Consider the following 69,362-nt stretch of genomic DNA (forward strand, 5'->3'; position numbering starts at 1 on the left):
AATTGCATTTTAGAATGTGTTGCACGTTATGTAAATAAAGCTTTTTTTCCTCCAGTTAATTATTGTTCCATTATTGTAATTAGAATTAATAGAGACATTCAGGCTTTTCCTAGCTAAGCTGCAAGCGAGGCACAGGCATGTGTCCTTTTTAATGAAAATTAAATCAAATTTGCTGTCTCGTTATCTCTGCGTGTTTTCCTTTGATTATTTCCCTCGCAGTGTGCTGTGTACAGCAGGGCCTGACATCCACCACTGCAGTGGATGAATCTAATGTTGACACCTAAAGAATCGGAGCCATACTTGCTGCTATACTTGTTTGCTATCTAGAATATCTTCTCCATTGGACATTTTTCTTTCAGGAAAAGAGCACATCATGGACCTGAAGAACTATCTAGTGGTGTCATTATACACATTTACTCCTCTTTTCTCTGTTTTATACTATTTCTAGCTTTTTTCAAACTTGGGTTTTTTGAAAAGGATTTTTATTTGGCTCTGCATAGGCAGCCTGATATTCCTTCATAGGGGCCTTCTGCCGTGTCCACCACCTTCGTGTATCGTGATCATTGCGCTACACATTGGTGGGAAATTAGCTGTGCCTTATATTTCTCCTGTAAAACAGGTACAAATATAACAATATAATGATCATGACAGGAACCAGCTTCATGGTGAGTGTTTGAAGGAACCTACTGCTAATATCTTTTTTGAATTGTTATTTGGATTATTTAGATGCAACAAAAATCTATACTTTAATTCTTTTCTGTACAGAAGGTGGCTGAACTTTTTTATAGCTGATTCAGCCAGTTGTAAAGCAAAATTGTGTTCTGTGAAGAAGCAGAGTGTATTTATTCACGCAGTATAAGCACCATAGATTAACTATACAGAGGAACATTTAAAAAACAAACAAGCCAACTGTCCTGGTTCAGCTAGGATAGGGTTAAGTTTCCCCAGCAGTGGGGGGAAGCTCTAGCTGGGTTATTCAATACCATGCTGATGTCACGTCCGGGCACCATAGCGCGGGAGATTCGGTGAACACGCGTGTTGTGTGGCCGCTCTCCTCACTTCTGTATCGGTACATTTTTGTTCTGTTTATTGTTATTACTGTTACTGCTATTGTTACTGTTCTTGTTGTTGTTCGGTTTGTGGCTGTTGCACTGCTGTATTAAACCTCTCCTTATCTCAGCCCTGGGGTTTGTATTTCACTCTCTCCCCGTCCGGTCGGAGGGTGGGGGAGGGGCAGCGGCACGTGGTCTCGGATCCCGGTAGGGCCTAAACCACCACACCAACCAAAGAAAACCACTCAAACGTGGCAAAGACTCCTGCATGATACACCCTTTAAGTGCTGTGATGTCAATTCTCCTGAGAGCCTTTGAGGGGATAGCCCCATAATTACAAACACAAGTGAGCCAAACTGACATCACTGAGAGAAAAATTCTGTTACCCCAGTCAGCTTTGCTCACAACCCTGTGGCAAGCTGGGGAAAAAGGGCGGGTTTGGATCAGGGCAGGCCCATGGTGATGGCAGGTAAGTTTGTGTATACTAAGTGTGTGATCGCCAAAACAGCCACGAGGGCTGGACCTGGCCCGTATATTATTTTTCCCACCATCACGTTCTGTCCTGTTTCTGGAGGTTTTTGCACAGGTTTATTTGAGAACTATTTCTGAAGGATGCAAAGCTTCCAGAGTTGCAATGCCTGCCCAGCTGCTGCTGAGCTATAGAATTTAACCTTGTTACTGTAGTAGAGTTGTTACAGCTCGTGATGAGCCAAGTTACTGCTCCTGGCAAGACAAGGGGCATGAGGAAAGGCAATATATTTTATTAGGCCAGAAGATATAGTTGGGAAAATGTATTTTTAGAAATGCAAGCCTTTTACTCTTTTTATAGTGAGATTTGCAGGGAGCTGAAGGGGGGTTTACACACTCAGAAGCAGGTCTGTTGTTTCATAGCTATGACAGCGTAACAAAGGATATTCCTTGTTCTGACAGACTGTCTTTTTAGTCATAGCAGCGTTATTTAGTAGCCTGTATCTTTATATTTTATAAGGCTTTTAGTTGCTGGGGATGCCGACAGAAAACTGTCGTGGGGGTGTTTGTGTGTGCGTGCCCCCTGAGCTGACACATCTCCCTGCGCCATCTAGTGTAAAACGAGGCAGCTCCCTATGCAAACGCATATCCTGCCTCCTAGCAAAGAAGCGCTCGCTGCATTTTGCCAGCCTGGCAACTCCAGCCCCACCTAGACTGCCCTCCACAGCTGAAGCGTGCACTAACAGTGCAGTTCAAGTTTACTGGCCGAAAGGAACCTTTGCAGACCTGCATAAATGAGTAAGTCGCCCCAGCCTGCCTGCAAAGCGCTGCGTGTGCTTCCTTAGTTACAGAGTGCTCTTGGTTCTGCTCTGTGTTAGGCTGTTCAAAATGAGGTGACACAGACATGACCTGTCTCTTAGGCTAGGTGAGTGGCTCAGGCTGTCAACACAGAAGAAGGTCAGGGTCCCGCCACCAGCTCTGCATCCTAGCCAGCGAGAAGGCAGATCTGCAGCGTACCTGGGCCCTGGAGGATGGCACGGCATGGTGTGGCGTGGCGTGGTGGGGCATGGGATTGCTGTGCCACAGGCAGCAAGAGATGCACTGTGGAAAAAACCCGCATGCTCTCCCAAAGCAGCAGCTCTGCACCATAAGCCACGCTGCCTGTGCACAGGCAAGGTATCTGCTGTATGGTCCCGGGGGTGTGACTGGATGCCCAGCCCCGGCATGTGGCCTGTCACGAAGGTCTCACCCCTCAGCATTCCAGCTGCTGGAGAGCCCTGCAAATGGTTTCCATCCATTCACCCCATTGACTCCATTCCACCACTCTTATTGTGCTAAGGAGCAATAAATCACAACGGGCCCTAATAATACCAAATTCAGTCCAAGGATCCAACCCAGACCTCCAGTGACCTCCCAACCAGCGGCTGCCCTCTTCGTGCCCTCTGACAAATTCAGTCTTGACTCACCGTTGTTCAAGCAGCTGCTCAGTGCCATCATCAGGTAGGTGACATCGGGGGGACATCTCTGCGCATCCCAGCTGGCCTGGCAACATCACCTGTACAAATATAATAGTCCAGAGAAAACACTCTTGCTTGTACCTTTGAAACCTGTGGTCCTATAGGTGCAAGAGCCATGTTGTTTCCCTGGGTAACGTCAGAGAAACAGCTGCCATCAGTACCCATGGAGAAGCACCTCTTCCAGAGTACATATTCAGACCTGAGGAAGGACCAGGATCAGGCTGTACATGTATTTGTCATCACCTATCACCCCAGGGTTAAGCCATCACCTGATCCTCCCCTCCAGGCATACAGTCACAGGCCTCCAGCACCTCTGGGGCCTGGGACTACGTGCTACTGGCCAGTGGGTGAATGCTGGCAACTCCTAGCCATTGCTATTTCCAGTTTTGCTGGTATAATCCTGCTTTTTCTCAGTCTTGCCCGAAGGCCATCAGGCACTGCAGGGCTTACAGAAATTCTGCAAAAGCAGAAGAGTGCATCCCTGGCTTCCAAAATGACACTAGAAGTTTACTCCCGTTTTTCACTCCTGCTTTTAACAATGAGATAGCAAAGAGGATGCTGTGGAAAACGCTGACCGGGATCACGTTTTAGGCCAAACCCGGGCTTCCTCCTAGAGTGCCCGCAATGCCTGGCACACAGATTGCAATGCCTGTGAGCCGAGTGCCGGCAGCTGCCCGGGGCGAGCTGCTGGTGCCGCCGCCTGCCCGGCTCCGCGGTGCCGCCGCTCACCGAGAGCGTTTCTGCTCTTTGGCGCTTCACTAAAAATTCAGAACTTCCCCGACCGCTGAGCACAGCCCCGTCCGGCCCCTCTCCCCAACGGCGCCTGCACAGGGTCTCATCACGGCCCCCAGCCCTTGCAGCGCCCCGCCGGAGATTCTCCTGAAGCTGACCTGAGCTGCAGGCAGCCTGAGGGGTCCAATTAAATCCCAGCCACCTCCTCCCCTTCCTCTACTCCCCCCCCCCCCCCCCCCAATGCAGGGGCTGTCTCCTAGCAGCTTCCTCTTCCTACGCCGGCATCTAGATCTGTTATCTCCGTTGGGAAGCAGAGGTGGTCTCCTAGACGTGTCGGTGTTCTCAGGACTGCTGGGATAATAGGGCTGACGGTGGTTCCTAACGACGGGTAGTGCCACCCCTCTGATAGGTGTCACCAGCTGAGCTGGTATAAAAGAGAGAGGCGATGTGCTCTCTGTGGGAAGCTGTTCGTGTGCCCTCCCCTGGCTGCTGAGGCAGGCAAGCTGTTTGGCATTGACTGACTATCTCTCTGTTAGCTTACAACTCCAGCCTGGGCTGGCAATCTTCACAAGTCCAGTTGAAGAGTTTTTCTGCTGGCAGTGACCGGCCATGAGCGCGTCTCACCTAAACAGCAGAGCTGAGAGCCACTTTAGAGCCTCAGAGGAGCATGAACTGGAGGCAGTGGGGAAGAAAGCTTGGGACAATCCTGTTTACAATGGCTCTCCCTCTACCTCATTGAAGATTCGGGCCATCTACAACCCGAAGTCCATCCTGGAGAATCCCTATGAGAACTTTGAAGAGCTGAGGGATCCACTGCCCTACCAGGAAGAGCAGAGCAAAGCTGTGGATGGGAAGACAAGTTCTTTCCTCAAGCGCTGCTTCTACATCTTCAGAGGCATCCGAGGTAAAGCTTTGACATCTCACTAGAAAGGATTTGCTAGCCCTTAGGAAGAGCAATGGGGGGGCGTGGGGGTGGAGGGGGATGCAGAAAGTAGAAACCCCATAGTGTTTGTGTAGCTCAGGAACCTGCTCAACATAAACTAGCATTACTCTGGATATCGTCTTTGGCTGACCTGGAAGGAGCATCCTCAGTCCGTGTGCCTTGCTGTGGCTCCAGGGTCTGTCATGTTACCTCTACTACAAAGCAGGAGGTACAGACAGACTTAGTGGTGTGCTCAGGGTCGTGCAGTGAATCTGTTGGCAGAGCTTTGGATGGAACTTAGGTGTCCTGAACCCACAGGAGCCGACACTCTGGTGATGAAAATATTCTGTCTTTGTGTGTGTTTTCTAGATGGAGTGGTACGGGTCCCTGTGTTATGGTAACTTAAGAACTGATATAAATATCCACCAGAGAAAATCTAGCACTGGTAGGACTGCAATACAGAGGGTAACAGGAATTTATCAAACAAGGCTTTGCTTGAAGACAGGTGGAAGAAAGAGGTGCTAGTCTCCAGTTTAAAAGACAAAGAGGAATGAAATATTATGTAGGCTTATTCAGACGCAATCAAAAACCTGGGAGCAAGGTAGGTCTCCTGTGAGGATACAGTCCTGGGCAAAAGCATTTGTTGAACAGTTTCTTACAGAAGACATAAAATCCTAATACTGTAAAAACAGAGAAGGCAAAGCAAGAAACTGTGTTTCTTGTGGAAACTATTATTTTCTTGCCAATGTGTCTTTTCTTCCTGACTTGTAAGGCAAGAACCTTTCTCAGAGCTGTACTCTCTACTGGTACATGTGAGTGGATAACAGTATAGCCTGGTCCTGAGTTGCACAGCCCCTTTATGATCAATTCTTTCTTGTAATTGCAGTTACAATCTAACACTATTAATTCATATGGAAACCAGAGCTAAAGCTTTAGAGGTTTCTCCCAGCCAAGAAGTGCTGGGTGGGCTTGGTGAGTAATTATAGATTGTTCAGAAGCAGCATACCATTTATCTGTTTTATTCTGATATCCTTTCTTCTAGGCATTGTTTGAGACTTAAAAAGGCAAAACAAATCCATACTTTTAACACCAGAGTTCCATTTGTGAGGTGCCAGGGCTGAAACTGGAGCATGCAAATGAAAATACCTGTCAGGACACTACAGCATTTGCTGCTTCTATGATTTGCAGCAGCGTGCCCTGCCAGCAAGAGTGGTAAATAGGGTTGCAGGACAGACCAGAGCTGGGAAGATGAGTTCCAAAGGCCAGTGCAGTCGGAAGAAAGGCCTCTATCAGCCTCACAGAGGTGGGGACTTTTTCCTTGAAGAATTTGCATCCTTCCTTTGCATCTTTACTAGGTGCTCACTATTTTTCATTGCCTCTTCAAATATTGCTGGTTCTCCCCTTTCCCTTTCATTTAATCACCTTAGTGTCTCAGCTGGAAAATGGAGGTAGTAAAGAGAAGTTGCTTAGCCAAGGACAGTTTGTGGGGTTTTTTGCTTAAAAAACATTCCTTGGGATTACGTGTCCGTGGCTCTTTGTGGGTACTTATCACAGTTGGCTTCCTGAGTCCCTTTCTTGTTCTCACCATCTACTGGACTGGTTTACCAGTGAATAGCTGCTGCTCCAGTTGCCACTGCTCTTTCCCACGCTCTGGTTCTTGCATGCCTCTTGCCACTCCAGCTGTTTCATGTCCAGCCTACAGACAGACTTTGCTGGGCATCTGGGTGGCATGGGGGTTGATGAGGGACAGCCAGCTTCCCACTGCCTTTGGAAGAGGATCTCCAGCTGTACCCGAGACTGCGAGCTAGTCACTCACCTGGCTCACAAGTCTGGTTTAAAAGGAGCCTCAGAACATCATGCAAATATTGCCATTAATTCCTACCAGTAACTTGTTACTAGCAGGAAGGCAAGAATTACAAATTCCACTCATTGCCTGTTGTCTAGATTCTGGGTTTTTTTCTTTGCTCTGCCTTGCGAGTGCTAGATGGTCATGCAGGATGCCATAAGGAAGCCTGGGTGTCTTCTAGTCTTGAGTATCCTTCTACTCCAAATGTCATGTCCAAAATAGCTGCATCCCCAAGGGGGTGGGTGGTGCCAAAGGAGACACAGATGGGGACATGCTTCATCTATGAGGTGGTATATTTCCATGGCATGTTTCCTAAAGAAACAGCTGAAACCAAACCTCAACTGATACAGTTTTACAATTACTGGATGCAATCTGCAAGGGTACTGGACCAGCCTCATAGTCCTGCAGGTATAATTTTGGGCAAGTCTCTGAACCAAGTTTTCAAGGATATTTGAATGTCCCTGACTTAGGTGTTCCCGAGTACACTTCTATTCCCAAAGCGAAGAAAGTCTGTGCCTCTGTTCCCAACAAGTAGGATAGCAGGGGTTCCTTGCCTCATGGAAAAACAAATAAACCTGTTAAAAGATTGTGATATAGCCATATCTAGAGATGAGGGGGTTATTTAAAAGTGACATGAACAGATGGGTGGGTTGTTTCCCCTTGTTTTTCTCCGTTGTGGAGATTCTTGTAGACCACACGATACTCTCTCCTGCACATGATCTTCTCCAGGCTCTCATTTCTGTTGCTGGTCTGGCATGTCCAGAACAGGCAACTGCTTTGTCTGTCCAGGAGCGAGGGTGGATGCTGCAACAGTCACTATGGGAGCTGATGGTGCAAAAAGCTGTCTGTTGAGATGCCAAAGAGCTGTTTGAAAGGACAGGAGTAAATGCACACAGACCACTATATTACTTTTGCTTGCTCCAAAGGAAAAAACGCTTCATTCTCTGCCAGAGATGACTTCAAATGTGTAGCCTTTGATCAGCTTTGATCCTGGCTTGCAGGAAGGTGTTTGTTGCATGCTACTGGGGATGGGCATCAGCACTGAGCTCTCTTGGAGCTGCAGAAAGCAGCAAGACTATGGGTATTATTGACATGGCTTCCATCACTAGGCTTTCAAGTGGAAGTTCTTACGCCTTTCAACTTCAGGAGCATTTCAGAAATCACAACAGAAAGCCATTACAAAAAGAACAAACAAACACACTAATGGTATCAGGCGGTTCATCAAACCAAAATATCAAGGCTCCTTTTAAAGGAAGTGTTCCTCTCTTTTTGATCAACGCTGGTGATGTTTAATGAGTTGCTTTCACACATGTGTGAAGAAATCAGGTCACTAGCTGGTGCAATTGGCATAACTGTATTGCAATAAAGTCAGCAGAGCTCCATTGATAGACATCCTGAACATAATTTGGCTCTAAATTTTATGCTGAAAATATTGAGTTGGGTTATCTGATTGAGTCTTATGACCGACAAGAAATCTGCAAGAGTTTTTAGGTAAGCAAGGGACAAATATTTGGGGCCTGATGGTTCAATATACACTAAAAGGACTAACAGTTGTAAAGCTAACATCAAATGCAGTTCTGCTATGGAAGTCCCATCAGAAGGTCAGCTGCTGGCCCATGGATGACTGAGATGAAATTTTGTGGTTTCAGGAGTAGTTGTGACAAAGACTGGATTTCTGCAAAGACTAAGCTGAAAAACAGGCAGGAAAAGATCAGTCCATAATGAACTCAAACAGAAAACCGGAGAGTGATTTAGCAAAATAAGAAACCCAATATATTTCAATTTTGGTCAGCCCCAAATCTTTTGTTCATGCTGGAATAGTTCTTTTTAGGGGTTATTTAACACATTTTTACAGCTCTTAGTCAAGTTTTGAAATGAAAAGTGGTTTTGCCTTGAAAAGTGACAAAAATCCAACTCTAAACAGTGTTCTTTGGGAACAGGACTTCAACTCCTCACATGGCCTTTGGCCATCAAAACTCTCCAGTTTCTTCTTTACACCCAACAGGTCTGTGGGGCACTACACTGACAGAGAACACAGCTGAAAACAGAGAACTTTATGTGAAGACCACACTGCGAGAGCTGCTAGTCTATATTGTATTCTTGGTGGACATCTGTCTACGTAAGTAGCTGTTATATCTCACAGGTGTCTTCTGTGTGCAGCATCAGAGGAATAATGTGAGGTTTTATTATTAGACTTCCTCACTCTGTTGTGTTAAATTTATTGTACATGCACTCATTGCAGCAAGCAGGTGTGTCATTAACCTACAGAACAGCAGCTGTACACAGAAGTAAAGTAACTGACTATTGCTCCAGACCTAATTGATACTGGTTAGGTTTAAGCAGTGTTTTCCACCCACGTTATCAGTCCTAGCCATTGACTCCACAGACCTGGGAGAATCTGCCCAGGGTCTTTTCTTAGTTTCACAGCAAATGTTCAAGCCCAGAGAGCAGCTCTAGAAACTTCCTGAGATCAAAGACACAGAGTTCAGAGAGATTTTCCCCTCTAAGACTGAAGGAGTGGCTGAGGTGATAAAGCAGATGGCAGCTCACACTGTTGTTCTTGGGTGGATTTAACTGGTCCCTGTACTGAATGCTAATGGACTTTTTCTGGGTAGAACAATGGCTGTTTGTTTTCTGGGAAGGTTCATTCATTATCACAAATGAGCACCTGTGGCACGGGACAGTGAAGAGGATTATATTTCATGGACCCTGTGGCAGGATAGACAGACAGACAATACCAGCCTGAGTTACAATCACACTGACCCAGGGAGACAGTGCTTCAGTCATTCATCCTAAAGAACCAAGACATGCACACAGACCTCTGTGTGGTTGCACACTGACTCATCCAGAGGAGGGGGGGGTGGGGCGTTGAATGACAGCTGCTTTATTTTCATGATGTCCTTTCAAAAGGAGGACATGCTCTTAGTGATCACCATGATAGATGTCTTTCTGCAGGAAGGAGCATTGGAGAGTTGAGACAACGTATTTGTGGAAGTTAGAGCCTGCTCCTTTTTGAGGTTTCTTGGTAGATAAGAACTTACCTGGAGCTTTCCACTTGGGACAATGGGGTGTCTCTATACCTTCATGGCTTCACATCAGAACTTCAAAATACGGATCATGGACTTTGTTCTGAGAAAGAAAATTTCCCTCAGAAATTTTGTCTGAGGACAAAAATTGTTTCCCAGGATGTTCAGTTGCATAATTCAATGGTCTTCTCTGGCTTCTATACTCTTATAGTCTCTCAGTCTGACACTTTAAATTCTGGAATATGCAACAGATAAGTTTGCAAATCCTTAAGAAAGCAGAAAGTAATATGATTATAGTTCCCAAGATTTCTTCTCTTGTGCTTTGCTTGGCTTACCTGTGATAGTATAAGCTACACAGAAAGTGAATATATAAATATATAAGGCTCCAATATTCATTCTTGTCTCTTCTCTTAGTGACATATGGAATGACAAGTTCCAATGCCTATTACTACACCAAAGTGATGTCTGAGCTTTTCCTGCAGACCTCTTCGGACGGCCGTGTCTCATTCCAGTCCATCAGCAGCATGGCTGACTTCTGGGTGGTGAGTGCAAATCTGGCCTGGCATGGGGAACCCTGGAAATCTCAGCTATACTCGGATATTCAGTTCCTCTGAATGTGCTACCTAGTGATTTCAGCAAGGCATTTTGCTGCCACGAGCTTTTGCCAGCTACTAGCAATAGTTAGAATATAATCTGCATGCAAAATATCCACTGATTTAAAATATAATTTATCCCTGTGTGCACTGTGGCCAGAATACTGGCTAGGCTAAGTGTTGTGTGTGCCCAGAAGAGCCTACTCCCCAGTAACGTACCAGTTAAACAGGCAGGACATAACAAAAATAAATTGCTGTGATATGATGCTCATTGCACAGACAGGGAGGACTGGCCCGGAGAGGCCAAGTGATTTACTCCAGGTTTCCTTGTGGTAGAAATGGCTTTGAATCCTCCAGTCCAGTGTCTTCATGTTGGTGTCTTACTAATAGACCTATGTCCATTTTCATGGGCAATTGTAGGAACAGCATACTTAACCTGCCTGTAATTTATGCCTGGACTGGTCTGATCTATAAATTCTTTATGAAGAACCTGGATTTAAATTTGCACTGACTTTTACTGAAGAGAATAACGAGGGAAAAAGATGTCTGGGGTCTAACACATTTCTATCAGAGAACTGGTGAAGGAATAATATGAACCACAGTGAATGCTGTTGAGATATTGCAACTGCTTATCTCTGACAGTCAGCCAGAAATTCTGTTATATTAAAAAAGTACAGCGAACTATGGCACTATTGGTTTTCTCCCACTGTTTCCAGGGCACTGGCACACACCCTTTTCACAGTTCACACCCCATGCCAAGGCAATTCCTTGAGACTTGTGCTCACTGAAGTGGAAGGGACAAAGAGAATTGTAGAGCTCTTGTCCCTTCATTAGCCCAACAAGGTGCAGCAACCACATTACAGGCCTGTGAGGAGACAACAACCCTGCTGCCCAGCATCTCCTACCACCAGCCCTGGTCTTTCCCCTCCTTAGCATACATCCAACACAAGCTTCTACTACTTTCCATCTTGGGGATTCGAAAGGGGTGGGTCAGGTCTTACTATCTCAAGCCCAGGCTAAGAAAATCCCTCTGATGTGTGGGCTATGAGGAGGTTGTTTTCCTCTCCCTCTCTTGCAGTATGCACAAGGGCCGCTTCTGGATAATCTTTACTGGACAAGGTGGTACAACAATGAGTCCCTGGCAGTGCACAGTGCCCAGTCATACATCTATTATGAGAACCTGCTGCTGGGTGTCCCACGCATGCGGCAACTGAAGGTGAAGAACAATTCCTGTCTGGTCCATGATGACTTCAAGGAGGAAATCTCAGGCTGCTATGATGTATACTCAGAAGACAAGGAGGAAAGGATCTCCTTTGGGCTCATCAATGGAACAGCGTAAGCACATTTTCTGCTGTTCAGGATTAGAAAATCCAAATTAGACTTTCCTAGTTAAAATAAGATCTGCTGAGCTGCAGGATGCCCGGGGTTGAGTTTCTCACATAAGGTTGGAATTCCCCTTGCAGTCAGAGGCAGCAAGTCCTTTTTGTCTATCAATAAGGCCAAGCATAACCAACAAACCTGCAGAATTTTCCCTCCATAGTATCACAAGTCATGTTGTGTCACTGCTGGGAAGCACTAGATCAGAAATCTAACAATAGTGAAGAGCTGATGTAGGCTCAGATCTGGAATAGGAATTAAGTGTCAACTCTTTAATTAAAAACTGCTCTGTCCCTTGAAGATATAGTCTAGTTTCTCCTGGCTACAAGGTCATATTCAAGCCTGGGGTGGCGATGCCTTTGCTTATGGCTTGTCTGTTGCAGGTGGAGGTACCATTCTGAGGAGGAGCTGGGTGGCTCATCTCACTGGGGAAGACTAACTAGTTACAGTGGGGGAGGATACTACATAGACCTCAAGTTGACCAGAGAAGAGAGTGCTGAAGCCCTGCAAGTCTTGAAGGAGAAATTGTGGCTGGATCGGGGGACACGAGTTGTCTTCATTGATTTCTCTGTGTATAATGCAAATATCAATCTGTTCTGCGTTCTGAGGTAAGCTGAGTCCCACTGAAAATTCTTCTGCCTCTTGCTTCTTCCTCAATGCCACAGTTTATTAAAATGCAAATATTTTAATACAGTCCACCAGGGGGGTATATGGATTAGTATGAAGGCTTGGTCTTCCTGACATAACCAGTCACAATTCTCTTCACCTTTCACCCTTTCCTATCATGGGCAGTGAAGCAGCAGAGATAAGGCTGTGTGAACACATGCACAACTCTTCCACTCATGGTTTGGTGGATGCCTCACCATCGGGTTTGATGCCTCTCAAAATTATCTAAGAGCTTCCATCCCCCTGTTTGTAATTATCAGAGTTTTCTTGTCCCCTTCAAGGTTAGTGGTTGAGTTTCCAGCCACTGGTGGTGCAATTCCCTCCTGGCAAATCCGGACAGTCAAGCTTATACGATATGTCAGCACATGGGACTTCTTCATTGTTGCCTGTGAAATTGTCTTCTGTGTCTTCATCTTCTACTATGTTGTGGAGGAGATTTTGGAGCTGCGTATCCACAAGCTTCAGTACTTCACCAGCATCTGGAACATCCTGGATGTAGTTGTCATTCTGGTGAGGATCTTGCACGTTCTTTTGGGAGTAGCAATGGCAGAGAGGTATAAGAGCCAAAAGAAATGAAGGAACGGGGAAACTGGTCTAGATAAGGCAAGAGCTGGCACATATTTTGCTCTAATAGTAAAATAAACTAGCTGAGTAAATGGACACATGGTCTTCTATCAGCTGTTAGAAGAAAAATCTTCCCTTAAAGATGCCTGAGAGGCTGTGAAGTCAAGGCATCATTCAGCACATTATGACCTTATTTCCATCCCCCACCAGTAGACCGCAGTTCTGAAGTGTGATACCAAGGAATTCTGTGACACTTTAATTTCTGTGGAAAGCACAGGTACAGCGGTCACTGCAGACTCTTTCTCTTTGCAGCTCTCCATTGTCGCTATTGGGTTTCACATCTTTCGCACCATTGAGGTGAACAGACTGTTGGGAGAGTTGCTGAAACACCCCAACACCTACGCGGACTTCGAGTTCTTGGCATTCTGGCAGACACAATACAACAATATGAATGCAGTCAACTTATTCTTTGCCTGGATCAAGGTATTGTAGGGGGTGTGGGAGGTGCCAGGCCTCCAGTCTCAGACCTCTTCCTCGAGGTAGCTTGGGGGTTGACTCTTCCATCCCTCTGAGTGAATGAGAGTAACAGCTATATAACAGAGGATTTCCCTCTCAAAGTCACATGCTCTGTTTTGCGGTAAATCCAGACAACTTTTCAAGCTGCGTTATGAGGCCAGTTATTTGGAGATAGTGGACAGGGAGAGGAGCTCAGACGCTGTGGTGTAAAAGTGGTTTAGAAAATGCTGAGTACAAGATAACTTTGTCCATCCTCTATTATTTTAGTATTTTGGAGGATAATCTGCCAAGCCATGTTTTCCTTTCATGATGGCCACCCAACAACTAGAAATGAGCCATCTGTTGGCATGGACTTTGCATTTCAACCAAAGCATCTTGGCATGGTGGAAAGCCACACTGTACTTGGGGGTCCTCATTAGCCTCAAGACATTTGCCCTTATAGCCATCCCTCTTTACATTTTTCCCTTGACACAAGGAACAGTCATGTGTTTATGATCCCACAGGAAGATGGTGGCACACCTGGGACAAATATCCTGAAAACTAAGCCACCATTCTCCTAGCCTGGCTGTCTTCTCTGTCCTTTGGTACTGTAGTGAACCTCTTGTCTTAGTAAGCATACACGTATGAGAGAGAATGACCTAGCTGATGGTTTGGCCTAACTTTGTCCCTGTTCTTTCTTCTTGCAGATATTCAAGTATATTAGCTTTAACAAAACGATGACCCAGCTCTCCTCCACATTGGCACGTTGTGCCAAGGACATCCTGGGCTTTGCCATTATGTTCTTCATTGTCTTCTTTGCATATGCCCAGCTGGGTTACCTCCTTTTTGGGTCACAAGTGGAAAACTTCAGTACCTTTGTTAAATGCATGTAAGTGTGTAAGTCAGAACCATGTTTCTATCATTTCATCAAAAGAATTTTAACTGTTTTTTAACCTCTCCCCAATTGCAGATCTGAATGTCAATCAGATACCTGTTATATCTAGTTGCAATAAAGCCACAGTGGTTGACAAGTCACAGTCCGCCAGCTGTGACATGGACAAAAGAAAGCAGTGAGAAGATTGATGGTTACAGACAGATTTCTGGTTGTATGATGTTTATTGGTAGGGATACAAGTAGCTGATCCTACCAGACTTTGAGACTCCTTGCAGCCCTACAACTCAACAGAAAACCCAGCCTTTCCATGGGAACGTTTAGTGAGAAGTTTCAGTTTGCTAAGCCTAGACAGCTTTCCCTTCATGTGGAGCTGTTAGGTTCACCAAGGGTACTCAACACGTAGAGTAGCTTAATGTCTTTCTGCAGAAAAGCATCATAGCTCAGCTGATAATTTAGTTTTTGTTCTGCAGAACCTTTTGTTACCTTCTTGCCCGCTATGGGTCTGTAAAGGCAGTAGAAAGGCACTGTCTGACTGGCACTGAGATCTTGGCAAAGTTGTGTTTCTATACACTGTCAGATGGCTTTAGGCCTAGTTAGGATAAACTTCTGAAAAGGGATAAACTTCTGAAAGGATAAATTTCTGAAAATTGGTAGTGTTATAATATGTTAATTTTAATAAAAATTCAACATGAAGTTTTCTAAAATATGTTGTATAATAGTCTAAATAAGATTAAGTAGGCATTTTCAAAACAAAAGAGATAAAAGTAATTTCTTATTGTAAGGAGACACTTCAACTTCACTGAATTGGGGCATTTTAAACCAAAGAAGAGGAAGCAATGCCATATTCATCTTCCTTAGACCTGGAAAACATTCCCAGCTCCCCAAATAGTCCAAATGCAAGGAATCTGAAATGGAATTTTGCATTTTTCAGACAGGATAGTTGGACTCCAGACTCTCAAGGTCCTTTTCCCTGCACATGACTTCACAGTCTGTATCTTTCTGTCTGTCTTTTTTCTTTTTTTTTTTTTTCTTTCTTTTTCTTTTCGTTTCATTTTTTTAATTGGACAATACTTCTTAATGAGGGTCATTTCACTGATCAGTCTCCAGGGAAGTCCCACATATAATGTAGCAAGATACCTGAGAGGTATCTGCTACAGCAGCGTTTTCCAGCCTGTGTTCCACAGGCCTCTGGCATCCAGGTGCTGCCTTTAAGGGGTCTACAAGTGAACAGAGATAAGCAAACTTCTGATCAATAGAAACTTGCTTCATTATAGGGGCTATGAATTGCAAAAGTTGAAGAGCATTGTCCGTTACTAACATCCTCTTCACAGTCTCATGAACTCTCTTGAAAGAGAAGGCTTCAGTGAGTCAAGTGCCTTTATAAGGGAAAATTCAGGTTGGTTTTGTGGCTTTTGCCTGTTTAACTGCTATTTAGACCAAAACACACTTTGGGCAACCAGAAACTTGTGGGGAAACCATGTTTTCCTTTCCAGCCAGCTCTTGCTCTAACCAGATCAGCTTGCTTCACCCCTGAAATACTGTGGGTAAATTTAACTCACCAGTCAGACTGAGTGACTTAGACCCTGCTCTGGCTTGTGCCTGTGACCATCTGGGCTGCAGGCAGATTCAGGGTTCACCTCAGAACTGTCTGAAGATGTAGGATAAATTTATGTGCCTTTGCATGACCTTGTGCTCTTTCTCTCCTCCAGCTTCACTCAGTTTCGGATAATTCTTGGTGATTTTGACTACAATTCCATTGACAATGCCAACAGGGTCCTTGGGCCTATTTACTTTGTCACCTATGTGTTCTTTGTTTTCTTTGTGCTCCTGGTAAGCAAGAAAGCCCTCCTTGCTCCCATATTGACAGCAGTGTTTGCGAGACCCCTCCTGATAGTCCCCGAGTTAGGTGCAGTGCAAAAGCTTAGAGAGAAAAGAAGTTTCTGTTGTGATAGCTCTGCAGTGCAAATAGACTGAAGTAGACAAAGAGCACATCATTGCAATTGGGGATTTGATGATGAGGGGGATTAAGAGCCATATTCATATCCTTTAGGGTGAAGACTAAAACTGACTGGGAATACCACTGATGTGGTAGCTGAATTCAAGGGGATCAGTTCAGCTGCTCTATAGCAGGCAGTGAACAAAGCATGGGGACAGTCTCTGGCTTTCTAGGCAATGGATGCAGAGGGATGCTCGTAATGACCAAGTTAAACACCCAGTGCCAGGAATCCAAGTGTAACCTAAGATCTTGCAGGAGAGGCTACCAAAGGTGGTATTTGAACTGGGTACCTTCAACCACTCCTTTAACTGCAAGGACCTCCCTCACAGTGAGAAAGCACTGTGTGGCTGGAGTGGGCCTTCCCTTCAACCACTTTAGTTTGCCCGAGGGATACCCCATGTGGAAACAGCCCCTTGTTTAACTAAGCCCTGCACGTCCGTGCCTGCCTCTGTCTCTTGCTGCTTCATGAGCTGCTGGAGCAGGCAAGATGCCTCATGCTTATTCATATCTCTTCTTCCCATTTTTCTAGAATATGTTTCTGGCAATCATCAATGACACGTACTCAGAAGTTAAGGAGGAGCTTTCAAGCCAGAAGGATGAGCTGCAGCTCTCGGACATCTTGAAGCAGGTGATGAATGGTGAAAGCTGTGCTACTTTCTAGCTAAATACTGAAGCATTTTCTGAAAGTTCCTGACCTACATGGAATTTACTAGAGAGAAATAGTGGTTGCCAACTGCAGGTCCACATTCTTGGTGCACACAGGAGTTAGAGTTCCCTTCTGGGATAAATCAAGCTCCCAGATCCTTTGGCAATGAGAAGATGAGAAAGCAGGGCTTGGGGGAATCCTGTTACTTGCTGGCAGTGTTTCTGAAAGACTTTTCTTCCCAGGAAAGTCTCTAGACAAAGCTTGATAGAGTCCTTGATAGTCCTTGATAGAGTGTACTTTGATCAATAAATTGGCAGGTCCTATTTTGCTAAGCTGAGCATGTTACAGTGGTGCAAATCTAGTGGGTTATATCTGGATTTCCCATGGGAAATTCCAGAAAAGGTCCTGGAAGGTTACAGCTCTGTGCTGTGGGACCAATATTCTGCAGAGTATTTGCGACATTATCTTAAACAGCTGATGACTGGGAGATGTCATAAAGAGAGAGTCGGGAGGAGAAAAGGAGAGGGCAAACTTTGCATGGAGACCCCGGCTACCATGTTGGTGTTGCGTTGAAGGTGTGATCCTAGTTTAGAGATGGGGTTCATTCAGCAGTGTTGTATATTTGCCTCTGGAAAGCTTAAACTCTCCCTGTATTACTTGGCATCTGCTCACCCATACTGCATTGTGCTCTGCCCTGTTTTTCACTGTTCTGCCTGTATGATTCCGTGGCTGTTTGCACCCTTGGTAACAGAGCTACAACCGGACGCTCATGAAGCTGAAGCTGAAGAAAGAGCAGATTTCTGATGTGCAGAAAGCACTGCAGAATGGAACGAAAGAACTGGACTTTGAAGACTTCAAGAACAGCTTGAAGGAGTAAGTGAGTCAGCTTGAGGGTTGCCTACCTAGCCCTTTCTCTTGGTAATACAGGTAATTTAAATTCTCTGGTTTTCAAGACTGGGAGAGCTGTTAGCTCAGATCTGGGCAATGTAAGACTCAAAAAAAAAAAAAAAAAAAAAAAAAGTAGTTGTCATCTTTCCTCAGATGTTTAATCTGTTCTAAATAGGTTTGTGTTACTATGTCTTTCCCATGTGGGATGTTTAGGTTTGTCACTGGCGGGAGAAAACAATACACTCATTTCAAAAGAGGTGTTCCTGCACTGTTAGAGCTTAACAGTGTAATTCAGTGCTTTGAGCTTTCTCTTTCTATTCTTTTGCAGACTGGGACATGCAGACCATGAGATCACAGCAGCCTTCTCCAGGTTTGACAAAGATGGCAATCACATCCTTGATGAAGAGGAGCAACAGCAGATGAAGCATGACCTAGAGGCAAAAAGGGTAAAAAAAGGGCAAGGAAAGAAACCCCCTCGTTGGTAGAGATCACTCCAAAGTGATCTCTGGAATCTTTGGGTTTGTGGTATAAACTAAGCAGGCAACTCAAATACAGCTCCAACTCTGCCTGGATAGCAGCTGAATATATCACTGCCTGTGAAACTCTGTGTTATTCACAGTGAAGCTGACACAGAGTTAGTATCCAACTTTGCAGGAGTTTCTTTATCTATCTTCTAGGTTGCTCTGAATACAGAGATTGAAAATTTGGGGAAATCCTGTAGCGACAACAACCTGGATGAGAATCTGACCTACCTGGAAGCAAGACAGGCCACCTGGGTCTCCAAAGAAGAGTTCCAAGTGTATGTTTGTGCTGACAGTAGTTTAATCCCTCTGCAAATGAGGGGTCTGATTTCCTGCTGCTTCCTTCCCTGGTGTAACTGTTTACACTGATGCTGAGCCGTTTCAGTAAGATCTTGTCCCTTTTTATCTTGCACATGTGTCAATGAGCAGGTTGGGAGAGAACTGGGACAGTTCTTGTAATGTAGTTTGCTTGTTCCTATAAAAGATTGAGTTAAGAAATTTTGCTTTCTGCCTCTTGAATAACCTCTGCAGCTGTCAGCTGGCCACAGACAATATACTGTCATGTTTCAGGCCAGAAGGTAACCTGGATAACTGGGCCAGGGGAAGTTGATACCTCTACAGAAGGTCCTGTGGGAATAAATATCCTCGATTTTATAGCCTAGTTGGCCTTCATCCTCCAGATCTGAGAATTACACTTGACTGTTCCTTACACAGGAGGAGCATGGGATAAATACAGCACAGAGAATCAGGACATCCTGATTCTGCTACTGAGAAACACTGAGCAATCCACATAGGGCCATATCAGAGGAGAGACAGGTGCAATATTTAATAATGGGATTGTATTGTGGCTGGACTGTGATCCAAACTGGCTGGGATCCATCCTAAGCAGAAACACTGATTACAGTTGAAAACACAGTGTAGCAGGGAGTTATGTCTTCAGTAGGTATGAATCAATTATCTGATGTGGAGCATTCACTCATATTTGAGGTCTGGCCCATTGTCCATAAGATGTCTGCTGAAAATCCTACTGTTCATTACAAGAAAAACCTTGCAAATACTCTCCATGTCTCCCCCAGCCTCCTGCAACGTGTGCTGCAGCTGGAACAGTCCATAAACAGCATTGGTTCCAAGATTGATGCAGTGGTGAGCAAGCTAGACACGCTGGAAAGAAACAAGCTGAAGAGGAAGGACCTGTTGGGCAAACCACTGGATAATGTTAGCAAGGTTGGTAGCTCTCCATTATGCATTTGAACCAGCTTCAGGGCACGTGACCAGCCCTGCTGTGTGAGAGGGCCTAGTATCATCTTTGCTTTTCCAGTCCCCACTGACATAAGACAAAAAGGACTGGGCAGGGTCAACATTTTGTACGATCAAGCCTTTTCTGTTCAAGCAAAGTGACACAAAGCCTCTTGCTTTCATGTCCCCCCAGTTAACCATGGTACCTTTTAACATACCTTCCAACTCCTTTGAGGCCAAACTCATTCCTGTGGCAGTGGGTGCAATTCACTTGTCTTCAGTTGCTTTGTACCTACTTATCCTCAGACATAAAAAAACCCTCGTACTGTCCTTCCCAGCAAGAGCAGCTCATGACAGTGTTGTGCACTGTGATCTTAACAACATCTTGCCTGTGGATTATCTATCACACAGGTGAAGGTGGAAGATTGTTAGTGGTATGCCCATTATTGCAGAATTGTGACTTTTGCCAAAGACTGCCTATATCCAGTCAACCAGCATATTTTGGGTCTTCAGCTTTAAAGTCAAAGGCAGCAAGCCATGTGGGAGCCATGTCATCACCTCATATTTTTACGGCTTTGATAATGAGAATAGCCAAAGAACACAAAGTGACCTAGCGGAGAAGGTCAGAAAGAAGCCTCTCTTTTGCAGAGTAGTCTTGTGATCCCTTCCCATCTGAGAGTGTTTTGGGGGGTCCTACTTCTCATATGAACATGCCTGAAAGCATATTTGAGTGTTTGCAATTTGCTTTGCCACGGCATTTCTGTGACTGTTCTCGTAGAGGGTAAAAAAGGATGAATCTCTCCTCATTTGTCTAATGCTTGAATGTGCATTCATCAGTGTATTGCAGAAAACAGTATATTGGATCTTTAATAGGCAGGCAGGCTTGTACTAATTTCTGGAAGAATGTGGGAAGATATTTAAGTATCATACACACCTTGTCTCTCTCCTGGAGTGTTGCTAGACTTCTTGGTAGCTTGCTAACATTGCAGGTCACTCTTCCTTCTGCTTCACAGGAGGAAGAACCCAATCAGGAAGACCTGCTCCCCCAGAGACTAGACCAGCTGGGGAAAGAAGAAGCAGAAGGTTGGGGGATGGAACATGTTCAGGGAAACAACCTGAGTGGCAACTCTTCCCAAAATGGGATCTATCCCATCTTGTCCAGGTCAAGTGTGCCGGGGTCTCAGGTGCCCAAGAACATCCAGCCACAGTCTGATGCGTGCTTCTAGTGAACAGCCCAGTGCTCCCAGTGTGGCTCCTATGGTACTAAGTAACTGTCAGTTGTTTCCCCACTGTTAGAATAATCCAGACAGTTGGACACAGACACCGCTGTTGCCAGGAACTGGTGATGTGAAAAATCAGGGATGCTCTTTTCCAGTGTAATGATGTATAATGTCACAAAGCTAGAACTTCCGCCCCCCCATATTTCTGGAGCAGGTGGAAATTTGGAACTGGGTGATGTATTAGGTTTCTGCCTCTGAACAGGCCAATGCAAAGACTTTTATCTACCCTTTCCCAAAAAGTAGAGACCCCAGAACTCTGTGAACACTTGTGTCCAGAGAGGCACATTGCAATTTGTTCCCAACACACACAATTGTCTGCAGGACAAAGATGTGGTTATCGTGTAAACAAAGCAGAATATAATCATTAGTGTGATATGGAAAGGAGAAATTTAGTTGTTTGTGCCTCTCTGGTTGCCAACAGTTTTGTTCTGTTGTAGTTTGTTTCCAGAACGCTTTAGTAACTCTCTCTGTACCTTAGATTCAGATGTTGAGAAAAGAGGATACTAACACCTAACTCTGGATAACTAAAATGGCAGCTGACTCCCTGTGTAATTGGGAGGAGATCTGAAATATCATAAATGGAGAGGCAGTTGTTACTTGGTAGAGTCCTAGGTCTGAGTGTTAGGGAACAGACTTCTGGTTATATGGTTTCTAACACAGTGGTTGACACTAAGAAGTCTCCTAATGTCTATTTTCACACTCCTTAAATTGCATTTCAAGTTACTTCACAAAACTAGCACCATATTTATGAAGTTGTGATGCTTCTCTTTTTTTGTCAGGGAAACAATTTGGTTTGCAGTTGTGGGTGCTGACACCATTTCAGTTGAAGAATATTGTGAAAATGAGATGAATGTCAGTTTTTCAACCACATGCAAAATACTTCTTTTCCAGGCATTTTTCACTTTGCTGAGACTTCTTTTTCCTTGTAGTTGGTGCAGACTATGGCTGCTATTACAGGACCACTGTAAATGTTTTTCAGATATCTTAATCACTGGTATTCCACAATAGTTAACCTCAAATAGGCTCTGTGGGCTTAATGTCGATACAAATGAGTTGTACCAGACCACTGCTAAGAACTCCCAGTGCTACACTGTTTAGTGTGCTATGTGATGTAGTGACAGGTTTAGTGGGGACCATGTGCACTGGCATTCTGTATTGCCACCTTTTTAAGATGGATGTGTTGCTGTGTTCTGGGGAAAACCTCCCTGGGAGTGTCTGAAGGACCTCAGGATCAGACCTGTCTCCAGACAGCCCAGGCTCCAGGGCTGTCACAGCTACAAGACACCATGATAAACTGAAGCAGGGGGTCATTCAGCTGTGAGAGCCTGGCAGGAGCTGTGAGACCTTGTCACCCAGCCCACACAGAGCTTAGATTTCAGCCAGGAGCTGTGGATGCAGGAACTGCAGGGTCTCACAGCTCACTTCCCATCAACTGGCCCTGCCGCTGGGGACAAGACTCATCTGTGAGATATTGCCACAGTTCTCGACTCCCAGTTCCACTGAACTCAGAACTGAGCAAGAGCTTCTTACCTTCAGCTTTTGCAGCTGAACTCAGAACAATGATGTTGCTTGCTTCTTCCTACTCTCAGCACTGAAGCTATTTTATTTTTCAGAAGAAAACAGCCTATGTCAGGAGAACTTCCTGAAATAGGCCTTTGTTTGTTTGTTTGTTTTTCCAAATTTTAATTAAACAGAAAATCCATATGCTAGATTGTAATTGAACAGAGGAGCTCTGTGCTCTGTAATGGGCCTGAAGAGTGCACACAGCCCCCTGCAGTTAATGAATCAGGTGCTCTGTGTTGAAAGGCACAGAGTAAGGTTCTTCCTTAAATTCATTTGTAAGACCTTGTTTTAGATCCTAGCTCAATAGCAAACTATGGTTACTGAGGCCTAATTACAAAATCAAAAATATAGGCCACTCTTTTGGAGTCTCTGAAGGAGTGCCTGCCTTTTCCACAGACTCAGAATATTGTGTGAGGTCCTGAGTCTGTGTTACTGCATAGATACCAAATATTTGGGATACTGATCTGTGAAGAACTAAGTCTGGCACTATGGGAGAGACTCAAGCAGCAACTGTCTGCTTCAGGGTGTTGATCCTGTGCTGATAAGAGTCAGTGGAAGATACGTTGCTGGCTGAGGCTCAGCGCCTTAACATAGCAGCAACTACTATGAGGGCAACAGGATCCTAATTCGGGTCCTGCCAAGAAAATGAAGGTGAAAGTGATTGTCTGTAAGGCCTGGCTTTATAAAGCCTCAGATTTCTGACAGGGAGAGTGTTGCTTGGCTGTTCTGCTCAACAGAAAAGGTGGCACAAGACCTCCCTCTTTGCATTGCCTGGTGTTTCTGTTCTCCTCCCAAGCTGTGCCAAACACCCACAAGACCAGCCCCATGGATAACTTGCCCACTGAGGCAGGGATGCTGCAGCCACTGCAGTGCAGTGCAAGAGCCCTGCTGTCACTATGCGCTGGGAGGCAACCTCCACCATTCTGCTCCTTTGTGCACAGGGACCCCCATAAGCATCAGGGAAGGCAGGTAATGCAAGAGGACAAGGGTGTGGCAGCTGGGCTCAGATCCACGGGACAGTGACCATCAGCCTCAGGCAACCAGCTCACAGGCATTGTGGTCTGCTCTTCAGGGCAACTGGAGGACCAAAACGGTTGTGTTTGTGCTGCAGGGTTTGTTCATGCCCAAAACTTGGGAAGCCAGCTTTCCCCTGCAAAGGGAGAGCATGGGAATCTTCACGGGGCTATTGCAGCTGGGAGAGATGTCTGACCCTCACTCTGCCTGTCTGTGGCAACTGGAGGAGCTGCAAGCCCAGCTTACCAGGGCTCCCCCCTTGCCCCCCCTTCCTTTGGGCTGGGGGGGGCAGCAGTCATCCTGCCCTGTTGAGGAGTCCTGAACCAGCTCTGGCTAGGATCAGACAAGAACTGCAGGCTACAGTGGTCTCCTGGGTCCATCAACAGACTGGTCAGTGAGCTCCTTCCCCCCTTTCTGGCAGAAAGACCGCTCCCTTCACCCTGTGCTGTGACTTTGGTGGTGCCAGTGCTGCTCAGTGTAAAACAAGTTCTGACCCGGATTATGCCTGTGCCTGCATTAATGTCTTCTCTCTTACTTGTATGTCTCCGTGCAACTGTCTCGTCTGTTCCTTGTCAACACACTGTCATGTATATGATGTTTCCTAGAGTAGGGCAAGGAAATTACTTGTCCCCAGCAATCACCTGTGTCTAATTGTTAATTGTGTCTTCAAGCTGATTGAGAAATAATGTAAATACACTGAATGATAAGTTCATACAGCTTCTCTTTTCAGATGTGTGTTGTCAGGCCTCCCATCAGGAGCTGGTATTATTTAGTCTGATGGGGAAAGTAAAGTACTTTTTCCTCTATAGCAGGTGCATGGCTGTGTTTTGTTCCAATTTGCAGAGGGTAGCCTTCCAAACTGCAGTGTCACAGCTGTCGCTTGAGGTGGTTAAAATCTTCTGGAGGAGGTCTGGAAAAGTATAAGGTGCTCTGAAGAGATAACACCACCACAGTTATTTGTGTTGGCAGTTGCAGGGGCTAGGGTCTGAGCCCCATTCTGGTGGGTGCTGTGTGTGCTCCGAAGGAGAGGCTGCCTTAAAGCACTCTCAAATCCAGCCGAGAGGGAAGAAAGCAGTGTCCTAACCACGGTATCAAAGCACAAGTCAGACAAGGAGAGGTTCACTGATGTGCTCAGGGAGGGGCATGGCAGAGTCTGAAAGCAGGCTCAGGCATCTGGGGAGGGGTGGCCCCGACCAGCAATGGCGTGAGTATGGAAAACTCCTGGCAGTGTCTCTTCTCTGTGTCTCTCCAAGAATATGATGCATTTGTCTCAACAATGAGCAAGCCTAACTTTTCATGTTTAAAAGGAACACGTAAATCCCCAGACCCCCTCAAATACAGCCAAGCTTCTGGATTTACCTCATCAACTGTGTTTAGTTTACCAGTAGATGTCAGTCAGCACCACTCACAACTCTTCGCACCTACAGTGCCATCTCTGTTCCGTTTTCAAAGGATGTCGGTAGCAAATCTCCCATTTATTTTACTGAATGAAACTGAGACACAGAAAAATTACTTTCTCAGTGTCAGAAGCAGAATCCAGGGTTTCCAAAACACAGTTTATGATACCAGATCCTTCCACTCGGGTATTTGCTATAAATTTTGTCTGTCTCTTGCAGATTACAGTTCTCTCTCCAACCTGTAAACAGGGTTAGTACAGGTTTTGCTCGTTTTTTGCAATCTTGTGAAAAGTCCTTAATAAGTGCTAGTATTAGCCTACAGCTGCTTCTAACTGGTCAGTCTTTAGCACTAGAGGTTGTTGGCTGAAGACTGCCCTGCCCCTGCCTCTTTTACAAACACATCCTAGCAGGAGTCCCTTATAAAGAAAAGAGCAACATCAGGGAACAATTATCAGTATTCATAGAGTTTATCAGTAACTAGGGAAAAGGGAGGGGAGAAGCCAGCATCATCTGATGAGCTAGCTGATTACAAACCGAGGTGAAGTGCCATGCCATCCTTGTGCTGGTAACAAAAGCCCTAATTCAGGGCATCCAAACCTGAAAGCAAGGAGTACTGGTACTGGCAATGCAGTGGGAGTAGGAGGAATTTCTGTGGATGCCAGGTTCAGCCCTCCTCCTGAGTTCAGAGGCCAAGGGATACGTTAAAATGAAATCGCCAGGTTTTGGAGAGAGGTGGCAGAATTCAGCACTTGAGGAACTGATTGAGAAGTCCTGCTCATGGCCTGGTTTCAGAGGTGGCAAATGCCAGGCATAGCTCATTGCCAGCTAGCCATGCTGCACACATGCCAGGTGCCCAAGTGGGTGGCAGAAGGGTGCCAGCCCCCGGGGTGCGGTGAGCTAAGGCCCAGCCCTGCCTTCACTTCAGGAGTGCTGAAGGAGGAATGCAAATGCTCAGCTGACAAAACGATGTGGGTGTTCTGTGATGGGTCTCCAGTCTGAGGTCACGCCAGGCTTCGCTGAGGCATGCGACAGCAAGTTACCCAACCAGCTCTGGATGGTGCTGTATCCTGACCACTGCTGTCCATGGAAGATACCAGATATTTCTCTGCTGGCATGCTCACCTCTAGGTGCCAGAAGGCACAGCAGCCTAAGATACAGCCCATGAAAGCAACGTGCAAGACAGGATCTTGAAGTTGGCTGTGCTTATGCTGCCTGAGAAAGGGCAAGGAAGCCATCCCAAGTGATCATTTCTGTTGGCTGTGACTACCTGTGGGGTTCCCTTCTGAAAAAAGCATCAGAAATAACAGCAAATGACTAGCTCAGACAGAGTAAAACTCCATATACGTGCATGCACACACTCACACATTGCCACATTGCTGTAATATGTCAAACCACCCAGACTGTTCAGACACGTCTGAAGTTCACAAAGCAAGCAAGCTTTGAAAGCACGTACAATGATTTCTGGGACAAACAAAAGGGCAGAGCTTTTCCTGAGTTTCCTATAGAACAGACAACTGTGGCAACTTATGGCAATGAGAGACGGCGGTCTTTCTCAATCTTTTCAGGAATACAGCCTCTTCTGCCCTCAAAGGTTTATCCTGTACAGGCCCAGAAGAGGCCATGCCACCAGCATGAATCCTCCACCATGTAGATATGGAGACAAAAGCAGTGGAAGTCCCACAGCACTGGTCCTTGAGCTGCTTACTGGATCACATTGAGATGTGTGACTGGGAGTTTGCCTTCAAAAGAGGCAAATAGTGCTGGAAGGAGACTTGTGACATCCAGCCCATATCTAGGCTTTACAAGAGCATCAAAGGTGGAGGGGAAGTGCACATTACAGCATCAAAAGAGCCACCTTGATCACCTCCTCTGTATGCTGGACACACTTTGTTAAAGGCCTTTCCAGCTCTGATATCACCAGCCTTGTTACATTTGGCAGGATTTGTGAGAGAGGGCTGGGAGACCTCTCAGGAAGGAAAACCTCAAGGACTATGATGCATGCTTGCTGTTTCTTGCACTAGGGAGAAGGAAGGACTTTGATGTGAATGGCCCAACCTGGTGAACTGATGGAGTGGTCTGTGGGCCGTGCTCCTGCCACAGGACTAGGCTGCAGGGGTCTTTAGCTCTGGTGTGAGACATGAGTGGCCTTGGTGAGAGCTGTGTTGCTGAGGAGCTGCTGAGAGTAGAGCAGGGAGGGAAAGCTGAGTTGGACAGAAATTAGTGCAGAGGTGGGCAAAGCAGGCACCAGGAGCAGGGAAACAAAATGCAGCGAAGCTCAGTAGTGACTTTATTTTAAAACAGAACTTATTGCACTTCTGTTCTCTTACCAGCATACTCATGAGCAGCAAGAGATGTGTCCAAATGGACTGTTCAGCATTTGGGCACCAAGGCCTGTGTTCAGGTGCTGTGGTCAGGGGTCCTTGCGATGACACAGAACAAGGAACACCAGTTAAGGAGTTCTGATGTCTCCCACGTTCTTAACTTGGTGACCATAGGTTGTTTTTGCATGTGCCTTTTCATACCCTTTAGAAGACAGCATTCAGTTTCTTATCCTGTCCCTCCTCTGTGAGTCGTTATTATTTACTCATTGTCCCTTCTCTCTCAGTCTGAGTGCCTGGAGGAACTACCCCTAGATGTGTTGATGTCCTGGTGAGCAGCTAAGCTCAGTGCCATCAACACCTACCACTCCTGGTGTTCCACACCCAAACTCTCATTTACTCTCCATTCAGACCTCTTTTAGCTTTTCTATTATGATTCTCTACTTCCCCTTCCTCTCCTGAATTACTGCCAACTGACACCTAGCTGCCCTTCAGTGGTTTCTGGGTAGCTCTGGGCTCCCCTTGCCCCTTTTGTATGCACTAGTCATCTCCACTTAAACAGCAGTTTCCAAACTAGGAGAGAAAAATTAGGTCTGGAGAGGAGCAGAGCAGCAGTGTCAAAAAAACTGAGACACCCTGGCCAAGACAAACATGACAGTGGCTCTACTGCTCTACTGAAAGAAATAGCTAAATATTGAGATGCACTTGGCACCTAGTGGAACATAACCAGTCAGGCCAGCTGGAAGAGGGTGAGTACAAAGACCTCTGGCATAAGTAGCTTAGGAGTGTTGTGCTTTTTCCTGTGACATTACTGGATGAGCTGTGCAAGTAAGCGCTACTTTCTTTTTGTTCTCCACTTCATCTATGTTACTGCCTTCATCTTCTAGACAAACATTCAAACATCTAGTCTGGCCTACTGCTTTGTGTTCTCTTTGATAACACGTGCTACCTGGTGATTCCCTGCCTTTCTGAGTCAGTTTCCTTATTGGTAAATGTGATTTTCCTGCAGTCTGTATCAGACTAAGTAACAGCTGAGATTTCTGAGCCTTTGCACTTTGCCTTTTTCTTTCACCTAATGTGATGCTCTGCCCTGTGTTGGAAGGATTTGGCACAGTAGTTCTCTGTCAAGGTTATATAGCACTGTTAGGCATCTGGGAAGGGGGAAGTTATGAACGAGACAGAGCTGGTATCTTATCTCTCCTTCTCCAGAATACAAGCTGTCACGCTATCTCACGTTCTGCTGTTGTGCAATGTCCGTTTGGGGAAGGATACCCTGCAACTCTGGGTGTCCAGCATCTAATGCAAAAAAGCCTGAATCTGTTCGGCTGTCACAACAAATACTAACAGCAGCTCAGGCCATGGGAGTAGATAAAAGTTAAATAGTTTTTAGGAATGGGTGGTGGACAGTCTGGACTTTGCTCCTGAGGAAGGAGGTGAAATGTCTATGTTACATTGTGTATGTCAACATTCACCTCTAGGGAGGGAGCTGACCTCTGGAGAGCTGAGTTGGGACAGATAAAACATACTTTAATCCTGGTAACCTCCTGCGGGCACTGAGGCCCTCAAAGGGGAAACAGAAGGATGGAGTGCCCATTCCTGACTTGCAAATAGCAAATAGCAATGTACTGGGGTGACTCCTGTCCCAGGAGCTTGGGCTGAGTGTGGGAGAATCTTTCACTGGGAATCTTGTGCTGCTGCCCCATCTTAGCTTGGTGCTGCTTCTTAGTCTGCAGTCCCAGGCTTTGTCCTAAAGGTGTAAGAACATGGGACAGTCACGACTGGTGGCTCTCCAGATCTGCTTTGTAGGGAGGACATGGGAGCTTCCTTTCTTCTTAGCAGGATCCCATAGCTTACCTCCCTAGTAGCTGCTGTACAGCATGGCCAAGATGCACCCCTGGCCTAGGTCTCTATTCCCAGCTTTCTCATCAGACCTCATCATTTCTGCTCCCTCTACCTGTGTTATCTTCCTCTCTTCATCTGTCTAGACTGTGAGGAATGGAGTCTCTCTGTATTTTTATTGTACATCTTATGGTAGTCTTAGGTTCTCTGTAACATTACTAACAACAGCAAGTTGGAGCTGTATCTGAGTACATTTATGGTGTTAGCTTTTTAACCACTGAAGAACTGCAACAGTGGTTTAGATGTGCTAGATACTTTAGAGTACAGGTCTTATATCCTTATCTGATTAGTTGCTTTACCCAGATAACACCTGTGTGTAGTTCTGTTGATCCTGTAGTTTAGCTGTTCATGATTTCTGTCAGAGTCAAGCCCATGATATTTCAGTGTAGTGCACTAGTTAAACATTGATTTCCTTTACTCTTAGATTTGCTTGTATACTTTCTTATCTTTAACCAATAAAGGATTTAGTGCTACTATGAATTCAGATAATGGACTAAATGATTAACAAAACTTGACGAAGTCAGATTTCTTCTACATAATCTGCAAGTCTTGCAAAAGCTAACTTCCACAAGGCAAGCAGCACTTTAACCAAGTAAGGGAGGTCAGCACTAGCTTTGACACAAAGAGCAATCAGGGCAGAAAATGCACAATGAGATTACTTTTGTGGCTAGGGTGATGAATTTGTAGATGCAGCAAAGTCAGCACATGTGTACACATCTGCACAGGGTGTGTCTTTGAGAATGGTTTACTGGAGCTTTTGGAAAAGAGCTAGGAAATATCTCTCACTCATGCACCATGTCTGATATCACTGTCTTCTACATTGATCTCAGAGCTGCTTTTGTACAGAGAGCAGAGCACTGGGGTCTGCTTCTTGCCTCATTCGGGCAATAGTACTCATCATGCAGTTCCTCCTGCACATATTTCTCATGCACTCTCTTGCTGGCTAAGTCCTTGAAATATTTTACGAGCTTTATAAAATTCATCATTAGGCAGGTTTAAAAAACACTCTGGATCCTCAGGGCAATGAAAGCAGCATCCCGAGAAAGCAGTGGAAAAACAGATCTCAAAATTTGGTGTCAGGTGATTCTGCTAGACAAAGCCATGTCTGACTTGATCAAGTGGTGGCAAGTGTTGGCCCATATGGGAAGCTGAACTAGAAGGAACCCTCAGCACCCCCTTCAAACAGATATTTTTGTGATGCTGTGGCTCAGGCTGCAGGAAGATGGGAAGAAGAGACAAAGACCTTCAGCAGAGAGTGGAACTCATAGTCCTCAGTAATTCCTTATCTATTCTGTGTGCTGGGGCACATGGGGGACACGTTTAGTCTGACTAGAACCCATAGGAAAGCAGCAATGTTCAAATCAGCTGCAAATGAGAATGATGATTTTCAGCAGGACTCCTCAAAGCCTGACTTTCTGCTGGGTTCCTTCCCCCATGCCCAGGACAGTATTATGGTCTCTCCTGCTCTGCAACCCTGTGGTGGCAGCCAGGTCAGAGGCTCAAGGCAGCAGGGGCTAAGGAGCAAGAGCAAAGATCCCAAACCCATGCTAAAACCTGCATGAGATCTTGAACATGACCCAGGTTGCTCGTGACTTGCTATCATAGTGTACCAAGGCAAGGCCTGTAGCATTATTCGTTTAACGTCACTCAATAAAAGCAACAGGGCTTTATAGCTTGGTGCTTGCTAGAGCTTTATGCTGAGCTAATGCCTTTGTTGTCTTTCTGTAGAAACCACATCCTTTAATCAGAAGTGAAGGCTGACAGTTTACAAGGCAAATGCCCCTCTCTGTGGATGAGCAGCAGAAATCAGTGCTGGCACCCACCAACCTACAGAGCGGTGCAGTGAGAGAAAAGTACAGCGTGCAAGGCCACGGTCTCCTCAGGCTTGTTGTGAGCATTCATCTTAAAAAACCACACCCGTGGCCACTGTTTTCTACCCCTGTACTGACAGAATCTTCCCCAGCAACAGTATGAGCTAGATCAACCAGATCTGTAAAATGATACAGTTGAAAAATACTCCCAGCTGGGGTGGGAGATGAAACAGGCTGAGAGTCAAAAGGCCCTTGAAGAAGCCCAGAAGACTGTTACTTGAAGAATGGTCCAGAGGAAAGCCAGAGCCTCCAGCCAGATGCTGCAGTTAGCAGATCTTGTTCCTCCCCATATCTTGGATCTCTATTTCTTTGGCATTGGGATGTGCTTAGACACAGGGGACAGAGAAGCGGTTTTCCATTCCATGAAGTGTGGGAGGAGCAGTGCTGTTTCCCAAAATTACCAGCATGAAGGCATCCATCACCTCTGTCTGAGGACCAGCTGAGCAAACGAAACTGTCCAGAGTAACCTGAATCTTTAGTTGTATTCCTTCAGCAAGTTGTTCTCCTGCACCACTGTGCAGGCACTATGTGGAGCAGCAAGTTCATGACTCAGAAAATGGTCACCTCTGCTCCCAAGCACACAGGCTTTTTTTTCTCCCTGTCCCAGGCACATGACAAGAGGATTGTCACTACAGCACATTGAGGGATAGCGAGTATTTAGGGTTGAAATACACTCAGGAGACAGATATGTGTGTGCTTGGTGAAACACTAGGGCAAAAGTCTTCAATGTAGGCAGATTTTCCTTGCAAGAGGAAGTTAAATAACAAATGAAACATGAACTTAAATCCACTTCTGAGCCATAGAGTGACTGAAGATAACATTTTTATTCAGCAAGCCTGATCCTTGGGTGTACCTATGGCAAAACTTGCTCTCCTGACAGATTTCTTAGGCTATTTCAATGGCTCCATAATCCCACCTGCTCCAGACTCCTGTCAGCTCCATAAAGCAATGCACCAGCATGAGATGTGAGTGTCTTCTGCGTAGTGCGCCAGCGGCACGGAGTGCAGCAACATTGCTGGAGGGAGGTAGGTGTCAGAAAGGGAACAGGTGAACCTTTGGAGGCTTTATTATTGGTATTGACAGGGTAGCTAGAGGTATGCTTCAGCTTAGCTGAGCCTTAAACTGATCTAGCAAGACATGGTGGAAAAAAGCAATGCTGTACAGCCCTGCAGAGGGTATTCAAACTGGAGACAATTAATATGGTGACTTGACAGCCCTGCTATAAATCATATTTATAAACCATAAAAGTGGGCTTTTCCTGCATTCACAACACCAAGAAGTCCAGGAAGAGTGAGCTTATTTATAAAGACAACAGTGCTTGGGAACAGGAGGCTGAGCAGAAACCTTGACAACAAACTGAAGGAAATCCGAACATCCTGCTTTCACACATTCTCCTATCTGGGAACACATGGCAGCCCAGAGAGGCAACCCGATGGACAACGGGCAACCCTAGCGGCTGCCGTGACCCTCATGGGCCCGGCGGGGAAACACCTGAGGAGCACACTGCCTCTGAATGTGTGAGATCAGTGCGGCAGCATCACCCGTGGAGGGGCTCCCAGGGCTGTCTCTGACCCCAGCTGACCCAGTTGGACTGGAACTGTCCCCTAGGCATGATGACCTCTCCCGAAGGTGGGAGGGCGGGAGAGAGAGTGGGTGCTGCCCCCCACCCCCCAGCCGTACCCCTCTGTGCCAGGGATGTGCAGGGGCTGCGGGCAAGTCACTGGGCACCTCGTGTCCGTTGCCCGTTTCCCCCTTCGGTGGTTTCCAACGAGAACAATGGTGCTTTCCTCCCTCTTCCTCCTCCTCCTCCTCCTCCTCCTCTCCCCGCCCCAGGAGGGCGGGATAACAGCGCGGGGCAGCCCTCGGCATCCCGGCGCACGGGGCTCCGTCGCGCCGCCAGCCCGGACCCAGCGCCGCCGGCCGGGGGAACCGGCTGCCCGCCCCAGCGCGGCCCACGCAGCCGGGGGCGGCTCGGCCCAGCGGCGGCACCGCCCCGGGGGCCGCGCCGTGCTGCTTAGCGGAGTGGGGCTCCATCACCGCCGCTGCCTTCGCCTGCATCCCGGCGGGGGTTGCGTGGCAGCTCCGGGCACTCCTCGCCGCCGGTTTATGTAACCCGCCGACCGGACCCCGTTATAAAACGCCGCCAAGGCAGCGCCGCCGCCAGAGCCCCGCGGCAGCCGGGAGGTAACGGCGCGGGTGGGGCAGGCCGGGCCGGGGTGCGGCGGAGCCCTCCGGCGAGCAGCGCTCCTGGAGCGGCGGGGCCGGGGCGCGGGGCGGCTCCGCCGGCGGGTGGGGAGGGGGTAGGAACGCGGAGCGTGGTCGGCTGGGGCCGTTCGCGGCTCCGGCTCAGCGGCGGAACCGGCCCGTGGAGCGAGGGTGGGAGGCTGGAGGGGCGCTGCTTCTGAGGTGCTGCTGCCGCCTGCTCCTACCTGTAGTCTCTGCCAAGCGTTTCTCATCCTCCTGCCACCCTTGCATATGCCCGCAGTGGTGGTTTAGCTTGCCAGGGTTTATCAGTAGCTTTGCAAAAACCTGTATAAAAGGGTTTATGGTCTAATGAACTACAGAACCTATCCAGAATGGATGTGAGCTATACAAGACAATCAAATGTTCAAAAGTATAACCAGGTCTTTGCCCCTGGTATTACTGTCATCCTGACCTTTTTTTTCCTTCTGATCTGTTGTGCAACCTCTGAAGCATATAAGCCTTCTCTTGCTGATGTAACCAGCATATCCTTTCTTGTTTCCCATAAGCAAGGCTTTCCCAGGGGTGACCAGCCTTAGAGTTCAGGATGTGTGCAAGCTAAACAACCCTTCCTTCTCCCCACTGCTTTTATTTTACTTATACAGAAAAAAAATACAACTTCTTGAGCTTTAAGTGGTAGGAAGAGGCAGAGAGGAAAGGGCAATTCCTGTTTCTTTACATCTGGCTCTTGTAGTTCCAGTTTCTTAAAAGGATGACCATCTCACTCCCTAAGAAATCCACTACTTCTGCAGTGGTGGATATCGTTGGTCCTATTGGTTATCACCCTCTCGGTCCTGGGAGGAAAGAAGTGCACATGGTACAAAAAGGGTGATTGGTGAGATACATCTACCTTCCCACAAAACTCAAGTAAGCAGCAATGGATGTCTCTGTGGATAGTTCTCTCCTTGCTCTCTTAGTTAGCCTGGTGATCACCTTGGCTTTCTACAGCATCACAGAAAATCTTTAGCTTTCCAACAAACCAGCAGCTACAAGGGAAGTAAATTATTAGACTAACTTGTATTAGTCTAACCTGTTGTGTTCAGTTTCTGGAAGAGGCATGCAGTAATTCCTCTTACTTGCTGTAGTTCCTGGAAAGGGGCCAGGAAGGTTTACAGCTGTGAGGGCACCTGGGTAAAAGGGCACAAGTTATGCCCAGGCCATGCACAGGCTACAGAACTTTGGGACTGAAGGGTGTCCAAGTTCTTCACATGCAACATCAAGGCAAGAGCTTTAAACTTTTTTTTAAAATCAGTGAAAGGATCCAAACTTGGTCTCCATCAGTTACAGCAACAGAGAGGGAAGCAGTCCCTTGACAAAAGATCTCTGCTGCTGTGACTAAGTGTATCAATATTAATGGTTATACCCATATTGATATATTTCCTACTGTGTAGGCTCTGATGCATGGACAGGGAGGACAATTTCTTCCCTTTGCTCTTCATATGTCCTCCCTTTCAGGTGCTCCCATCCTGAGCTACAGAGGCAACTTATCTGATTGAACCAGAATGCCTTAAAACTTTTTGATTACAAATAGATGCCATAATTAGTTTTCCTTAATGTACCAGCTTGTACCATGTTTTTCCTTACTGTGGCATGTCCCAGATCTCTCCCCGTGGGAGGGGGAAGCCCTACTGTTCTTCAGGGTAAATGGTTCCTGCAGACAAATCCAAATTTCTCTTCCTATTTGTAGTTGTGAAGTATCTTGATACTGGTTTGACCGAAAGATGATAAGCTGCATGTGTAGTTGTTATTTTAGTCACATTGGTATCTCTGAAACAAACTTGTGCCAGCAAACAAGGTGCATGTGACTGGCCTTCGTTTTCATAAGCACAGCTGTTTTTCTTCCTGTGGTTCTTCTTAACAGATTCATTAAGAGGTTTTCTCTGCTGGCTTTGTGGGGCTGTGAGGAGGGGTAAGCATGTTATGCCTGAAGGAAGGAAGCTTGAGACTCTTTAGCTTAAGTGGTAGCAGCTTGCATTTGTAGTCTGCACTATGTTGAGCAAGATGGTAACCATCACAGATGGGCTTGGTTTTTACCTCATTAGATGCTCTTTGAGCTAGCATCACTTCAAGGACATTCATGTCTTGTTCTTAAAGGCTATGTGTATTGTTCTAAATCTGTGGGTTTCCATGCCTTTGGGGACTAGTGGATGTCTTCCAGTGTGGATGTCCATCCTTTTGGAAACTTGGCATGTGTAAGTATTGGCATGTTGTGCGTGAACTTGATTTTTCAGGACACTTTCTGCAGAAATATTTGCTTGCATGTCTCCTTCCCTGCATGTTTTTGTCTCAGCAGATGGGAACTGCTCAAAACAACAGTGACATCAAAAAACTCCATGCAGTGGAGCTTGACCTGTGTAACAAGGGCATGATGGCAGACACATCTGATCACAGCATTATTTCTGTTGGAGAAGAGGAAGGAGCAGGCAATTTCCAACGTTTTCTTCCAACACGAGAGTCCATCCGATCCCCTCGGGGCTCTGTTGTGAGTTTCCATAACATCCAGTACTCCGTTAAGCAGTCCAGTGGATTCCTATGTAAACGGAAAACTGTGGAAAAGAAGATCCTTCATAATGTTTAGTAAGTTCTTGCTTAAATAAAATACCAGAGGGTGGGAATTAATCTGCTGCTGTGAATCAGTGACCTCAGTGTCACCTTCCAGATCCAGCTGTGGTGGTAAAGAAATGACTACCCTCTTGCCAGTCTGCAGTTCATGTGAGAACTTTTCAATTTGCTTTTAGGCAAAATAGCCGGGATATAGGTGGAGCAGTTTGTTACTGATCTGAGCAAATTAGGACCAAACTTATGTGAACTCTTCTGCCAGAAGATATGAGGGTTCCCTTAACTCTGGTTCAAGCTGCAGTCAGAGGAAATAAGCGACAGAGAGCAGTTGTTTCTTATTTTCAAGAGCCAGCTTAGTAGAGAAGACACTCAATTTCTGTCTTTTGTAGATTGCTTTTTATATCCAGCTCTGGTTCTGTTCTGACAGTCTGGGACAAGAAAGGAAAAATGCTTACTGATTTCAGATTTAAGGAGAAGTTTTTAATAATCTCTTAAGTTTTCCTTTCAACAGCATTTTTTTCACACCTTACCTCTACTATGAGCTACATGTGAACAGTCCTCCATTTGGAAATAACTCTTTCCTTCTTCCAGTGGCATTATGAAGCCAGGCTTGAATGCTATCCTGGGGCCAACCGGGAGCGGTAAATCTTCGTGAGTATTTTTTTTCTGCTCCTTCAAATGGACAGTCAGCTGTTCAAAGAGGATTTGGGGTTCTGAGGGTTGGGGGAGATGTGAAGGATCTGCAGGCTCAGACCTTTGCATGCCTGTGAGAAATCTGGTGATGCAGTTTGACCTTGTGTCCCTCTATTGGCTTTGCTGGAGTTCTTGCCCAGCAGCGGTGTCACACCCCTCATCTGCACCAGTTGGTGGTCCATATTACTGCAGTCGCCTTTGGTGGTGGCCTGAGTTATGATACCAGGCTGAACTGGGGTGACTGGAGCTCAGGTGTAGGCTCTGTCCTAGACCTGTAATGGGGTGGGGAGGGGGTGCAAGCTCCCTTGTGAAGTCACTGCAGCAAGACTTCCTTGAAGATGCTAGGCCAAACCCCTCTCTGACAACTGACAGGAATATGATGTAATGTCAGACTGTAGGATGCTCTGGATCCTCACCCCAACTTGGCTGTGGCCTGATGGTGAGGGTACACTTGTGCTTGCTTCTTTGGATGAAAGCATAGAGAAATACCATGCAGACTATCTCCAGCCAGTGCTGATGCTGTTTTCTCTCCTGTATAACTATGGTAAGAGATCTCTGCCTTTGAGGATGTCAGAGACTGGCAAATATGGCCAGAGTTCACGCAGGTGTGTCTTTGTGGTGACCCTTGATCTTCATCTCTAAGGAGACTGATGGCTAATCAGGATGTTTTTAACAGCAGCACTTCATCAGGGTGGTTTTTACTTAGCAGACAGGCTGGCCTCTGCACTGGCAGTAAGGGGAATTACTTTATAGAATTAATCTTAACTCTAGTCTTGTTTATACCTATTTGGATTAACTTCCTTGAGATCAAAGTAGTTAATTCTGTGCTCCCCTGGCTGGAGAGCAGACTGCAGCTATTTGGCAGGGTGCTTTTGTCTCTGTGCATTTGAGGTTAGCTGTTAATACGGAGGCTGAGTTTATGTCTGTGGGAGGTTGACTGCTGTGAGTTGTGAGGGTCTGTTTACTGACATGCTGCTGTGGCACACCTTGTGCTGGAAAATTCTGTATTTACACCAGACTTTCTGTACAAAGAGCTAAAGCCCCTTTCTGTGCCCTTTGGTTTGCAGCATGCTGTGAGCAGGCTGTAACTGCAGTCCTGACTGGTGGTACTTATCTAGTCAAAGGTAAAAGCAGCTGTTATGACAAAACCTAATGCCTGGTGTTTGTCTGAAGTCTCCTAGATGTGCTGGCTGCCAGAAAGGACCCAGCAGGCCTGTCTGGAGAAGTGCTTATAGATGGCATCCCTCAACCTCCAAATTTCAAGTGCATCTCAGGATATGTTGTGCAGGTGAGTAACTGCCTTCAGTGGAGGTCTGGGAGCCCTTGGGAGGGAAGACTGCATAAGATGAGCAAAATATGAACTACTAGTTTAGGTAATTTTCAATGATTCCTACAGAGTAATTTGATAACTCAGATGTTACAGTATTTAGTATTTTTCTGGGATATGGAAGATCAAACTGTTACTCCAACCAAGTCAAGCACAGAGATGTTTGTCTTCCCAAAGCCACATGGATGCCCAAACCACTAAGCTAGTACGGCTTGTTCTTTGGGCTCTGCCCTGAAGTACTAGCAATGGTTTAAAAAAACCCCAAAGGTTAGGAAAAAACCCACAACACCCAAAATCTCTTGTTGTAAAACTCAGAAGTAGTTCTAGCAGTTCTAGTACCTTCAAGTTATCAGACAATAATTCTAGGAAGTAAATAGATCCTTGCTGTTCTTCCTCTGATTCTGGCTGGCTGGGACAGAGCTTCGTTCCACTTGGAGACAGGAAAAGCCAGCTGAATCTGCGGAAGTGGGTGGAGGCCTGGACCAATAATAGACCCTTAAAGCCCTGGGGGAGCTGAGGAGAGGGGGATTCTTGGCAGCCATATGTGCAGCCAAATCTGGAAACCATCCAGGCTTCTGACTTTAGGCAGATGTGAAATAGGCAGCTTTTCTGAAAGCTGCCAGCTGGGGGGCTCTGGAAGGATGCATGTGACAATACTGATGCTGAGTCTTGATCCTGCAGGTCAAAGATCCCAAATCCTCAGTGTTTCATGAATGACCAGGAAGTTTCTTGCAAGTAATCCCAGTTGTCTCTCAAATGTCCAAAGCAACCAAACTTAACCTTAAAATGATGAGGTTGAGGGAGGGGATTTTCCTCCCCTACTCCACTCTCGTGAGACCCCACCTGCAGTACTGTGTTCAGCTCTGGGGCCCCCAGCGTAAGAAAGACATGAACCTGCTTGACCAGGTCCAGAGGAGGGTCACAAAGATGATCAGGGGGCTGGAGCACCTCCCTTATGAGGACAGGCTGAGAGAGTTGGGGTTGTTCAGCCTGGAGAAGAGAAGGCTCCGGGGAGACCTTATAGCGGCCTTCCAGTACTTAAACGGAGCTTACAGGAAAGATGGGGAGGGACTGTTTATCAGGGAGTGTAGTGATAGTACGAGGGTGATGATTTTAAACTGAAAGAGGGTAGATTTAGATGAGCTATAAGGAAGAAATTCTTTGCTGTAGGGTGGTGAGACACTGGAACAGGTTGCCCAGAACAGTTGTGGCTCCCTCCTCCCTGGCAGTGTTCAAGGCCAGGTTGGATGGGGCTTTGAGCAACCTGGTCTAGTGGAAGGTGTCCCTGCCTATGGCAGGGTGGTTGGAGCTAGATTATATTTAAGGTCCCTCGCAACCCAAACCGTTCTATGATTCTATGATAGGTAACTAGGGGAGACATTAAAAGGTCTCTTTCCCTTCCGACCCCTGTGCAGTACTCTCTAGATCAATAAAGATGGCCCAAAGACTACAAACAAAACTTAAGGCCTAAACACATACATACTTAGAGGGTCATTTTTATGCAGATGAACATATAGACATGCTAAGTCATGTGTTATCCCTATAAAACTGCTGGTGGTCTTTCCACTCATGCCTTGCAAGCCAGGGTGTCATGCCACAGTTTATTATGTTTGGCATTAAGGTAGCTTAAATTCACAGTTTAGTTTCCAATGTGGTGACCCAACAGTTGTGTTGGTGGATCTGAGGATGGGGAATGGGAAGCTAGGGTGAGAGACTCAGGGTGTGTGGGGAGGGAAGTGATGGCAGGAAATTCCTAAACCAGCTTTGGCAGCAAGGCCAGTTTATCATAACACTTCACCCTGAGTAATCTGTGACATACTTCTAGCATAGCAGCATGTTCAGTCTTCCTCTTTTAACTCCAGTGCCAAACATGGTTGGCTGGCATCCTTTGTGTTGCTGATCAACTACATCTGATGTGGAAGAAATCCCAAAGCAGGCAAGAATCTGCTGCCCTGCAGCTTAGGGGCTGTGTATTCCAAAAGGGCACTAGATTTGAAAGGTGCCTCGTTAACAGGCATGTTTCTGAGCAGCTGCCCAGTGTTGCAGACCTTCTCCCATCATATGGTGGGATGCAGAATTGGCTCAAATATTAAAGCAGGGGTGATGGAAAGCCATGAAACTCTGGATGGACCTGATGTCAACTCTGTTTGCCTCATGGTTGTTACGGATTGGTGTAGGCTGCCCATGTTTGTCAGATGGATAGATTTGATTCTTACTCAAAATGCACATAAGTGAAGCTTTTCTAAAGGAGTAGTCTTTAGTATAAAGTCTTGTGCCTAAGAGTTAGAGATAGTTGAGACATGGAAAAAATCTGGAGCATCTTGGTGCAATATTCTTGTTTCTCTGAGGAGTTGCTGCCAGCAAGGAGCTGGGGAGAGCTCCTTGTTGGCATCTGAACTTGGCAGGTGCTCTGGACCACAGCAAGATATGGCTTGTAACTAGGAACAGAGCTGACTTGGGTGACTCCCTGAGTGTCTCCACCTTGAACACTGAGCACTAGCAATGTCCCTTGGCTTCAGCTGGACTGGCAGAAGTTTAACATTTTACAAAAACAGCTACCTGCTCTGCCTCCCTTTGGGTGGTAAGGAAAATGCACATGCAGTACAAAATGGTACTGTCTGCCCTTGAACTCCTGAGCCTGAAAAGCAGGCTGAGGTGATGCTTGGTGTAAGGTGGAAGTCTGAAGAGCTGAATTCTCCCCTTGACTGATACTGAGTGACCTTGAATTTTGTTGTGTAAGTTTTGAAGCAGTGGTTGTCCAGTTTCCACTGTGGTCCACACACAGCTTATCCAGCAACTGCCACTACAGGGACTCTGGTGCCCAGTCAGGTAGCTGAGAAGGAAGCTTTCCAACTGTCCATTTGTACTGCTTTCAGGATGATGTTGTCATGGGTACAATGACAGTGAGGGAGAACCTGCACTTCTCTGCTGCCCTGCGACTCCCCAGCTCCATCAGTGTTGAAGAGAAGGAAAAGCGAGTCACCCAGATAATCAGTGAGCTGGGATTAAGCAAAGTGGCTGATGCTAAGGTGAGCAGTGAGAATATCTTTCTCAGAAATCATACGACCTTTGGAAACTGAACTACTTAACTCTGGGCAGTATGGCATACGTGCTGCAGCTACAGCAAGCTAAGCAGGAACCTGACTAAACTGTACTGCACACGAGAAATCAGTCTCAAGCTCAGGAGGTAGCTTAGAAAGAGGTATGTGTATTTGCTACTAAAAGGGGAAGATTCTGGACTATGTCCAGCATGTTGTATAACTTCAGAGGGGAAAAAGTCGCCTACTCATTGCACCTTGGAAAGCTGCTCAGTCACTTCCTGGCTTTGTGGGACAAGACAGGGAAATTGTTTTTACAGTGCTGAAAGCTATGAGGGATGGAAAGCTAGGCTGTGATGGAGAAGTTCTGTGCAGAGCTTGTTCCTCCCAGAAGCATTTTTACTCTTACTTTACTTACCCACCTCTTACTTGAGCAGCAGGTGAGCTACCAACAAAGGGCATCTCCGAACACCAGTGCCACCTCTGACTGCTGTGGCCTTGTTCTGGCTCTTCCTTGTCAATGACATCCTTGTTCCCTGAAGTCATACGGTGCCTGGTACCTCTGAAAATCAGGCTCTGCTTACTGCTAGATAGTCCCTCAGTCTGAGTCAGACCCATCATCTGCTGCAGGAGTTCACTAATGGGACTTTGAAAATAAAAAGGGCTGCTGGGTGTGGAGAGTCCTGAACTCCAGAGCATGCACTGACTAGGTCTTGTTGTAAATACCTGATTTCTTCTGCTTGTAGGTAGGAACCGAATTGATCCGGGGAGTGTCTGGAGGGGAACGGAAGAGAACCAACATCGGGATGGAGCTCATCACAGAGCCACCAGTCCTTTTTCTGGATGAGCCAACAACCGGCCTTGACGCCAGCACAGCCAATGCAGTCCTCATCCTCTTGAAGAAGTAAGAGTCAGTTCTTCAGGGCTCTGCTGCAATTTTGATGTCAGCTCATTAGTAAAAAAAGGAATGCTGTTATGACTGAGTAGCTACAGGGCTCTCTTTTAAAAAAAAAAAAAAAAGCACTAGACAAATAGACTCAGAATTGGTAGTAAGCTATTTATTTGGGCCTTGTCCAAAGCCTTTTGAAGTTGATGGGAATCTTTCCACAGCAAGAATTGGATTGGAGCCCAAAAAGCAGATGTAGCTTGGACAGCTTCCCTTTGCCACAGAGAGGGGTGGAATGGGAGGTCAGGTCTTGTAATCATAATTTCTTGGTCTTCCAGCTGAGTCAATTACAAAGTCTCTTCCTCCACTCTGGCAACAGCCTTGAACTCAGATCAGACTTCACCTGCAGATTTACCCTCAGTGTTTACCTTAATCTCCTATGTTTTGGACATGAACTGTCTTCTGGTACAAAGAGAACCAAACAAGGCTTATTCAATGAGAACAAGTTCCTAAGCCTTATCTCCTGGGTTTGTAGCATGGTGTCTGATTTTGCCTGGGGGGACATCTTGCTCTGCTGTTTGAGGATAGAGGTATTTGATTGGCAAGAGTACTTGTTGGGCATAAGTGCTAAAGCACATGAAAGAGTGCCTGACAAACCTGAAGGAAAACTATTTTTGACTTTTCTAGAGGTAAATCTTCAGCAGAAGAGCTAAGAGAAATCTCAGCTGGGCAGACTTCCACACCCTGTAAAGCCTGGTACTGCCATTGAGTGCAGTAGGACCATTCCAGTTAGTCAACTTGAAGCCTGGTATAGGAAACACGTAAGGAGGGTTTATACACAGCTGTGGCCTCAACCTTTGCCAGCTACAGACATCATACTTTGTCTACCCAGACTGCAATGATGATCTCTTGTAATAATGGGTGCTGTCTTGAAGGCAGTATCTGACACAGTGACAGAGAAGGGGGAACTACTTCTTTTCTGGGTCAAGACCCTGAGAAGGTGACAAGTATTTGTCTTGGATTTGGATACTTATTTTTTGCTTGAGTTAACATGACCTTTCTGAAATGCAAAGTGTGGTGTATTTGAGAGATGATTTGTTTTTATTTCAGGCTCTCAAGAAGAGGGCGAACCATCATATTTTCCATCCATCAACCCCGCTACTCCATATTCAAGCTGTTTGACAGTCTGACATTACTAGCTTTGGGAAAGGTGCTGTACCATGGTCCTGCAAAGCAGGCCCTGGAGTACTTCAGTTCTATCGGTAAGTCTTTGGTGCCAAGAGTAAAGGCAACTGGCTAATGAGTTTAATCTGTGGGTAGATTCTTACTAGGATAGTAGAAGCTGTACACATACAGCCTGAACAGTGTTACGTTACAAAAACCAAAATGATAAAAATGAAATTTTTCAGACAACACAGAGCATGGCTTTCTCCTGCCATTGTTTTGCCTTGCATCAGGACAAAAGCCCAGAATCACTTGGGCATTTAGAAGCATGATGCACAACAGACAAGATGACACTTGTAGTTCTACTGGGCTTAGGTGGTAGACCCAGTGGGTTTTGCTACCAATCTGCAGGCTGTGGTTCAATCTGTAGGGGCTGATCCAAGAGTCTGCTCTAGTCTGAATGCAGTGGGCGACTGAGAGAGCAAAATCATGGTGTGTCTTAAGATGGGATAATAATTGCACTCTTGGGTGGCTGCCCCCTCTCCAAGTAAGCAGGGTGAGGGCTTCTGACTAATGAACAGAGAATGTGGAGTGAATTTGCAATCTAGTCGAGGTTCAGCCATGGACAATTGGATTGTAAACTTTCCTTGGCTTTAAGGGAGATGCTTTAACTAATCTCACTACTTCTACTCCTCCTCTTACTGTCCCACCTCACTTCCTTTCTCATAGGAATGTTATAGAATAAGCATTCTTGCTTTTTTTTTTTCCTTTCCTTCTCATCCCATAGCTAGAACCATATTATAAGAAGCCACTCTTGAACAGTCCTTCCTCTTCCTTGTGACCAAGGAAGCACAAGCAAGAGTTGAGCTTCTAGAGCAAGCATCTCAGGCTGTAGAGTGGACATCCAGCAACCTCTACTGAGGAACTGTGTGTCTTTCAGAGTGGGATGAGGTTGAGCAGCACTGGGAAGGAGGCAAGAGCTGTCCATGCTGAGCTGTGTAGAAGCAAGTTACGGATTTCTCCTCACCTGAAATCAGTGGAGAATAAGCAACTTTGAAGCTCTGTATAAATATCTCAGATTCACTATATCCTAAATCCTGTTCATTCTACTGCTGTAAAGTAATGGTCATGGAAACCAAGGAAGTTTTCTTGTAACAGGGTTGTGGAAGAGTAATATAGTATTAGGCCTGACCTTCCAAGCTGTGCTCTGTGCAATGCAAACATGTAGGATGTGTGTTTTTTGTTTTTTTTTAAGGATATGAATGTGAACCCTTCAATAATCCAGCTGACTTCTTCCTTGATATCATAAATGGTGATTCAACTGCTGTGGCAGCAAGCAAGGAAGATCATGGACCTGTGGACACAGGAAAAGGTAAATTGTGAAGGAGATATCCACTGTTGGCTGGTGTAGAAGGGAAGTTGTATGTGGTGATGGCAAACTTTCATTCTCTGGGTTTCCTTCAGTCTAAGGCACTTCATTATCTTTTATTTTTCTTACTAATAGATATACTTCGCTCTGAGCTTCTTTAAAGACCTCAGAAAACTTTTAAAAGGGATTTTTTTTCTTCCTTCAGTAATATAGGGGAGCAGTGATAAGTATCAGTAATTTACAAAACCTATGTGGGAAAGACTGGAAATTGCTTAATCTCAAGAGACAGCTGACAGAAGACAGTAGACAGTCTAAGGAGTAATGGATTTACAGGGCAGTGAGAAAGATTGGAACTAGATTAGAGAACAAATCTCTAATCTAGAGAACAAACAATGTAGTGAGTGAAATTTTGGGAAATATTTGTTTGGGATGCTGTAGCATATCTATGACTGAAGGGTTATAAGGGAACAGTTTTTGTAAAGCTGCTTTTTGGGGATGGGGAAATGGATCAGAGCAAACATTAATTTCCCCAAAATTCAGTGAAATAAAGGTTTTTCTGGTGCCTCATTCTAAGAATATGGCATTTTTGTGCCACAAAGAACAGGCAGATTATCTAGGTTTGATTAAAACTGTAGCGAAACCATGTCACTCAAGCTAGCCTCTTAAACTCAGAGCTGAGGCTTGAACAATTCAAATTCTCTGGGCATTCCTGCTTTTTTTTATTCAGCCTCCAAAGTGGCTGAGCATGTTGATGGGCCATGTCTGAAGGTAGGGTTTGTGGAGAATCACAAGCTGTATCTTGTCTTTCTGAACAGAGGTGAGCAGTGCAAATGGAGTGGCAGAAGATAACATGGACAGCAATGTGGTAGATCTGCTGCACCAGAAATATCTCAACTCCAGCCTGTATCAGAGCACAAAGGAAGCACTGGGGAAAGTGGAACTTGGACAGGGAAGCAAGCAAAGAGTATCCAAGCAGGAGCATGAGATTACCTATGCAAATGGATTCTTCACCCAGTTGTACTGGGTGTCCAAGCGTTCCCTGAAAAACCTCATCAGGAACCCACAGGCTTCCGTTGCACAAGTAGGTAACAATTGCTAAAAGTCTCAGGCTCCCTCTGCTCTCAGTCCCGCAATCTGCAGTTTGTAGGACAGACTTTTGTTTTCAAAGGCAGCCTGTGGCACTGCCACTTGAGTGAGATATCCAGCTACCTTTAGTTGCCTTTGAAAAAAATCTCCATTTTAGTTTAGCACAAGGACTACTGCACTGAAGATTGAGGAGTGGGGGGAAATGCTCCATTCTTTGGCTCACATGAGGAGCTTCTAGGGTGATGTTAATTTTGTCCCTCACTTGGAATTTTAACCTGGGTTATTATTTGAGTGTGCTTCTACTAACCTTTCCCAGCCAAAGAAGATCAGAGGAAGGAGAAGAGTGAAGAGGATAAGCGCATAAAATTTGCCATAAGGCTTTTAATTGTGTGTGTCATAGGTGTACATTGACTCACAAAAGCAAAGTTTCAGGCAGGTGTGAATCTTAAACCCTGCATATGCCTTAATAAGAAGTTTGTCCCTATTTACTTATCTGAAGGACTCCCTTTTCCCTTTCTTCTTTCCAATTCTAGATTGCAGTGACTATAATTCTAGCCTTGGTTGTGGGTGCTATCTTTTTTGGTGTAAAATTGGATCGAAGTGGCATTCAGAATCGGTAAGTTGGAAAGCCACAGCTTTGCTTATTTTTCTATCTGTAGCAGCCAGGTTTCAGCCACAGGGAAGGCCTTGGGATCCACTGGGACCACAACGGAGGGTTGGGTTCGCAAGCCTCAGTGTGCTGCAGCATGGTATTGCCAGAGGTCCTAAAGGGACTGCAGCTCTGTCAGGCTCGCACATACATACAAAGGAGATGTGAAAGGAAAGATAAAGGAATAAACCTGGTTTTACAGCTAAGATCTACAGTAGCACAATTAAGTATCTCCATTCTGTGGACAGAGACAGAAAAAGCACTGACTTGATGGTATGGTGATGTCTGAGGCTGCCAGTGTTGATCTAGGCTGTTTCCTTACTTTTTGACTGTTCTGTTTTGCCTTTTAGGGTTGGATCCTTGTTTTTTGTCACCACAAACCAGTGTTTTTCCAGTGTCTCTGCAATCGAGCTGTTCATCAGAGACAAGAAACTATTTGTGTAAGTAGTGAGGCACTTAGACTGTCTCATACCCTGGAGTGAGGCAGGGGGAGTATCTTACAGGCTAAACAAAATAATTTCCACCAAAGACTTGATTGCTCCCTTGCAACATCAGATTGTAATAGTAATGCTAAATTGGTCTGTAGAGCAGAGACTGAAATGCTAAGTGGTGGGGGAAGGAGGGAGAAATAAAATGTTTATCTTGCTTGCTGTGTCACAATTTATTGAGAAGTGCTTTTCCTACCCACTTTTGGTAACAGCTGTTTTTCAAGTCTGCATGTGAATCCTGCAGACTGTGAACCCTGCCTGCCCTCTTGCTGACAGGGTTGAAATGCTGTCTTGCAATGGTCCTAAGGTGGTAAGACTGTGCAAAGATGAAGGGATAGTTCTTGGAAAAGCTCTTTGCAAGGGATGCTCAGACAAAAAGGGCTGCTCGCTGGCTTACAAGAGCTCCCTAATAATCAAGCGCATCTCTCTCTATATATATGTATATGTGTTTGTATGTGTGTATAAGTATGTAAATGCATGTATATATTATATACACACATGTATATATACATATATATTGAAAATGTAGTTTGGAATAGCCTCCAGCTCATGGGATGAAAGGGCAAGAGACAGATCCTATGCAGTAAAGAAGAAGTTGGAGATTTGTGCCTGGAATGCACATGTCTACCCACAGGTTGCTCAGAGCAGCTTAATATTGCCTGTAACAGTTACTCAGTAGCTGTTATCTCCCCCACACTGACATTTCTTACCAGTCTGCCCTGCTTACCAGCTTAGTTTACCAGCTGTGTCAATGGGCATTCTGGCACCTCACCAATTAAAGCATCTTTTCATGAGCTCTATTAAGCAGCAACACAATCATAATGACATTTAATTGCCCTGTGAACTGGAGGTGAGTTTATGTCCCAAAGGTGTTTTCCCATTGTTGGGTATCATTCCTTCTTTCCTGGAAGCAGCTGTATGAGTTAGCTGTGGATGAAGTGTTTCTCCAGTTGATAGCAGTGTAATACTTTCCCATGCTCTTGGGTTAAGGATCATTCACTTTGAAAAGAGATTTAGGAGCTTTTTGCCAATATGTTACTTAGTAGTCATATAGCCTTTCATTCACTTTCCTCAGAGGGGTCTCAGTATGACTGCAGGGCCTTGCGAGATGGATCAGCCCTTACTTTACAGAGTGGGGAGTGAGCACAGAGAAAATAAGCAACTTGCATATAGAGAAGGAGTCAGTGGTAGAGAGAACAGAAACCAAATGAGGATAAACCAGACACACATGCTGCACCTGCTCCTAGATAACCTCTAAACCTGTACAACTCCCCTCCTTCCTGTCCTCGCAGCCATCAATACACCAGTGGATATTACCGTGTGTCTGCCTACTTCCTGGCCTTGATGATAGGAGATCTGCTGCCCATGAGAACTGCTCCAGCCATCATATTCTCATGCATCAGTTACTGGATGATTGGTAAAGAATTGATGCTTTTGTTGAACCTGTCATCTTCCAACACATTTGATTTTTGGCTTAGCCAGAGGTTAATTCCTATATCTAATACATGAAACTAGTTGGATCTTCAACTGATTTAAGTGCTTGGCATCATAACTTCAGAGGACACTGAGGCAGGGGCAGAGACACCAGCAATCTTAAGACAGGGGCCTGATTGACCACATCGTTCAGTAATGCTCTTTGGGCCTTTGGATCATGCATAGGTCCTGCTAACTCCAAACTTGCTCTTTCTTCCTGCTTTCCCTGTCTTGTATAGGACTCCAAGAGTACCTCTCTGGGATTCACAATGTGGTTGTTTATTGGCCTCTTTCTGTTTTTTACAGGATACCAAGCTGTTGCAGGCCGGTTCTTCTTCTTCATGCTGACTCTGATACTGGTGTCCTACACTGCCACAGCCATGTCTCTGGCTATCAGTGCTGGGATGGATGTGGTGGCTGTGGCAAATCTGCTCATCACTATTTGTTTTGTCCTGATGCTTGTAAGTATATAAGGGTGTGTGTGCTCCTTTGGTGGAGGTGAGGAAGCAGCTGAGACAGGCTGAGAGGACTGGGTTGAGCCAGACCTAAGCAGGCTGAGAATCCACAGTCCAGTAGCATGTCAGCCCCATGCCTGTCATTATAGTCAAATATGTACTTCTGCCAACTTGTAATCTAAGGATCAAATAATTGCTCAGGTGCAATTCTTGTTCTGAGCAATCATTGCTCAGGTGCCACCAGAGCTTTGCAAACAGTGCTTTTGCAATAAGCTAAGTGATAGTGTGTCGCTTCAAATGCTTGCTGTGGGTGAGAAGTGTGATGTGAGGTGAAGGGCAGCTGATGTACATTGAGTTAAGTCACAGTATATAAGGAATGGCACATGCACATCCTGAAAAACAGCAGGGTAAGCACAAAAACACTTGTGATGAAGCACAGCCTGAAGTGTCAAGTTTAGCTATGAAGTACAATTGAGCTAAGAAGTAGATGAGCAAACCTTGTTCCAGGCAGGAGAAAGCACAGATAAAAGATGTAGGTGAGAGGAGAAAGCTTGAAACAGTAACAGCCCTTAAGGCTCCCCCTGGTTTCCTTCTTGTTTCCCCACTTCCTCATCTCCCAGTCATCCTTCCTTAGCCTCTGGCTAACTCTACCATAGGACACAGTCCTCCAGAGTAAGAAGTTGTTAGCATGTATGCTTCTTAGCTCATACGTGGATGTAGAAAACCTTTCCGACCTCTTTGCAAGCAGATCAACTGGAGTACTTGTGTGTGCTGTTGGGTCAGCTGGCTGGGACTGCTGCAAGGTTTGAACCCCATGCCTGTAGGCACAGGCATAACAGCAGCAGGAGGTCCATCTATCCCAGTGCACCTCTGCTGGGCAACTGCACTATCTGCAGGAATGGCTTGTTTGCAGTAAACAGAGTTTGTGACTCATTAGTCTCTTCTGTTCTATTTCAGATCTTTTCAGGCCTCTTAGTAAACCTCCCTTCTGTAATGGGCTGGCTGAATTGGCTCAAGTACTTCAGCATCCCCCGATATGGCCTCACTGTGAGTAGAAACTAGCATCGGTCTCTTGTGAGCAATGTAGCCACACTGCTGCTTCCTGGAGAGGTTTTGAGTATAAATGAGGTTCTCTTAAAAATCAGATTTGGTTTCTTTCCTTGCATGAACATGTTAAAAGAAGAACAAACCAGCCAACCCCAAAAAGGATGCAGAAGTTAATCTCTGTGTGAGAGGTGGAAGTCTCAGACTGAACAAATAAATCCTTTGTGCCACAAAATTAGTGCTGCTTGGACAGCAGCAGAGTGAGCAGTCCAGTGGGGCACTAATTCCTAGCCTGAATAGCTGATCCCTATGGTTTACAATAAAGCCAAATATTGAATGGCCTCTCCAGAGACTGCTGTTTGGGTGGCCAGTCTGAGGTTAATCATTGTCCAATTGGTTAAAGGATTTACCATAATACCTGAGTGTCTCAGTCTTCAGTGTGGCTTCCTCTGAAGTGAAATATGACTTACTGCCATTTCTGAAGAATAAGGAGCTGGGGTACCAGAAAGCTAAGTGTGCAGCTGCTTGAAACACAGTAACTAAACATAGCAGGTCACCCACTGGTCACAGGTGGGAGTTGTGCTTCCATCTCCCGTCTTCACCCTGGCCAAGCCTATTTGGGAGGAATAGTTTCCTACCTTTGAGTAAAAATGAGTGAAATGAATGCCGGAGCTGGTGCAGGGTGATGTGGGCAGAAGCATGTTGACCGGCAGTGGAAGAAAAAGGTAGGCTGAGGGAGGGCAGGGAGATGTGTGATACCTTCCCTGTTTGGACATCACCGAGATATTTTATGAGTGTTGCTGAACGTGGAAGTGTCCCCTGAGACTGCAGTTAGCCCAGGATGCCAGAGCAAGGGAACCCTTCCCCTGTTGCCTTGGCTGACTGTGCCATCTGCTTCAGTGTGCTGGTGCTGGGGTGTCTGCATACAGCCACAGAGTTTTCTGGGTCAGTAGATTGACTCAGATGGAAGTGGATGAACAGGAGCTTGTAGCTGGCAAGACAGAAACCCATGGCTAAATCACTGAAATGTAACTTTGAAGCCAAAGACTCAGACACCAAACCATCCTGCATGTAGAACTTGGAGCAGTTCCTCAGAAGGTCAGTAATTAAGAGCTTCAGAATAAAAAGGAAGATAAACATACAATTCCAAGAGTGGTGATGTGTCTGCTAATACTCAAGTTCCTTTGAGATGTTTCAGTGTTAGCACCCCAAATCACCAACTCTGTAAAAATCTGATGTCTGCCTCTTTCCCTAGGCTCTTCAAGTGAATGAGTTCAGAGATCTCTACTTCTGTGGTGAGAAGAATCCAAATGTTACAGTGTCTGTAGGAGATGCAGGCAGTTGTCCCCCTGATATTTCAGGAGAACTGTAAGTCTCTAACTCATGGTGGTTCTTGGGCCTGAATTGTGATGGCTTGCTTAAAGAGAAGTCTGACGGTTTCAAATTTTTATATTATTCAGAGAATAACCACTCATAGGCCAGTCTCAATAATATGTCCCAAAATAATGTATTTTAGGATTATATAGTAAAACTTCACAATTACCCAAGAGTGAAGTAGGAATGCAACTTTAGTCCCAAAAATACGCAGATGAGCTAAATAAAATTTAGTTTTTTATAACCTAGTTTATCAGGTTTTTTTAAACAAGCCCAGGGTCATTTAGCAATGGAATTGCAATGTGTGGACAGCTACAAAGTTGTTGGGAAGCAGTAGACATGTGATCAGAAACATGCCTGCCCCTCAGAGCTTGTTTGTAAATATTAACCTCCCTGCAGGTACAGCAGAGAGCCAAGGTATCTCCCAGTGCTACTGCCCCATTTGAAATAGTCTTGACTATTGATACCTTAAGTTGTAGCAATGCAAGTATTTCATGACATATGCTAGAGGGCTCACAAACTGAGGTTACTGCAGGGAACAGTTCTAGAGCACTGTTTCCACAGCTTTTGGACCCCAGACCGCTGCTGTGGACCTCCAGTGATTTCTGCGTGAAACTAATGCTTTTGTACTTATCATGGTTTAATGTGGTTCTGAGGTTTACTCATAAATTGCCAGCTATCTATAAACAACAATTAGGATACTACTGAAAAATGATGAGAACCAGAGATCTACATTTGTCCCTTAAGATTTTATTTTTTTTTTTTAGTGATAGGTTATGAAGTTACTCTAGTTGTCACCTGTTTTGCAGAGTTGAGGGTAGAATAATCTTTGTGGAACAGGAATAGAATTAACGACCTGAAGACTTGTACTGCATAGTAATACCGACTTCTGCCCCATGCTTTTCTGCAGGTGTTCTGGTGAAGCATACCTGTGCAGCCAAGGAATCGCACCTACCAACTGGGCAATGTGGGAAAACCTAGTGGCTCTCTTCTGCATGACTGTTATCTTCCTTATCATTGCCTATGCAAAACTCCGGTTTATGAGAAAGTTCACATAGACTCCTGTATTGCCTTGCTCTGCAGCTTCTCCAGTCTTAAAACTGCAAAGCTTGTTGGGGCCTGCTGGAGATTGCCAAAAGATTTCAACTGACTTTACTGGACATCAGATGGGAACCCTGTTCTCTTGTTTCTGGAGCATGATCTCCACGATTGTATGATTTGGGTTTTTAAGAATTGCATTAATGTACATTGCATAAGTGATTTTTTTTGTAAGAGAATACAGTTCTCATAATTCCTTAGGTCCGTATCACTCTCTATATAGTAAATCATTATTCTTCTGTACCCAACTTACACAGGAAATGTTCAAAGGGAAACACTTTCCTTTGAACATGTGAGCTTCTCCATCACAAATGGTATAAGGTGATGATAGCATTTATACATTGATATGTTGTCCGTTGTTAGTGCCTGTCACACGGGGAGAGCCAGAGACCGTTCACAGCGTGTTGGAGATACATTTGAATTTGAAGTCAGAAGAGGGAATGAGTGTTCCTTACCAAGCAAGAACAGTTATACTTCTAGTAGCTTCTCAGTGGAAGCTACTTGCAGAACAACTTTTGCTTGATTAAAAACTAAACAGCAGTAGTGTAAGAGTGAGAAATATATACTGTTGTACTGTAAAAAAAAAAAACCAAAAAACAAAAAAAACCAACCCAACCAAACACCCCCCACCAAAAGACCACCAACAGAAAAAAATACATTTACTACTTAAGAGGAGGGGAGGAAATGACTTTTTGAACAAAAATTTGTATACTTAGCAATGGCAGATCTTTTTAACAGACTTAATGCTTAGCTGCACTATCTATATATAGTGCTACTTATGCTGTGGACTCAAAAAAACCCCACGTAGACACTGCTGTGGTAACTACAGCAATGCTTACCACAGTGACCACAGGACAGTGTAGCGTGCTAGCAGGCTCCTCACATCATTAGCAAAAGCAGAGCTGCTTTTGAGCTGTGTTAAGACCCTCAGATGCAAGGGGACCAGCAAAGCCAAACATCCTCAAACACAAGGCTGGAGTTTGCTTGTGAGGGCCGGGCTACCAACAGCCCTAGAAACTGGCCTGCGGTGTCAAAGTGCTTCTGCTGCTCTTGCAATAAATCGTTCAGTTGCGGTGTGAGAAAGAGGGAAATAATCAAACTGACAGCGCAGGCACGTCAAGCACAAACTGTGCTCTTTCCGTGCTGTTTCCCTGTCTTTTACAGCTGGTAAAAAGTAAACTCGTGCCACGTTTTACATCTGGGTATTTGTCTTTCTCCGCCTGCCGTGATGCAGACTCTTCGCTCTCGCTTGTTCCGGCAGCCGAAACTGTCACCCTGATACCAGACACCTGCTGTGTCTGATACAGCGGAAACGGCGGGGGTGAGGGGGCAGGCCCCGGATCTATGCGCCGGGGCGGCTGTCAAGCCCCGGCCCGCTCCGTGACCCTGCGGGGCGGTGGCCGGGGCCCAGCGCTGAGCGCCGCAGCCCAGCCCGGTCCCCTCCGCCGCCGCCGCCGCCTTCCCCCGCCCGCCCGCAGTCGCGCAAGCGCCGCGGCGGCGAGGGGCGGGGCCGCGGCCTGGCGAGGGGTCGAAGGCGGAAGCGGGCGCCGCGGGAGGGGGCCTGTCGCCATGGCGACCGCGGCGGAGGGGCTGCCCGAGGCCGGCGCTCAGCCCGCCAAGCGTAAGGGGCCGGGGACTGGGCGCCGGGCCCTGCCAGGCCGCGGCCTGCTCCCGGTGCGGTGCAGGGTGGGGTGGGGGCCGGCTGCGGGAAGGGTGGGGGCCGGCTGCGGGGCGGGCCCGCGGCTTCGCGTATGTCGGACGGCCGGCGGCTGCCCTGGAGCCCGGCGGCTGCATCCCGCCAGGGGCTTATGCCCGTGTGCTTGTCACCCCCCCCCGCGCCGCCGCTGCGGCCCGCGGAAGCCGTGGGCCTTGGGGCAGCCTTTGCGTTCAAGCCGGTGAAAGCTGCCGACAAAGGGAAGAGCAGCCTGTCGGGTTGTGGAAGGGATGCTGAACTGCCCCAGGGACGAGCAGTACAAGGACAGGTTGTGGTAGAAAGGGGTTTGGAAGAGAAAAGCGGTGATTATAGCTTTCCACAGGTGGGGATCAGTTGCAGCGCCTCGTGTAACGGACTGGGGGTGGGGGGGGCTGTTCTTCTGTTCTGAGTCAGTGACTAGAAATAAACGTCAGTAGCATTGTGCACAAAGTCACTCAAAAGTTCTCTCCAAATTCCTGTCATCTAAGCACAGGAGGGGACTGATACTTGCAAGTGCAGTCAGGCCAGGTGCCTGTCCCTTAAATGCTTCTTAAAGTATTATTTTGAGATAATCTTGATGCTGTTTCAAGGAGACTGTCTAGTTTTGTTACCCCTTAGCGTAGACAACTTATATGGAAAGTAGGTGTAGTCAAGTTGAAGGGGAAAAAAAAGGACCATTTAATCTTTATAGCATGTTTCTCTACCTGCTAGTTTTCCCCTAACCCTGTAATGTCTGTACCCTGATTAGAGGATCCTGTTGTTGAAACAGCAGAAGAAGCTAAGGAACCAGCAGAGGCAGACATCAATGAACTCTGTAAAGACATGTTCAACAAAATGGCTACTTATTTAACAGGTGAATTGACAGGTAAGGCACCGCAGTACTGACCTGCAAGTAAGGGTTTTTTTATTTATTTTCTTTTAAAGAAATTTGTTTTGTAGTTTGTCTAAGCTATACCTATTTAGATCATATCTAGCAAGACTGGCAGATCAACTCTGGCATGTTGCTAGACTGCTAACAACACTGAGATTACTCATATTAATGAAGTCTCAGAGTAGCACAAATATTTTTCAAATTAATTCGGTATGGTATCAGCAACTTAGAAATAATTCTTTTTAGTCTTGCAGAAGCTTGTGCGTAGAAAGACAACCAAAAGGGGTCTAGGTTAAGAAGGACTGGAAGAGAAGCATAACTGACAGTGAAACGTGCAGCTATTTTGTTTCTGAGAGCAAGGATCATACCCGTGTTTTTCAACATTCATGCTTTAGAATAAACTGCTGTGCAACCTTAACTGGAGAAAGTAAACTGCTCAACAAGTTAGTGGATTCCATAGGCTCTTGATTTTGAAAGCATTCCACAGCACTACTGATTTGCATGGATTTGAAGGGTATATGGTACAGATTACCAGTCTGGATTTGTGTTACCAGTTTTGTAAACATAAGTGTTTAACTGACAGAATAAGTGCAGAAATGTGAGGAATCAGTCCATTTTTCTCTCTCAAAAAAAAAAAAAGCAAGTGAATAAATATTCATCAGTCCAGTTGATTTTTACAATTCATGAAATTTCATCTCTCTTTTTGTAGAGAATTATTCTAATACCTGTATTACCATCTAAACTATTCTGTGTTACATTTGGCTATTGTTTTGAAATCTCTTGTCCTCTTGAAGAGTCTGCACCCAATTCAAACCACATCAACTTTTAATTAAAATAAACTCTATTCTTTTTAAGCCACCAGTGAAGACTACAAACTCTTGGAAAACATGAATAAGCTGACTAGCTTGAAGTACCTAGAAATGAAAGATATTGCTATAAACATCAGTAGAAATCTGAAGGATTTAAATCAAAAATGTAAGTAAACCAAATAAGGTAGTGGTATAATGAACAGTCTGGGAAATGAAGCATATAAGAGTCAGATGGTTCACACTCCATTAGGTGCTGAAGGAAAGAAAGCTCACTGGAATAGACATGCTGCTATACACACTAGTCTTGTATATTTCTTTACAGCTATAGACTGTGTAGAATAGCATAAGAAAAAGCGCATTGGAGTTTATGTCCTGCTTTACCCCAGGTTTTGGATCTGACAGGAAGTAACACTTCTTTTGGTTCACGTTTTATTGTTGCTTGTGTTGAGTCTAGCCAGTACTCTTAAACATTTCATACTTTCCTGGAAGATGTCTGTTGGTATCACCACTTGATTTTGGGGCAGGAGAAGGAAGTAGCTCTTAAATTGTTCTATCTGAAGAATGTAATGGAAATGCTTGTGTTTCAAGTGTGATCTGTTTCTTGGAAGTGAATTACTGAAAACTGACAGATATAATTTTTATACTTTTTTAAGATGCTGCTCTTCAGCCATATCTGGAACAAATCAACCTAATTGAGGAACAGGTTGCAGCTCTGGAGCAGGCAGCTTATAAATTGGATGCATATTCCAAAAAACTTGGTAACTATTGTCCTCTACTGTTACTACATAGCAGCATAGCCCCTTGCAAGGAGATTAAAAAAGACAAAGTAAACTCCTCTGTTTAACACATCTGAGCTGCCTGTGTTGCTTTTGAGCAACAAACATTGTGTATGAAGTGGTAAGCACTGGGAAAAGATTAATATAACAAGTTATATGGAGGTGGACTAATATAGGTATTATTGAACTACAGCTTATTAGTGAGGCTTGATTTCTCTTTTACAATATGAACTGACCCAAATTTTAAAGACAGGTGGTTAATCTTGCAAACAGAGGGATTCATAAAGTTCCACCAGGTACCCAAGTTCCCTTGGCTTAAGTTAATATTAGTTGTCTGACTTAAGTGCCTGGTTCTTAAAAATTTTATTATATAATTCTGTTTGCCTAAATGCTTTAGTAAAAAATAACCCTGAGTGATACTGTAAATTAACTTGAATTTTACAGGATTCAAAGCTTTTACCTATCCAGTCCTAAAATACTGTTATTTTTCCTTCTGCAGAAGCCAAGTACAAAAAACTGGAGAAACGATGAAATTACAACAGTCTTTAAGTTGGAGTTGGGCTATGAGTCAGACTGGTTTCTGTTTAAGTTGTACAACAGCAATTCTGTATGTTGACAAGGATTTGGTTACAGCTAACGTCAAGACTGGTAACTTTTTCTATCTATTGAATACAGTAAGCTGTATTCTGGCTTAAGGCTGAATAATATTTTCCTCTTCTGAAGAGGTTCTGTTGCTTCAGTTGTTCTGCAGTGAAAAGTAGAAGCCTGTCCCTAACCCAGATGTTGATACTGGCGATCTGTGTGAGTCCTATGCCCCACATGAAATACTCTATCTAGGAAAAGCCCTCCATAACCTTTAAAGACATTTTCCCTTGGTAGCAGCAGGACCTAAACTTCATGTTTAACTTCATTGAGCTCTGCATTGAGAAGATACCTGGGCCTTTGGAGTTACGAGCATGATATTGAAAACACATAGTTTTGGTATCCACCTATATCTGTTTGAAATGGAGAGACTAATTATTATAAATTTACAATAAACCAACTCGCCACATTTCTCTCTGGAATCTCAAATTCCTGTTGGAAAGATGATGTAAGTTGTCCTTTTATTTTTTCAAAAGGTATGTTAATAAAGACAAACTCCTTCCAGCTACAGGAGATCATAGAAGAGAATATGTTTTAAACTCTGCCTCAAGTATTCCTGCAATTATATTCTTTGACTGTCTGGACCTCGGATGAAATTGCAAGAAATATTGCTTTATCACATGCTCAGTTAACTTAGCAGATCCTTTATCTACTTTACCAGTGAATTTTAATCCCAGTAGTTTTTGAAGAGGCATGCCCAGCACAAAAAGCTTCTTTATCAGATTAACAGTGTTCCAAACTTCTAATTTAGCGGAGCCCTTCTTACTGAGCAGGTACTTCTCTACTCCCAAGTTTTTTTTTCCTGTACCTATTTACCCTGGCTAGTTCAAGCTGGCTTTTGAGTGAGTTGCAGTTGAGGATAGTACAGGTGCTGATGTAGGAAAGAAGTAGATCAACCTTCCTACAGGCTGTTTAGAAAAATGTCTAGTCAGCTGCCAGTGTGATAAAGATCTTAATGCTGTCAGCCAGCGTACAGCCACTGTAAATAGTCAAGATGGACACTTTTCCCTAGTGCTATTTAAAAGCAGTGAAGCAGATGACCTTTGAGAGCCTTTGTCATCACTTTAAGAATCATGAGTTTAAAATAAAAAATACTATATGGCCTTGATGTAGGATTTGAGAAGGTTGAGTTCACTTTGAAGACAGGCCTTTTTGGAATGGGCAACTTTAAAGAACAGGATTAAGTCTCCCAGAGGTATCCAGCCATTTGTATCTGTAGTGCTTTTATTCATAGGTAGCACACTGATGACTCTTCTACCTGTGAAAGCAAATTAGACATTTTAGTATTGTTATCAAAGCCACATCGCCCAACATGACAGGAAGAGGTACCAACAGATGAGATTGTTGCTGTGTTGGAGGAAATTACACCATGCAGAACAGCAGCCTGTTTTAAAATCTGACAGATCATCATCTTGGAATACATGGTGTGTTTACAGTTCTGCTGGTCAAGAGGATCTAGCCAGCCAGATCTAAAATATTCGTGCCTAGAGACTGGTATTTGAATGATAGTCTGACCAGTGGCCTGCTTGATGATCTCGGATGCTGTGAAGTGGTTCTACAAGGTGGTAGACTGGAAGTCCTGTTTCTCCAGTGTTTCATGCATCTGTAGATTATACAAGAGCTAAATGTGATTCAGCCGGACTCCCAGTGTTTTTTATGGTACTGTCCTTTCTCTTTGCCATTGTGGAGGAGAATCACTGATGTAAAAACTTGAGGGTGCTGCTCAGAATTCCTCTGTGCTCTGGAAGAATGAGGATTTTCATTTAGCATTATAGAACTTGCACGTGGCTGGGAGCTTAGTCCCTGATCCCTTGTAAGTCCCCTCCCTGGCCCCTACCCATCTGTAAGAACAGAAAAGTTACTGATTCATATCAGGTTGGAAATGGTTCTGAATAGATGGCCATCATCTAGAGCTGGCCAGCCACTGAAATGCTTACCAGGGCATGTTCTAGGATTGAAACCAGACCACTGATCTTCTAGCCTAGTGATCTCTTTGATTCCCAGCTTTCTGGGAAGATGGTGCTAGAGGTGCAGAGTGGATGCTGGCATACAAAGGGATTGTTCTCCACTGCAGGTATGCAGTGGGCCCTGCACTCTGGCTAGGTGCCGACGCCAAGATGAAGTGATTACAGAGTTGTATCCCAAGAAATTACAATGGGAGAGCTGGCCATCTGCTGTCTAGAGAATTGTGATCATCTCCATGTGATAAAAATATCAAGCCCTAAGTGCCAGTGACTTGTCCTATTGCATGGCAGCAAGTCAAAAAAGATCTGCTTATGGCAGGTAACCTGCAAGTCAAGTATTGAACATAGAATGTTCAATGTGGGCCAGACACACTCCATGCTCTAATGGCAGCACACTGCCGGTGTAGTTGTAAATCCACTCCCTTATGAATGTGGACCGTATGCTCCAACCCTCAATGGGAGACAGACTCCACAGATCCAAGGTGGGTATGGAACTGGATGTGTGGCAGCTCTGCTCTGTCTTAAGATGAGTCCCAGTCACCCTCCCTTAACACAGACTCTCCACGTTCCATTTGGGATGCTAAAACTCATAGTTCTATAGTAAGAAGGATTCACTGTCACTGGGACCATAACAGCAGCTTTGCTGTGTAAATTCCTGAAGTGGTCAAGAACAGCGCGGCTCTCCTCTCTGTTCTGTGTTTACATCCTCTAGCACTTCCAACTGCCTTGGACCCAGTAGGGCATCTTTGCGTCTTGAGACCATGGGGAAGCACATAATAGTGAAAATGTTTCAGGGCTGCTAGTCTTAAAAGAGACAGTCATGTGCTTACCTTAAGCATGGTTTAATGTACCGAGCTCATACTGCAGCAGCAAGGCTTTGCTTCCATAATGCATGCCTGGAGCATGCTGTGTTGCTGAAGGCAGCTATGGACATGATGGCAGCCCAGTAGGAAGTTTTCCTAACATGGGGGTTAGATATAAGGATTGTCAGTGTTTGGGCAGAAAGCATTGCACTCAAGGATAGGCTAGTGCTAGCTAAGCAAGAACACATTCTCAGGAGCACGAGGGCTAGACTTTTTCCTCTGCTCAGCAGAAAACTGGAAATTTGTGATTAAGCAGGTTGTGATTACAAAACACCACTCTAGAGTACACACATACTAGCTGTAAGTCATCATCAGCACTTCTTGGGTCTCCAAAGACATGTCAGAAAGCAGAAGATGCTGTCAGTGTCATGACTAAAGTCGGAATGGTGCTCTCTAAGATAGCATCCATGCAGCTGTTGTTAACAGGTATTGCTCCTCACCCCTCAAGGCTGAGGGGATCAAGGGGACTGAGTGGATAGGTAAATATGGTCACATGAAAGTAAAACCATTGTGTCTCGTTCCCTCTGTACTTACCTCACCTGGAGAATGCTCAGTCTGCATGGAGGTCCCTGGCCTGCCCCACCCACCTCTTCATAGTCAGAGGCCCGGTGTCCAGTTTGTATGTTCATAGCAAGGCAAAGAGCTGGCAAATATATTCCAGTGACACTCCTATTTGGATCTGGTTTTATAGAACCACTGGCTTAGCCATGTCTTGTTTTAATCACAGGTACATTTGGTAGTTGCTTTGATGAAGAGATCCACTCACCACTTGCAACCCAGCATGCTGTTGGAAGGTCTAGGAGTCTGTGTGATCAGTGCATAGAAAATTACAAAGAAAAATAATACGGAGTTTCTCTGCTCATCGTCTTTCCTTGACAGGATTGCAGGAGGGCCACGAGATGGCGATATGTCAGCAGAGAAAACTTCCACAGCGTAAAGCAGTAGAGGCAGAGTAAGGACCAAATCTTGTTCCTGTTGAAAACGTTGCTTTTCTACGTATTGAAAATACAAGGCTATTTTAAAACTACAAAGATGAAAACCTCCAGGAACTCTGAAGATGGAAATCCACCTAGCCATGCATTGCCAGCAAGCGCTTATTGTTTTCAGCTAAGAGAGCTAAGAAATAGCAAATTCCTTCACAAACTCTTGAGTATCCCACCTCCAGGAGGCAGAAATGGGAAGAGGAGTTTGTCCCACAAGTGAGTCTTTACTGGGAGGAAGTTTTAGAGACTGACTACCTGGCTGGCTGGAGGATTGTGTGATAGTGGCATCCCAATTAAGCCAAGAGCTGACAGCTGTGTTCCCAGTTTTGTCTCTGAGTAACTATTGCCCTCTCTGCCAGAGGGCCTTCTGTGTGACTGGTAGAATCCAAATCATGGCAAGGATGGCAGGTCCTTGGAGAGTAGTACCACAGAAGAGACATAGCTAGGTGTGTGTGAACAGCACTGTACTGGGGAAATGTATGGTCCAAAAGCAGAGGCACAACTTGGTTGCTGCTCAAACATTTCACCTGGAGAGTCCGTGAGAAATTCCAGAGGTGCAGAGGTATAGGGGGAGACTAAATCTCTATCTCTTCTGCAGCATTTTCTAATGGAAAATTGTCCCGGTTTTGTCTGGGATAGAGCTAATTTTCTTCCTAGTAGATGGTATAATTCTGTGTTTTGGATTTAGGATGAAAATAATGTTGTTAACACACTGATGTTTTAGTTGTTGCTAAGCAGTGTTTACACTAATTCAAGGACTTTTCAGCTTCTCACCCCATCCCACCAGTGAGTAGGCTGGGGAGCACAAGAAACTGGGAGGAGACACAGCCAGGACAGCTGATCCAAACTGGCCAAAGGGATATTCCATACCATATGATGTCATGCTCAGTATATAAACTAGGAGGAAAGCTGGCCAGGGGCTGCTGCTTGGGAACTGGCTGGGCATCGGTTGGCAAGTGGTGAGCAATTGCATTCTGCATCACTTGTTTTGTGTATTCTAATTATTTTGTTATAATCATAATTATTATTATTTTCCCTTCCTTTTCTGTCCTATTAAACTGCCTTTAACTCAACCCATGAATTTTACTTTTTTTTTTTTCACCAATTCTCTCCCCTATCCCATTGAGGGGCAGGGAGTGAGCAAGCAGCTTTGTGGTGCTTAGTTGCTGACTGGGGTTAAACCACAACAAAAATACAAGAAAGTAGCAGGTACTTGAAAGGAAGAACACAGAAGAGAACAGAGGAAAGGGGGCAGTGACAGATGAGTATCAATGGGCAAAGGATCTTATCAAAGCAGTCTATGCAGCTGCTTCGGAGCTGAAGCAGTTCTTGAGGTCTTGGACTGCAACTGCAAACCAGGTGGTGAAAATCACCCTAGCACATACAGCTCTTTAAGCAGAAACAGAAGAGTTCAGTTCCAGAGTAGGACTTTTTCCCTGGCATCTCGAGACAGTTCTGCCCAGCTACTCTAACAGGTTATTCTGTAGTCATCCAACTTTCAGAGCAGTACTTTGTGGAGATGTCCACAGTATTCACAATGGGCTCTTAAATCATTAGTGGAAACTGCCACATGTCCAACAGCTGAAAAACGACTCTTCTAGAATGGAGTATACTTTTTAACCCAGAACTCTGTGTTCAATAGAAATGTTAAAAGATATCCAATGGGATGATTGTTGCAAGTGTATATAATGGCCTGAAAATAAATACATTGTTGTATTTGCAGCATCCCATCAGAGGACAAACTTAAGCAATAGTAATAGGCAGAAAACAAACATGCTATGAAAGTATGACAGCATTTGTTAATGATTAATATTAGTCCCTGCTTTCTGATACTGCAGTAGAACAAAGTTGACCTTAAAAAAGCTCAGAAAGACTTAAAAATTAAAGCAGTTCATCTAAGTTTGTTGGCAGCAAGTGATTTTTTTTCTATCCAGTATGTTTAACTCAGAGGAAATGAGAGGAGCTGCTGGTTACCTTTGCACTGTTATTTTTACTGTAGGCTTCATAAAGTGAGCCTTCCAGGATGCAGCTTCAGCCCGTCCTGATCCCACATCCCTGTTCCACGTTGCAATGGAACCCCTGGGAGCCACAACAATTTTCTTGCTGGTTTGCATCGTTTGCCTCCTTGTCTGTTCAGCGTGAAGGAAGATGTCTGAAACAGGGAAGCTCCCTCCTGGGCCATTTCCCTTGCCCCTCATAGGAAACGTGCTGCAGCTGAAGAGTAACTTGCCTGAGGCAAGTGGTTGTATCTTAAAAGCTATGTTCTTTTCTGGTAATTTATATCAGCTCAGTAAGAAGTATGGTCCTGTGTTCACACTATGTTTGGTTTCAGTACATGCAGTGGTGTTGTATGGACCTTATATTGTGAAATAAGCTCTGATTGATTGACAAAGGTATAGAGTTCAGTGAAAAAGGACTTATGCCACTCTCCCAAAAGTTCTCCAGAGGAACAGGTACTTTTCTGTGAGATTCTTCCTAGGTAGAGGTGTTCTTTGTGGTGGATGTAGCTGAGAAGTCAGAAGTGGGAAGAGCTGATGTTTAATATAGGAGCAAAGCCTGGCAGAATCTGGAGAGACCTTTGACTCACTGGCATTAAATGATCCTAGTCTCTTGCTGTTGTAGATGATAGCTGTTGCACCTTGTAAGGTCAGGGTTATGACCTGGAGACCAAATGGCTGTGGTGGCATCCTCACACAAGTTTCCACCGTAGTGACTGTGTATGTCATCCCAGTGGGACAAGAATATCCTAAGATAGCCAGGACTACTTTTCACTGGGGGCCATTGCCCTCCCTCTTCCTCGTTTCAGAAGAGTTGAATGAGGAACAAGAAAGTTCACGCAAGCTGCCATAAAGAAACCAGGCATCTTTCTGACATGATAACAAGTTAAAGAATTTTACTTGAAGGCACTGCATAGGGAGTAGTTAAAGAGAGCAATGCAATACAGACACAATATAGGAAATCCATGCAATAAAATAGTATGAACTATCTACAATTTGAAATATAATATAAAATGAAAATAAGAATCAATGTGAGAAGAGTGAATAGCTATTCAAATTTAAAGGTAAAGGTTGCTTTGAAGGATGCTATAAAGCATTTAACCTGGGAATTATAGCAGGAAATCATGTCTACCTTACCCAAGTACTGAGACCAAATTTCATCTGAAGGGCAAAAGCCAATGGAAAGACCAGTTCATTTTTGCCTTCTGAAGTTTATTACTACTGATGTTCCCTGGACTGTGCAACCTAAAGCCTTGCTAAAGCTTAACTCATGCTTCTAACCTACAGCATGTACAATCATTTTATTCTTTCTCTAGTGGTTATCATATGCTATAAAAGAGGCCACATTTTAGCCTATGAGGGGAGTTCAGATTAGTCTGTATGGCTCTCAGAGCTTGTTATTTCTTGCAGTGGGTGAGCACAGGACAGGAGGGTCTAAAGGTCATTGTTTTTAGGGAGTTAATCCCCTCATGCAGGGTGCTGGGGTTTTTCTTTTACTTTTCAAGTAGTGTTTCAGACAGCTGCAAATGAACTACATCAGGAGGCTGGTGCAGGGAGTCAGCTGGAACAGAAATTAGATGCCATGAGCCAGGCATCCTTTGACACCAGTTCTGTGATCTCCTTGATCTGAAAATTGAGTAACCAAAGTGTGTTCATGTATGTGGGAGACTATTAAGAGGGCCACACATTGCAGAGAGCAGAAAACCTGTGTTCCTTGGACTGAGAGTCTTCAGTGAAAGAAAGAAGCCAAGTGAGGCATACTTCATATTAGAGCTTGAAAAGGCAAAAACACAGTGTGAAAACTCTCCTTCGGTCCCTCAGCTGCAAGAAAGTTGGAACCTTTGCTGTGTGTGTGTGTGTGTGTGTGTGTGTCTCTATCAGGGGAGGGTGTGTGTATCCCACAACACACAAGTATTTTGAGTTACGGTTATGTTCCATGTGAAAAGCATCTGTGGTGTGTTTGTGTGCCAAACAGAAGATCCATTTAGAAAGGTGAGTCCCAGAACCAAAGTTCTTCAGTGTTAATCAGTAATCCAATAGAGAGCTTCATCCTCAGGATAACACAGCGCTGGTGAACCTCAGTATATTCTGTGTGATACAAAGCCACTTTCAACTCTTAGGTCTCTTGACAGTCATATATAGTTTAACATGCTACTGTATAGAGTTATCAAGAGAGCACTGACATCCCGAGAGGTCAAAATGTATCTTTGAAATTGTAACTGGGAGAATCACTAAGAACCTTGACAGCTGTGGATAAAACCACTGTTTTCATAACTTTCCCTTTTAAATGCAACTTCTCTGTGGGAATTCACAAATGTCTCAGCATCCTTCCCTGCAGTCTACAAGCAGTATGTAACATATGTGTGCATATGAGGCTCTGGTATGCACTCTGCCTGTGATTTTTTCCTCTTCAACAAAAAATTTAAAGATATTTGAGTTTACACCTGACTACTCCAAACTGCTTGTATTCACCTTTGATAACCTCATCTCCCTTGACTCACATCTATCCTTAATGTCCAGACATCAAATTAACCTATGTATGTCATGTCAATTTATAATAGTTCAGGCAAGTGCTATTGCCCTGTTATGGGGAAAATGCTCAAGCACATTTGTTTGCTTCATAGATTGCTTCACTGAGTTCCTCACTTGGGGACACCTTTAGTGGGTTTGAGAACTTGCCAGTTCTCTTCTTCATTAGTGCTTGCCCAGCTGACTGTTGCTTCTGTAGCTGCTTCCCAGCTTCTTAGAAACATCTTAGAAAGTTGAGCTCACAGAGGTGCTTATGTTCTGTGAGAGGTGTTTGGGAACTAATAGCAACAGTGTGCAGAATGGATTAAATGAGTTTGAAAGCCACTTCTTCATGTAGTCAATTGACAGGAACTTTGTGCCAGATTTGCCACTGACAATTCATATAGCCCTGCCTAGTCCTGCACATAAGCAAGCAATGCACTGTCTGTACAGTCCCAGCAGAAGAAAAAGTCTAGGCAACACAGAGTGCTAGCAGGCAGGGAGAGAGTGAGCAGTATGGCTTCATGGGAGATGTAGAGCTTTTTAATGATGGAAAATTTTTTCAACTGATGATCTTCATTTTAATGGTCAACAAAGGTTGATGAGCTAAATCCTATTCATTAAGCATTCAAATTTTTAAAAAATCTGATCCTTAGTCTCTCAGGAGGTGATAATGTCACTTGGTACTAAAGCAAGTTAACCCAGAGGAATTGTGAGCAGTCATTGGTTACCATTGCACTGCTTTTTGTACTACAGGTGACACAAAGTGAGGCTTCCAGGACACTGCTTTAGTCCTCCCCTAATGTCAAAGCCCACTGTGTATCATGGTGGAGTCTCTGGGAGCTAAAGCTGTTTTCTTACTGATTTGCATTGGCTGCCTCCTTGTCTTTTCAGCATGGAGGAAGATGTCTGGAACTGGGAAGCTACCACTGGGCCATTTGCTTTGCCTATTTTAGTCATGGCACAGCTGAAGAGGAATTATGTATGGAGTGCTTTCTTCTTTTTATCTGGTGAGAAGACTTGTAATAGCTGATCCTCTTTGGTATATGGTGATAAACTAGATGATATTTTCGTATAACTTTCATTCATATTTCCATGATTCTGTGACATTTCTGGCTTTTGCCTTTGCAATGCCATGCTACCAACTCATGGTGTATATATTAATACTTTGAAGTTGTGCCTGTTTCATAGAAACAGTTAATGCCATTGTGGTAATATTACAGTTGCTGTCTTCCACATAGCACAGATTCAGCTCTCTGTCTTCACTGTAATCACTATAAATTATACATTGCAGGGAATGTGATCAAGTTAGGAAATGCCAGTCCTACATCTGTAAACGTATGCTTGACAACTCATGTAAACTCTTTTTATCTCTTTTTGCCTGATTGTAACATTGCTGTGGTGATCTTTACACACTTCATAAAATAATGGGAAGATGCAGGCTGCTGTTAATCTAGTAAATGGCACTGGATTGGATCCCAGTATTATTTAATTTGTCCCTTTTTGCCACAACTGACAGTTCTGTAACCACAGCTGGGATTCTGGTAGGTCTTGTAGGGTCAGTCCAGCCTTCTCCCACATTGTTACTGAGAATGGAAGTTTTATAGGTCATTGGCCAGCTCAGCCTTCAAGCCATAATACATTCCATATAAATGAGTGAAATGAAACAGATATGTACAAGTCTTGGAAGACATTTGGGAGTATAAGCTTTGCAGAGGCAGGTGTTCTTCTGGGATCTCAGAAAAACAACAATTCAGTGTACTACTTCTTTATTTTGAAATATAAATTGTAATTTCACAAACCTTCATTATAATCAAAAAGGAAAGGACCCATCTACCCAGTCATTGATAAACTCCATCCCCACCATGGGAGACAATATGTATTGGGGCAAGAATACAGTAGATTATCATCTTCTAACAGAAGAGACCCACTGTTTTATGCTTACCTTTACAAATAGGTCACAAACAAAGTGAAAATACAGAGGAGAGCAGTACCTCAAGCAGAGTCTGTGGAAACCCTGGAGTACAAACATCTGTTCCTGCTGTGTTGAGAGGATCAAGTGATAGGGACAGCAGCAGCAGGGGTCTCAGAGCACTAGTCCACACACCCTGACATGTCAGGATGTCAGGAGCCAGATAGGAACCTGAGCCAGGTGAGGTAGGTGCAGAGGAGAGCCTGTATAATTTTACACAGGGATCTGTCTCCTTCCCTATGCAATTGCCTACTCTATCTCTCTTTAGAGCTGGCTGTGGTGATTATAAAAGCACCATACAATTTTCTTTTCTAAGCACGTTTCTCTCCATAAAGTATCTAGCAAATAATCTGAGTGTTTCAGTCTCAACAGATTGGGAAATGACTGTCATTCAACCAGAGCTTTAAAGAGTTTAGGAGCTGGCAACTGTCTTCACTTGGCTAACGTGGAAGAAAAGAGACCTCATAAGGTCGGGGCATATTTGCCAGAGTGCTGACTAATGGGGAAATGTCAATGTCCTTGTGATCAACAACAGGTTTCAAAGTAAAGTTCTGCAGGATGGCTGTTAAAAATATGAATAGCTCCATCCGGGCCAGACCTTCTCCTGCACAGATGCGTTTTCCTGCAAGCAAAAAATAATAAAAAGTGATGTGACAGTGGAGTATTTTTCTGGTTACTTATTTTAACCACCATTCCATGAAAGTTCAAACATTTCAGAATGGACAGGCAGCACTACATAATTTTGGGGAAGCAAATTAAATAAACTAGGGGCTAAATGTCAGGAACAATGACAGTGCTCAATGGGCAAAGGCAGTTTGAAAGCTTTGTTTTCTCGTGTTCCTGCTGTTTGATGGTAAGTTTAGAGAGAGACAAGTTGCATGGCTGAGTCCCACTTCATACATCTCTTCTTGTATAATGCATTGGAGGAGCTTTTGTGATTACAAAAAAAGAAAGTCAACTGAAACTCTAGTAGAGGGGTTAGAGCTGCCCAGAAGTGACTCTAGCAGATCACCAGACATCACTGCACAGACCATGGTAACAGAGCCACTAAAATCTTCAAAGAGGTTCTAAGAGAGGATAATCTAGGATCTGAAATAGAAAACAGGTCTTACCTGCAGAGAATGGCATGAAGTAGTCACTCTTTTTAAAGGTACCATTTGCATTCAGGAAATGTCCTGGGTCAAATTTTTCTGGATTTGGAAATTCCTTGCTATCATGTAGGACAGAAGTCAGCATAGGGAATATCATAGTGTCCTGAATTAACAAAGAGGGAGGAAGAAAGTTAAAATGGAGACATGCTAAAGCAAAGTGCATTGAGAGGTTCCCAGAGCTGAATAGAAGGCTAGTCAAAGTTTAACCAGTTTAAAATGAGCATTTAATTTACCAAAATGTGTGCCACCGGTATGGCAAAGATTTTTTTTAATGAATTTTAATTGTGAGTCTTATTAGCGTATTTAATATTGCTTCCAAATAAATTAGAGCTTCAATTGCTTACATTTGTGTGAAAAAATAGAAAGCTCTATCTCCCTCTTCACATAGAGGATGAAGTCTTTTTTTTTCCAAATACAAGGAATTGGACTCAATAACTTCCAGAATCCCCTTTCCAAACAAAATTATTCCAATTCTATATCACATTTCAGGGTTTTTGAAAATAAAATAAAATACAATGAATAGAACACATCAGTGTTTTCAAGAGTTTATGACCTTTCTCAGGCACAGTGTAACAGACCTTAGGGATAAAATAGTCTCTGAACTTGGTGTCTTTGATCACAGTATGTGGGACATTAAGTGGAAGGAAGTCAATGAATCTCTGGATTTCATGGGCCACAGCATCTGTGTAGGGCATCTGGCTCCGATCTGCCATGCAGGGGCTTCGGTCTCGGCCAATCACACAGTCAATCTCCTTTTGAATTTTCTCTGTTAGGAAATAAGTAAGTGTTGAATGGACAAGTACCCCATCTATTTGCTTAAAGCTCTCCCCTTATTTACAGCAAAACTTGCTTTTAGCGCACCAGGAATATATGAATGGACTTAGTATTTTCTTGTGAATAGAACTAAGACTAAGACGTATTTCCACACTGCAAATACAGGTTTCTTTAGTTGGAGGACCATTGCCACATGTGGCAGTGACAGGAATTGTCCAAATTGACCCCATGACCTATTAAAAAGTTTTCAGTTACTTATTTCCTTTTCTATTACCTACTATCTCCGGGTATTTCTGGAGAATCAGAAATCCATGTCTCAATGTGATGCTGGTGGTCCCTGTTCCTGCAAGGAACAAGTCAAGCGTGGTTCTGCTCAAGGTCTCAACGGTAAATTCTGAGTGAGCATTCCCTTTCTCCTGGAAGAAGATTTGGCAGAATGTTTTGAATGACAAAGCTAAGCCACTTTTTTAAAAAAGAAAGTTATGTACCCATAATGTATGTTTATAAATACATCTAATATCCTTTCAAAAATGTGACACTCACTCTCCAGAACACCAGCATTTATGGTACTTTTACTAAATAATGTTGTGAACCTTTTTTAATATGGGAGGAGCATTGAATTACATCAACCAGA

The 69,362-nt window shown here is 44.8% G+C and overlaps 4 protein-coding genes across 9 annotated transcripts in view; 3 read left to right on the forward strand and 1 right to left on the reverse strand.

Moving 5' to 3' along the window:
* Positions 1–4,378: 4,378 nt before the first annotated feature.
* On the forward strand, positions 4,379–20,665 carry LOC141945623 (polycystin-2-like protein 1). Its single transcript, XM_074874000.1, has 15 exons — positions 4,379–4,673; positions 8,543–8,656; positions 9,978–10,105; positions 11,235–11,491; positions 11,917–12,141; positions 12,481–12,709; positions 13,076–13,246; positions 13,966–14,147; positions 15,862–15,982; positions 16,678–16,776; positions 17,546–17,667; positions 18,011–18,128; positions 18,360–18,481; positions 19,280–19,427; positions 20,453–20,665. Exons 1-15 carry the CDS (start codon positions 4,379–4,381, stop codon positions 20,663–20,665), a joined length of 2,544 nt encoding a protein of 847 aa, XP_074730101.1.
* A 12,001-nt stretch (positions 20,666–32,666) lies between these two features.
* Positions 32,667–51,925, forward strand: LOC141945919 (broad substrate specificity ATP-binding cassette transporter ABCG2-like). 4 transcript variants are annotated; one of them, XM_074874805.1, is made up of 17 exons: positions 32,667–32,965; positions 35,117–35,214; positions 35,316–35,599; positions 36,173–36,232; positions 37,448–37,562; positions 40,478–40,630; positions 41,386–41,543; positions 42,636–42,787; positions 43,945–44,061; positions 44,874–45,139; positions 45,678–45,760; positions 46,144–46,233; positions 47,574–47,698; positions 48,061–48,215; positions 49,167–49,256; positions 50,509–50,621; positions 51,538–51,925. In XM_074874805.1, the coding sequence occupies exons 2-17, from the start codon at positions 35,170–35,172 to the stop codon at positions 51,683–51,685; spliced, it is 2,154 nt and encodes a 717-aa protein (XP_074730906.1). In that variant the 5' UTR covers positions 32,667–32,965; positions 35,117–35,169; the 3' UTR covers positions 51,686–51,925. The 4 variants fall into 4 exon arrangements, with proteins under 4 accessions (XP_074730906.1, XP_074730908.1, XP_074730907.1 ...); XM_074874807.1 differs by lacking the exon at positions 35,117–35,214 and having other exon boundaries at positions 35,313–35,599; XM_074874806.1 differs by lacking the exon at positions 35,117–35,214.
* Positions 51,926–53,100: 1,175 nt separating this feature from the next.
* On the forward strand, positions 53,101–57,024 carry BLOC1S2 (biogenesis of lysosomal organelles complex 1 subunit 2). Of its 3 annotated transcripts, none has more exons than XM_074874809.1 (5): positions 53,101–53,346; positions 54,167–54,283; positions 55,145–55,264; positions 55,752–55,865; positions 56,382–57,024. In XM_074874809.1, exons 1-5 carry the CDS (start codon positions 53,295–53,297, stop codon positions 56,567–56,569), a joined length of 591 nt encoding a protein of 196 aa, XP_074730910.1. In that variant the 5' UTR covers positions 53,101–53,294; the 3' UTR covers positions 56,570–57,024. The 3 variants fall into 3 exon arrangements, with proteins under 3 accessions (XP_074730910.1, XP_074730911.1, XP_074730912.1); XM_074874810.1 differs by having other exon boundaries at positions 53,110–53,346; positions 55,752–55,856; positions 56,374–57,024; XM_074874811.1 differs by lacking the exons at positions 53,101–53,346; positions 55,145–55,264; positions 55,752–55,865; positions 56,382–57,024 and adding an exon at positions 53,452–53,761.
* A 9,559-nt stretch (positions 57,025–66,583) lies between these two features.
* LOC141945922 (cytochrome P450 2H1-like) overlaps positions 66,584–69,362 on the reverse strand; it is a 9,345-nt gene continuing 6,566 nt past the window's right edge. Inside the window, exons 6-9 of the mRNA XM_074874812.1 lie at positions 69,003–69,144; positions 68,533–68,720; positions 67,916–68,057; positions 66,584–67,425 (exon numbers count right to left, since the gene is read on the reverse strand). Coding sequence (XP_074730913.1) covers positions 67,244–67,425; positions 67,916–68,057; positions 68,533–68,720; positions 69,003–69,144 — 654 coding nt within the window. The 3' untranslated portion in view covers positions 66,584–67,243. The remainder of the gene's footprint in view (positions 67,426–67,915; positions 68,058–68,532; positions 68,721–69,002; positions 69,145–69,362) is intronic.

This window comes from Strix uralensis, chromosome 7 (genome assembly GCF_047716275.1).
Source record: "Strix uralensis isolate ZFMK-TIS-50842 chromosome 7, bStrUra1, whole genome shotgun sequence".
Lineage (NCBI taxonomy): Eukaryota > Metazoa > Chordata > Aves > Strigiformes > Strigidae > Strix > Strix uralensis.

Coding starts and splice junctions, on each gene's coding strand:
- LOC141945919 (XM_074874805.1), top strand. CDS start 35,170: ATGTCTTCCAGTGTGGATGTCCATCCTTTTGGAAACTTGGCATGT. Junction 42,788..43,944: donor GGAGTACTTCAGTTCTATCG/GTAAGTCTTTGG, acceptor TTTTTTTTTAAG/GATATGAATGTGAACCCTTC. Junction 46,234..47,573: donor AGAGACAAGAAACTATTTGT/GTAAGTAGTGAG, acceptor CTGTCCTCGCAG/CCATCAATACACCAGTGGAT.
- LOC141945623 (XM_074874000.1), top strand. CDS start 4,379: ATGAGCGCGTCTCACCTAAACAGCAGAGCTGAGAGCCACTTTAGAGCC. Junction 18,482..19,279: donor TCCAAAGAAGAGTTCCAAGT/GTATGTTTGTGC, acceptor TGTCTCCCCCAG/CCTCCTGCAACGTGTGCTGC. Junction 19,428..20,452: donor CACTGGATAATGTTAGCAAG/GTTGGTAGCTCT, acceptor TCTGCTTCACAG/GAGGAAGAACCCAATCAGGA.
- BLOC1S2 (XM_074874809.1), top strand. CDS start 53,295: ATGGCGACCGCGGCGGAGGGGCTGCCCGAGGCCGGCGCTCAGCCCGCC. Junction 53,347..54,166: donor CGGCGCTCAGCCCGCCAAGC/GTAAGGGGCCGG, acceptor TACCCTGATTAG/AGGATCCTGTTGTTGAAACA. Junction 54,284..55,144: donor TTTAACAGGTGAATTGACAG/GTAAGGCACCGC, acceptor ATTCTTTTTAAG/CCACCAGTGAAGACTACAAA.